Raw genomic sequence first — 72089 nt, 5'->3', positions numbered from 1 at the left:
GCTCTCTTTCAATTCTTTCCATGTACCTACGGGGGTCATATAGACTTGCACAACATAGGTTTAGATCCGCTTTAAAATAGCCGACAAACATGGATTGGGAATTATTTACCTCGGTAATAGTTGCAGAGGCAAAAGATGTTAGGGGGTGGGTGGCCCTAGCCCAACGATGCCGCTAGGTGGTCTTCTTAGAAAAACTCCAGCTCAAGGCAAGAAAGTTCCATTGGTGTTTCTATTCTGTCTGCATCATGGACATCAACTACATGTATAGAGGTCTATACACCTAGGGGTCTACAACCTCTTTGGTTCTTCTATCGAGCGGTCTCGCCTCGAGGCGCACCTTCATTTTTCATTTAGCCTACCATTTCTCCTTTTTTGTGGATTTGGAAGAGCATGTCCTAGGTAAGTGGTCCATAGTAGCGTTTCAGCTTGCTACCATTGAAGTATCTTTCCATTTTACTCCCATCGAGGGTCTCTATATTTACTGCGCCTTAAAGAGAAATTTCCATCATTCGATTGAGACCTTGGCCTTTATACTTAAGTTTCCGTTTGGTATTCTTGACATTGTACATTAGCAACATGTCTCCTACCTCCATACACTAACTTGTCCTTGAGTTGGTCTGTCAAACTAGTGATTCTTGCGTCGTAGTTTTTTAACAAATCAATCCAGAAGCGAATTGTAGTCTTTGCTCACTAAGTTGCTTTAAGGCAACTAACTTCTTCGTGAGAGGGTTTGCCTGAGGTTAATGTCATTGTAGCGTGTAACAAACTCAAATGCAAGAGTTAGGTCACCAAAGTCCAGTGTGGAGAACCTTGCGGGTAGTCATGTCCCTAGACCAAAGTGTCCTCCACTTACGCCAGAATGGGTTTACTAAAAAACGACGACAAACTCATCTTCATGGTGGATTCCCATGATGTCATCTTGAAGCGTGCTCACTACCAATTGATAGAGAGGACTGCCTTCTTAATGAGGCATCCGACCTAATCTTTCTTTATGGGACGATCAATGGGAAATCCATTGGCTAAGAAGTGGGCGAGATCGTCACTCCATTCCAATACGTGGTCAATGTGGAAGAGCGGATCATTGGAAAGATCATCTTCCACCCGAGTTCTCCATTTGGAATTTTGGAAAGGTGGTTAGCATGGACATACACGCACACCTAGAGGGGTTCTCCATTTGGAATTCTGGAAAGGTGGTCAGCATGGACATACACACACCCCTTTTGCATGGTGAGGGTGATATCGAATACCAAAAGAATAAGCAACCGTCAGGTGATGTGCCCCATGGTGGAAGGCTTATTCACCAAATACAGCAATGCTTGATGGTCGACAAAGAAAACAAATTTGGTAGCCAATCTGTACTTCTTCATGGCATATACCATTGCTTACCCCTCTCTATCTCAGTGGTTGTGTAGTTATCCTCAGTGTCATTAAGTTAATTGCTAATCAAAGGTCATAGGTAAGTCCATGTTGTGCTCCACGGCTATGCCAATATGCATCCAATAACAAATGTTGAAGTGTCGATATGCACATGGAAGACTAGATCCCAATTAGGGGATCTCAGGATGGATGCACTTTTGCTAATGCCTTCTTCAGTTTCTCATATGCCCATTAGTATTCGTCTATCCATTTTAAGGCAATAAATAGCTTATATAAAGGTCTAGCATATATAGCAAACATGAAGATAATGTAGTTGACAACGCGGCAGGTGGTGGCAACTAAAAGTTCATGCGAATCTGGTTTTCATTAGTGGAGATGCCATTCTGGGAAATGATGTGTCTCAGGGATAACATTGTGTTAGTCTCAACATGTGTAAATGTTATAACAAGTTGATAGTGAATATGAGAACAAGGACTACAAACCTCTCCCACAACCTAACAATTCTTAGGATTGGGTCCATGTCTTAGCACCATGGACACTCTTTCACAAAAGCTTGGAACAAGGTTTGCACAACTGGATGGGATGAAAATCCCTGTTCAGGCCTAGTTCATCATCCCTCTTGGCCAACAACGAATTTGAGCTAGGAGTAGCTAGTGATTCATCTAGCGAGGAATCCTCCACAAGAGGATTGACCTCTATGATGTGCCCACAGTCAACAATTGGCCAAGAAGGAGAAAATTGCATAGAAAGACTAGGAAGTATCTTTTCCCCATGGAGATGGATCTTCAATGGCTTTGCTATCTTGAGGCTGTGGATTCACATGAAACCTATACCCACCAGTGGAAAAGCTAACCTAAACAAGGTCACCATTCAGACCAAGACAATGATATGCAAAAGTGACGAGGAAATAAACCTTGTTGGGCCCTTTTTGAATTTCCTCCTTGATAGGATGAGCATATTTTGGATTCATTTCACGTGATCTTTTCCTTACAGGCCTTACTTCAGCCACAATGGGAATCGTGTGCATAAAGACTGAAGAGTGCACACCTTTCATATGTGTATAGGACCAAGCAAACACATTGTGAAAATCTTTGAGAAGATAAATGAAATAATACTTATTCTGAGTCCAATATGTAAGAAATCAATTTTAAAAAAAAGAAAAACATGGAGAAAATTTTCATGTGTACCATTATTGCACTTGTTCTGACATGAAGTGTACATATTTGCCTATAACTTTCAAGAGGCATGGTCATACATGATTTTCAAGGAAGTCTAAAAGGTAAATAAGTTGAAAACAACTCACAAATTTTGATCTTTTTAATAAAGTGTATTGTCAATATAAAAAGTCGTTATTTAGAAAGCCTAATTGACTTATTCTGTGATTTCAATCCCACAACCACAACTTTCGAAATAGTGGATTTAATGGATAGGGTTGTGTCATCAAGAAAAGCTGCCCACATCTAAATATTTTCATATCTATAAAGAACTTGTTGCCCACATCTAAATATTTTCATATCTAAAAAGACATGCATGTGCACATACACACATGCATGTGAACCTACGCATATCGCATCATGCCATTCAACTTGACAATGCCCCTACCACTTTCCAATGTTTGATGTGTACAGCCTTCAAGGAATCTCTAGGATCTCCTTTGCAAGATCCTAGACCAATGCTCCTACCACTTTTCAATGCTTGCTTGATGTGTATAGTCTTCAAGGAATCTCGAGGATCTCTTTTGCAAGATCATGGAAATATTCATTGACGACCTATGTGTACACTCCAAGTGTAAGGAGCATCTTGCTCATCTTTGGCGAGTCTTTGCGAGGTGTGGACTCTATCGCATCTCATTAAATGTCAATTTTTGGTTAAACACAGTCATCCTTGGACACATCATTTCCTAGAATGGCATCTCCATTGATGAAAACAAGATACGCGAGAATTTTGAGTTGCATCCGTCAACTACAGAGGGGTGCAGAGATTCATGGGGCACATAAGAGTATTACAGAATATCCATCTTCATGTTTGCTATATATGCCATACCCTTATATAAGCTATTGATTGCCTTAGAATGGACAGACGGTTGCCAATGGGCATACGGGAAACTGAAGAAGGCATTAGCAAAAGCGCACCTAGAGATGCCTAATTGGGATCTAATCTTTCATGTGCATGTCGACGCTTCAACATTTGCTGCCGAGGAGCACAACATGGACTTATCTATGACCTTTGCTTAGCCGAACTTAATGACACTGAGCGCAACTACACAACCACTACAAGAGAGGGTTAGCCATGGTATATGCCATGAAGCAATATAGTTTGGCTACCAAATTTGTTTTCTTGTCGACAATCAAGCATTGTTGTATTTGGTGAATAAGCCTTCCACCATGGGGCACATCACCAGAAGATTACTTATTCTTTTGGTGTTCGATATCACCCTCACCATGCAAAAGGGGTGTGTGTATGTCCATACTGACCACCTTTCATAATTCTAAATGGAGAACCCCCTCTAGGGGGGTGTGTATGTCCATGCTGACCACCTTTCCAGAATTCCAAATGGAGAACCCAGCTGGAAGATGATCTTCCCAATGCTCCACTCTTCCACATTGACCACGTTTTCAAATGGAGTGAAGATATCGCCCAATTGTTAGCCAATGGATTTCCCATTGACCGTCCCATCAAAAAAGATTAGGCGAGATGCCTCATTAGGAAGACAGTCCTCTATCAATTGATAGCGGGCATGCTTTACACAATAAGATTCAAGATGACATCATGAGAAAGTGTGTCTATGAAGATGACTTTGTCTCTGTTCTTGAGTAAACCCATTCTAGCATAAGTAGAGGACACTTTGCTAGGGACACGACTACCCGCAAGGTTCTCCATGCTGGACTTTGGTGGCCTACACTGTTGCAGTTGAGTTTGTCAAATGTTGCAATGAATACCAAAGGTTCACCATAGTCCAAGGTCACCATTCAAACTAAGACAGTGATATACAAAAGTGACGAGGAGCCCATGAGCTCCGAGCAAGCCAAGATCTTTCATGATGCCAGACACAAGATTAATAAGGTCAAGGTTGAGGTAGAGAAGGAAGAAAAACTCAAAGAGCTTGCCAAGCCTTAAGAGGAAGATCTGAGGTAAGCACCCAAGTACTTTAAGCCCTACAACATTGGGGACATAGTGGTACACTACGAGAAGGCTCAAGGAGGGAGTCCTCGGGCGGAGAGCCACATGCCTCATATATGACGGCCATATAGAGGTCAAGGAAATAAACCTTGCTGGCCATTAGGTGAAGAACCCAAGCCAATGTCCCCTAAGTAATAAGTAGAATTGATAGCCTTGCTCAAGGAATTTCACGATGCGTTCGCTTGGAAATACATTGACATTAAAGGAATTTCACGATGCGTTCGCTTGGAAATACATTGACATTAAAGGAATTTGGTAAAACACACCATCCCTCTACATGAAGGCACAAAACCATCTAAATAGAGAGCCTACCACATGAATCCCAAATATGGTCAAATAGTCGAAGAAGAGCTAGACAAACTCATCACACAAGATTTGTGTATGAAATCGAGCATACCGAGTGTGTAATGCCCAATAGTGACAGTTTTGAAAAGCTTAGAGTGTATGCTAACCTCAAAAAGATTAATGCTGCCATAGTTGGTGATAACTACTCCTTGCTCTACACAAATCATATGTTGGAAGGAGCCGCCTTAGCAAAAGCTTACAACTTCTTGTATGGCTTCTTAGCCTACAACCAAGTGACGATTGACCCAGTTATGACCAATGTAGAACAACAGTTGCTATGAAATTGGGAATCTATACATATCGTGTCATGCCATTCGACTTAACCAATGCCCCTACAACTTCCAATGCTTGATGTGTACAACGTTCAAGGATCTCCACGATCACCTTTGTAAGATCCTAGAGAGATTCATTGACGACCTATGTGTACACTCCAAGTGGAAGGAACATCTTTCTCATCTTTGGCTAGTCTTTTGTGAGGTGCACACTCTATTGCATCTTGTTAAATGTCAATTCTAGGTTCAGACAGTTGTGCCAGACTCATTGGCAAGAATACCTTAGCCCATGGGATGAGTCTTTCTTGTTTTTAGGTTTATCTTCAAGGAGTAGTACTTCTCCAATGAGTTCTCTGAATTTTTGAATAAGAATGGTATTCGGAGACAGTTTACATGCAGATACACTTCGCAGCAAAATGGAGTTGCTGAGCGGAAAAACAGGCACATTGCTGAGATTGCGCGAGCATTAATGGAAGAGAAGAATATGCCGCATAGCTATTGGGCTGAGGCTGTTTCTACAGCAGTATACATCATGAACAGGACTCCAACTGCAGCCATACATGATGTAACTCCAGAGGAGAGATTTACTGGCAGAAAACCTGATTTGTCTCATCTGAAAGTTTTTGGATGCATTGCATATGTGCATGTGCCAGATGAGCTGAGAACTAAGCTGGATCCAAAAGCTGAAAAATGTGTGCTTATTGGATATTCCCTTGAGCAAAAGGGATACAAGTGTTATAACCCTGCTACATGTGAGTTGAGGGTAAGCAGGGATGTTGTCTTTGATGAGATGAGCAATTGGTATGCTGCTGAAAAAGAAGCTGTTTTGGGGCTGATGTGAGTGGAAGTGTGGTTGCACAGAATGCAGGTCAGCAATCACAGTCTTTGAGTGGACCAGGAGAGTCCTCATCTAGTGGATCTGTTGATAGACCATGGAGTGGCAGGCTGCGTCATAATACCAGTCCTGCAAATGTGATTAGTACATCATGTAAAGGAAAAGAGAAAGTGGTTGAGCCCCTTGGTATGCCTGACATTTCTGCAAGGCATTCTCATGTTGATGGAGAGTCTAGTGGCTCAGATATGAGCCTTGATGAGGAGCTTGGGATCCCAGCTATGATAGGATAGGGTCTAGGATATGCTAGGCTAGGTTAATGGTTCATACTCGGCCACTTGCTCTAGCACTGGCTCTAGTTCAGTCTCTAGAACTCCTCACAAGCTCTTGGGCTTGTTTCATTCTCTCTTTCTCCTTTGGATACTTCTTGAGTTTCTTTAGAAGGTTCTCGTAGTCTATGGGTTTCTTTTCTTTGGGAAGATCAGGTTTGAGTGGGAGATCATTGGTTGTATCTCTACAAGGGAGGCAGCTTCTTTGCTCTCATCCGTCTCGATGGTCATGATGTCAATTCCCTTGCTATTGACACTAATTGTGTGTTACATTTGCACGTGCTCTTTAAGGTCTTCTTCTTCAAGACCTCTTTATCTAGTTCATTAGCCTTTTTAGGGGCTAAGCTTTTGGGGATGGGCCTCTAGCTCCTTAGCTGCTTGCTTCAAAGGTTGAAACCTCTGCTTATTAGCATCCTTGGATGTTTCTTTGGTCATTTTTCCCTCGTCTTGGCTTGGAGCCTTGTGATGGCATTAAGGAGAACTGTGTGAATGAGTCCACTTAAGTTAAGACTCGTCATATTGGAAGCATATGCTTCTGCCATGGGGGAAATTGTCACTTTGTTAGGATAATCCTTGTAAGCATGGCATGCGCCTCTATAAGGAATTATGTTGGGGTTAGGCACGGTAGTCAGAGTGCTTGGATCACTTGGTAGGGTCTTTATGAGGGCATCCGTAATACGGTGTGGGCCTTTGCATCGAAAGCATTGCATCAGGCCTACATACCATATTGTTAAGGTCTCTCACTCTTTGTTGCACCATGGCTTTGTTGAGGTCTCTCGCTCTTTTTTGCACCATGGCTTCAAACAATATAGCCTATGTGCGTGAAGCCTATTCAGGATACCCATAGGGATCATACTGTTGCTTTTTATATGGTACCCATGAAGATCATATTATTGCTACTCATATGGTCATAAAACTCATAGCTCTTTTATTCTTGGGTTTCTGTTTTTACGGGCAAGGTCTCCAAATACTATTGTATTGGTGTGATTCTTAGAGAGGAGCTGACTTGGGTGGTTGTATTGGAGGTGGTGGGATATTGGAAATTTGGGTAACCTATACACACCTCTCAGGGGTAAAGGGTTTTGATATGTAGGCACCAGAGCTTGTGACTTTGTTGAGAAGTGATTAGTGGGGATGTGGCAAGGCCAATGGTTGCCTTGGCATGGGGAGCATCTGCCGTGGAGTCGGAGTCCACCCTGCTGGGTTTCCTTGGTACCAATAATGAGCTATGTCATGGTTCCCCCCTTGCGCTGTGGCAATGAGCAAAAAATTGTTACTATCTAGGCCTCAACAATGGGCACTCTGTACTTATATATTTTTTATGGCAAATTATGCACCAAACCATATCTCTTTGTGGGAATAGATGTGGGTGTCTTGCTTAAGGTGCTGGGGCTAGCCCCATAATGTTTTCCCTTTAAAGACAACGCTTTAGCAGATTCCCTGCCAATGCTAAGTCCTTAACTAGGATCTAGCTGGTGCTGGTTGGGTAGCCTTGGTTGATCGATGAGGCTTTGGATGATGTGTCCCCTATCTTCTTAGTTCGGGTAGATGACTTCTACATTCTTGTCTTACACACGTTATCCATTAGGTCTATTGTCTCGTGGGACAACATTCATCAAAGATGTAGTGCCTAGAACAATAGACGTGGTCATGAACTCTTAAAACCGATCATATGAGCGATAGTAGATCATCAAGTCTTTCACAGGTACTACACCTCACATTTGGAGATACTTGGTTCTAGCAATATAGTCCCCCATTGTTTCACCCTCCTCGTAGTTGAGGTTATAGATATATGTGATAGGGCTCCATCTAGCTCCACTAGGCGAGAATCCAACAATGAATGTGTATCTCAAGACCTCATAGCTAGGACTTTCAAGGGGTGACCTAAACCACTGGCCTACTTTGCTTTCAAGGCAAAGTCCGAATGATCACATCTTGGTTGGATCTTATCAATCCATCCCATGGCCTCACAGATTTAATCGAACTCCTCTAGATACTAAATGGGATCTCTAATTCGATCAAATTTGGTCATCATCCTTGAGTGGCTTGGCTTGGTTTTACCCAACACTGAGCGTCTAGGTGCTATGTCTTCCCATTGTAAATGACATCCACCTTCCCATTTTAAATGATATTCTGAACATGTCTTTCAAATATTCATGTGGTGGTAGTGGAACATAAGGAGGTGGTTGTGTGTGACACCCTTTGTTTTGGGTACAAGATCTCTTGCTCTATGGGGTTGGGCTGTGCGGTTTTCAATGGCACTTATCCTTCGCTAGCCTGGCCTTGAAATTGCAAGCCTGCATGTGGGCTAAGGACATATTATGAGATTTTTTCCTTTTTTATGGGGGATTTTTATGAGGTAGTCCCAAATATTGGCCCTCTACCCTTCCCCAAGTTTCATGATCCTTATCTAAACGGAGAAGAACTATAACTTGGTTCTATTATGAAGATACTCCTATAATGGGCTCCTATGGAGAGGACTCCTCCTTGCATCGTGCACGGTTGTTGTTGCATGTATTGTGGGTTTCTGGTCATGCTTTGCTTGGGATAAACCCAGCTTAAAATCGACACTAAATGTTTGAAACATTGTGGTGACATAATTTGACCGCTTCATGTGGTGGGAGTGAACCTTGAGGTTCCGAGTCCTGCTCCCGCTCCTTCACTAGAGTTGTGCCCAAAGATATACTTTTTCCATAAAGTTTAAGGCATTGTTTACAAAATTCAATTAGTGAATCCGGAGTTCAAGGCCCATGTGGGGGATCTTGCTTCCACATGTTCCATTGTTCCTCCAGTCATGTATGTGTTTCATTGGTTCATTTCTTGCCAAAACTCCTAGCTAGAGGTGTATCTGAAGGAGTCTAGCCTTCTTAATAGGGGAGAACTCTGCTAAGTGAGATGGTCATTTGCTAGGATCGAAGGCTTGGTGGGTTTGAGGAGGTTTGGTTTGATGTGTTGTAAGTGATTGTATAATCATTTCCAACAATTAATCCACATCAATCTTGCATCAAAGGTTCCTAGTATTTCTAGGTTAGGTCTAAGAATGGTTTTAGATAAGTTTTTTTTTAGATTTTTTCTTCAAAATAATCAAAGGGAAAGAGATGGAGTTACCCTTACCCATGTACTGTGTCCTTTTTGCTTCGCTTCCTTTGCTCATACATGCACACTCTTACATTCCTAGATGAGAATATGTACACATTCTTACATTTACATGTACCTGCATACTCTATAGTCCTATACATACTCTTATGTTTCTTGTCGTATAATATTACATCCATTACCAATATGCACAATCTTATATTCTTTGTCAAGCTTACATGCACACTCTTATATTTATGAATGTACTCCTTTATTTCTAATGAGGATACATGCACACTTTTACATTTACTAAACACACCTGCACACCTTTTTTATTTGTGTGTACTCTTGCATCCATTACATTTACGTGCACACTCTTACATTTGGGAATGTACACACTTCCATTTCCCATCAATATTATGTGTACATTCTTACATTTTTGCATGCACTTATATTTCTACATCATCATATATGCACACTGTTACATTTGTGCATGCACACTTTATTTTACATTTGTGAATGCACACACTTATATTTCTGGATCATCATCATGCATGCACACTCTTCCATCTCACTTGTACATGCACAGTCGTACATTTTTTAGCACACTCTTACATTCCTGGTCACATACTCCATCTGTGAATTCACATTCATTATTTCTTAGATAATAAAGTCTTACCTTCATATAGATAAGACACTCTAATATTGTCTTATCTAAAATAAGACAATCTTACCTTCATGAATGCACTCGTACATTTCTTATCAAGCTCACATACAAACTCTTACAATTGTTGCAAATTTAAATTCATGAATACACTCACTTACATTTCTTATCGAACTTGCAATTGTTGCAAATTTAAATTCATGAATGCACTCACTTGCATTTCTTATCAAACTTTCATACAAACTCTTACATACGTTGCACACTCACATATTCCCTTTCAATTGTACATATGCACTCTTACATTTCCACTCTTACAAATGCATTCCCTTTCAATTGTACATATACACTCTTACAAATGCATTCCCTTTAAATTGTACATATGCTAATTTGCACACTCTTACAAATGCACACTCACATAGTACACTCTTGCATCTGTTGCACTATTACATTCATGAATACACATTTATGCATTTACTCATGCACACTCTTACATTCCTCATTAAGCTTATGTACATGCTCTTACATCCATCACGCCTACATGCTTGCACTAACATTTGCATATGGATAGTTTGACACCCCATGTCAAGTTAATGTGCACTATTACATATATACATATTGCATGTACACTCTTATATCTACTTGTACACATTATTGCATTATCCTCAGATACTCTCATTCCATGCTGCAATCTTATAATTTTCCATGCACAAACTTACGCGTGTAGATACACAATCTTACATGACCTCGTAGTCTTATAACATGGTTTGTTGCATCATACATTGGATAATGGGGATAATAGTGACCATTTACCTCTATTCCAATGACTTTTTATTGTGATATTGTCAAAGAAGGAATCAAGCAATTTGGAAGCTCCCCTCCCCCCCCCACCTTCTCTTTCATCAATTGATGTGCACTGAAAGGTTCCCCACACATATTCATTATGTGTCCAAGATCCTTGAACGTCTCAACATTGGTACCCCAATTAGGGACTTTTGTGAAAAGGTGTTTCAACCAACAATTAGACAGACATGTCATTGTTGGTTGAAACACAAATACATTGGCAAGATGAAAACCAACTTGTGTGGGACAAATATAACAATGAAGGTGATACATGGATGGTGATTTTGTATTCAATGGAAATTAGAAAGTTATTTTAGATAAACACAAAGCATGATTTAGACATTGACTTTTAACAAGTGCATCGTTAACCAAAAATGCATTAATCTTATTGATTGAATTCAAGAATCCACTTTTGCAATGTTGTCAAACAATTGGTGACTTATTATGTCATGCTAGATAATACAATGTTTCACACCACCAGAGCCCCATTTTGAAAAGCATCAAGTGCAAAAATGATATAATAGAATTGCAAGTACTAACAAGGTAAGAACATCATTAAATTAAGCATACATGAGACTTTGATACACATGCATGCACATAACTGCAAAGACCTACACATTTAAGAGAAGGTAAATGGTAACGTAGCTTGAAGTCAACCTTGTACTTATTAGTATCAAATGTGGCATCCATAGCTAGAAAACTATTTGGTTGTACTTCATCATTTTTAGTGACCACATTCTTTAAATCCCTAAGTTAGAGGGTTGTCCCTTTGCATTGTCAAATGGGTGATAACATAAGGAATAGGATTTTTTTCAATAACTTAATCGTGTATAGTCACTCTACAAGATCAAGGTTTCTAGCTTACTCTTGCAACATTCAAGATTTTAGACGATGTAAAGAGGTCTCTTGCCATGTAGAATGAACATAGTTGTCCACTCTATTAAACAAGAGCAATGAACTTGAGAAGAAGTGAAGCCCTTGTGTAGCATGTTACTAATCTAAGTCTTCATTTTTATAGACGAGCAAGGTGCAAAAGAGACTGAACTTGAGAACACACCTTCATATTTTTGTTTTGGTTTTTCGAGCCGGGGTTAGAGACGAGCACGCTCGTCCCTGAGACTCGAGCAGAGAAACGCTTTTGTCATTAGCTTCATCATCTCGGTCTTTTGTCATTAGCTTCGTCGCCTCGGTTATTGTGCATCATGATAAGGGTGACTCAAAACTACTAATTCACACCTACAAATACCCGTTGCTAAGAATAACATTATTATATCTACACAATTCTCTATCTTTAGATAGCAGACCATCTCGATTATTTTAAAATTGGTTGCTAAGAATATGGACTACTTGTTAGAATAAATTTCTAAGTCAAAGTAGAGCAAGTGCAATTTAGAGCAACAAATTGAGTTAAAACACTAGATTGAGTGAATTGTAGTGCACAATAGTAAGCCACGGCATAAACTAGCCATCAAACCTTTGAATGGTATATATACTCACTGAGCCCTAAACTCAACTCCAAAAAGAGAAGCTCAAGTCACAGCCGAACCACCTGTTTACCTACATTCTTACCCTGCAAGAGCCTTATGAGGGCAGATGGAGCATTTTCTAACCCATCCACAAAATCCTCTATGTAGATGACTTTACCCTCCTTTAAATAACCAATCACCTTCTTGGTAAATTCTTCCTGGAGATGCAAGTAGTCTGTCATGAGAAACCCTTGCATTTTGGCACGCTTGATAATCAACTGAGGGAGATTGTGAATACCCTCTCCTTCACCTACAAGAAACTGAGAAATCATTCCACATACGGCGATTCGGGCATGCACTCTCAAATTGAAGAGTACAGCCTCTAGCATTTTGCCACCCACATTTTCAAAGTAAATGTCTATGCCTTGTGGGAAGTACCTGCATTACATAGGGTCACACAGGCAGTACTCAGGGCCAGCATGAACAGGGAACTTTTAAGGTCTGTGATTACCCTTCTGACTGAAAGTTTAACTTGATGCACTCACCGCTTTAGAGTTGCCGTTAAGTCAGTTTCCTTTTTGTAATTGAAAGCGTCATCAAAACCCAGCCTATTCTTCAGCAAATTGATCTACAGGATGAAAAGAGGCACATCATTTCTCTTTTACTCAAAGACTTGAATAAAACTATCAACAATGCCTAAAGTTGTGTTTGAAAAAACATTCATGCAAGAATTGAAACCATCGGTCTATTCCAAGGTAATAGCACACTGGTTGGAGCCTTTGAATCTCAATGGGGAGTTCAAACCCCATGAATACCCCTTTGCAAGAGGACATTTGCATGCTAATGTGCCACATGGCACTCCAACACCACATCAACACATTGGATGTCATCGACTGCTTTCTGTGGTGACATCAGAATGCGACCCAATGTAACATGGCAGGCATGTAACAAAGGAATCAATTAATGGTAAACAAGGTAAAACACTAATCATGGCAGAAAAATAACTGAAATAAAATTGTGCACCACAGTTGGGACCGGAATCATGCGCCAACCCAAGCCCCTTTGTCCTGTGAAGTCCAAGAACAGCCAACAATCAGCCCTACATCTGTACAATCAGCAACCGTACAGCCAAAACCCTAACTGTTCGACCACCTCTATCTGCACAAGTATTTTTGACCTGCAAAAAGTTCTCAACACATGTGCCTTGCACATGTAGATCCACAAATACCTTTGCCCTACAGATGGTCTTCAACCAGTCACGTGCCCTCCACGTATATCATTTCTGCCCCATCTCTCAACTTGTGTATCACCTCTTATACATTAAACTGCCACTTTCCAACCTCCTGTATTGCTCCAAGTAACCAAACCTATAAATTTGTACGGCCAGTTGAACCAGCCCTGAAAATAAGGATGAAAACCCTAAATTGGCCAAAATTTATGCAGTTTTAGCTATTGTTAAGCTGTTTTTAACCTGTTTTCACTTCTGCAACCACCAACCAATGTTTTCACATCCGCCCCTACTTGCCGTACATTGTCCGTACAATGCATACATGTCCGTGCGTAGCATCCATGCAGCATTCGTACAGCCCTAGTATCATATAATCAGCTTTTCATGCCTTGAAAACCCTAAAACTCACTTTCAGCTTTTCCTCGTGTGAAAGTGTGCCAAAACACCAACCGATGTTTTCACATCCGTCCCTACTTGCCATACATTGTCCGTACAATGCATACATGTCCATATGTAGCGTCCATGCAGCACTCGTCCAGCCCTAGTATCAAATAATCAGCTTTTCATGCCTTGAAAACCCTAAAACTCACTTTCAGCTTTTCCTCGTGTGAAAGTGTGCCAAAACAACCAGAGTCTCGCCTAAAAGTGTTGCACTAGTCCTGGAAGTTGATGATCAACTTGGGAGAGAGCTTGGAAGGAGTCAACCAGCTCTCCGATGAAGGCGCCTAGCTCCAATATATCAAATCAGCACCTTTCTACAGTAAACTAATCTTCAATAATTTTCTTTTCTTCCAATAGGTGCATTTCAAAAGGGTGTCCACATGTATAATCTTTGTCCCCGGTCCAAAAGACTATTAAATTGACCCCGTCACTTTAAAATAGGTGTGGGCACCTGCAATCACAAGTTTAGCAGTAAACATGTACATTTGATGCTTAAACAACAAATGTACTTACCACCTACGAAACCCATGAGGAACATCACGTCAGTCCCAACTAGGTTTGTGCGCACACCCCTCCATAGGGATACCGCACCAAAAAAAGAAACTTGTGGCATAAAAGTTGGGACACATCAATCTTAATAGCCTATAGTGCTTAAAAGGCTTCAGATGGTTGATGGATTGGATCCCATTGAACCTCACATCAGCTTTTTTGTGAAGGTTGCATAGATAAATAGGTTGCCATTTGCAAAGTATAAAGAGGAGTAGCCAACCATTAGCACTTGTGAATGTAGATTTGGTTGGCGTTTAAACTTTATACCAAACCAGCAAGGTGTGAAAGATACTCACATTCATTGATGACTTCAGCTGAAAGGGGTGGGTGTGATTTTTGAAACAAAAATTGAAAAACAAACTTACAAAGCCTCCAATGAAAATGAATCAAGCTACATGCTAAAAGTGCTTAGAGTAGGTTTGTGCGCACACCCCTCCACAGGGATACCTCACCAAAAAAAAGCAACTTGTGGCATAAAAGATTGGGACACATCAATGTTAATAGCCTATAGTGCTTAAAAGGCTTCAGATGGTTGATGGATTGGATCCCATTGAACTTCACAACAGCTTTTTTGTGAAGGTTGCATACATGGCAAGATACATAGGTTGCCATTTGCAAAGTATAAAGAGGAGTAGCCAACTGTGAATAAAATTTGGTTGGCGTTTAAACTTTATACCAAACCAGCAAGGTGTGAAATATACTCACATTCATTGATGACTTCAGCTGAAAGGTGTGGGTGTGATTTTTGAAACAAAAATCCAAACAAACAAACTTACAAAGCCTCCATTGAAAATGAATCAAGCTACATGCTAAAAGTGCTTAGAGTAGGGGAGTACAAGGATGAGAGATTCATGAACTGCTGCAAGCAAAAAAGCATCGTGTAGGAGTTTGTTAAATATTAATAGTGATGAATGTGGGAATAAACAGGTGCTAGGTGGTTGTGTAAACAGGCACCTAGTAACCTAGTATTCTAGGTTTAAAATATAAACTGGTTCTATCGTGTGTGAACAACCGCTGGTGTGTGGGTTCTTGTGTGGAAACAACCTCTTGAGAGGATCTTATGTAAGCAATGATGTACACCTCTTAGGGACACTTGGCATCATGGTTTGACATGTGGCATATGTGGTGGCAACATATGTATACACCTTGTGTTGGGGGTCTCTCCCATAAAAGAACCATTATTATAATGTTATGAGTATGCCTAGTGTTTCAAGTTCATCTCGTGCCCTCTTGCTTAATCACTCTTGTGAAACCCTTGCGATTAACTCCTAATCCCAAAATTTGGTATCAAAGCTATCCCACCAGCTCTCCTCTCCTCCGCCCTATTGTCCCGCCACGTTTGTGAGCCTATGCGAATTTTTGCTGTTGTCCGCTGCGGCCTGTGTCACCGCCTCGAAGCCCATTTGTGCCACCATTTGCAGTGGAAATAGTGGCCAGTGAGCCACCACTGCCTAGCTTACCAGTGGCAATACTTCCGACAAACCACTAGCAGTTGCAAAGCCAACACCACAAGTTCCGCCAAGACCCGGCAATACTCAGCCCGCTTCCACCTCGAGCTTGCGAGCCGACTTATGCGTTTCCTGTTCTTCTGCCTTGCCTATGCACTCCGTGGTCCGCGCTCCTCCACAGATCCACATAGTCATCATCATCCATTGCCTGAGAACTTGTCCATCGTTAGCAACACTTTGAGGCATAGTCACATGGATCGGAGGACGGGGAAGGGTTTGGGGATGGGAAACGCCTGGAGGTAGGGAACTAGGACGGGGGGTGGGACGCTGTAATGAAGCAAAACTAAGACCTAGAATATGTAAATAATGGACTACGGGCAAGGCTACTATAAATAGGGCCTTGGGTTCATTGTAGGGATCTTTTGATCATTCTCACCTTGGACACTTACATGTGTACTCATAGCTCCTTTCATAGAGATGGCCTTTCATGGTCTAGGGCTCATGGCAAGCTTGATAGCCATTGTCATGGTGAGAGGTTAAATCACTAAGGCCTTATGCACATACCTTCTTTGCTACATGTGCATGTGGATTTCTTCTCTTTTCATCATAATCACATGGATTTCTCATACGTGTTTGATGCTTATCAAATGGATACTAGATGTGGACTTTATGTGTTGATTTCTTTGATATTTGGTCTAAATTCATTTCAATTGGTATTAGAGCTTTGATTTTGATCCACTTTCTTGAAATTTCTTGAAAATCTTTTGAGTTTCTTGATTTTCTTAATCAAGAAGATGGGAAATGAAAAATTGGATGGTTGAATCTTTTAATCTTTGTTGTTTCTAGGGAGTTTTGATCTTGATTTTGGGAGCTTTCTAATGCATTTTGGACAAGAAATCACAAGAAAATAGCAATTTACATGTGTTTTTGGCAATTTTCTTGATTTTCTGCATAATATTTCTCTGTATTTTCCTCGATCTTCTTGAGGTTGACAGAAAAGAGAATGGAGACAAAAAATTTAACCTCATTTGGCTAATTTCTAAGAGTTTTGTGTGAGGTTTGAGCCAAATTTTGAATTTCAAGACCAAATTTGGGACCGAGATCAAATTTTCAGTAAGTTTTGGATCAAAATTGGAAGAAATATACTAATCTTGATTAGGAATGTTAATCAAAACGTTTTTTCAGTAATCCCTTTCCTATGTATAAGCTTTTCCATAGCCATAGCCTTCATTTCCAACTTCTTTTGGTTGCCATTCCTTAGGGCTTACATTGAGCAAGGGTTGTACATCACGTAGAGTAGCACTTTGGTGAAGTAAGGTCGCGATCTGTGTGCCGTTAGGTTGCTGCCATGTTTTGAGTTTTTTCGAGACTATGGGAGCTTAATCACATCCATTGAAGCCTAATCAAGCTTGGAGAAGGGTATATAAGCAAGTAATGGTGAATTAATCGTATATCTTGCTGATTTTTGACTGCCAACGTATTTTTTCTGCAAGCGTTTTAGTGCTATTCTCTTTGTACGATTTCACCTTCAATGTGGAGCAATGGACTCACATTCAAGCTTGTTTAAGTATGACTAACTCTCAATAAGCTTAGTTAACTTGGCACTGGTTCTCAATGGTAGATTTTTGCACGTTTTATGATTCGTGAGACTGCACCCGTCTACGTTTTTTTTCTTGGAGGTTATGAGCTTCAATGCTAAGCTTAAATCTTAGCAAAGCTTCGAATCTTGAGAAAGGTTGGTTAGGTGCTTCATTTGAAGCTTTTCATGCTCTTCAATCACATTTTCTTGCACACTTTTCACCTGTGGGAGCTACAATCATTTTTTTTCCCCTTGTTTCCATGGCATCTTGGGAGCTTAATGCCTAATAAAATACAAGCAAGCAATGATGATGTATGGGTTGAATAGCAAGCCTTTTAACACTCTATTCATGGTGATTTTTGGCTATGAGAATGGAGTTTTGGAGGTTCCATAATCTTCAATAAGCATTCAATTTCTATGCTAATTGTGCCTCCATTTGTGCTTGAGAATGATTTGTACACTTGCAATTGAAGTTCTTTTTGGCTACAAGCAAAATGATGCATTAAATTAGGGTTTCACAAACCTAATTAGTGATTAGTTGGATCCATTTGCATCATATACTATGGATTGAGACATTGAGCTTCACAAATTTCTATTGAGTATTCAATTTGTTCCATGGAAGCTTATTCTAGCAAGGATTGGATAGCTTCATTGGATTGACAAGATTTGAATGCATATTGAAAAAGGGAATTGCATTGAGTAATGATGCATTGTGATGGATTTGGTTCATGCTCATACTCAACGTGGATGCCTTTCTTTGTACTCGAGCCCATGGTGAGGAGCTTTGGACAGAAATCATTTGGAACAAGCAAAAGGTTATTGGATCTATGAGTTGTAATGATTGGCATGTCTATAAATGCCATTGGCATGTCTACTATGCTCTCATCCATTTCTGTGCTTTCCATTGATTCTTGCACTAGTAGAAAGCTAGTTATGTGGTGAGGGTACCTTGGCAATTGGTAGAGAGACCAAGGGGAGAATGTCTTGAATCCGATGTGCCATGAGTGCCTTGGAAAGTGGTAATCAAAGAATTAGGTACACTGTACATGGAGTGAAGACATGGCCTCAACTCTTGCCATTGGATTTTAAACTTTGGTAAGAGGGTGAGAAGGCTTGGCCGGGAGATCGGCAAGCAAAAGCTCTACACTGACTTACCTCAAAGGCTCTACACCGACTTTCTGAATGAGAGAGTTAGAATTAGGGTTAGAGATTCATGTGGGAGACATACACAGAGAGAACAAGGGAGAGAGAGAGAGTGAGAGTTGTGGGGATAAGTCAACTCATCAAGATGTGAGTGTGTGACTCCCCTATCACACATGTATATTGCACTAGTACACATAATGCACTTAGTACATTAAAAGTACTAAGTGTACTATGTACTATAACTTATGGGCTTGTACACACTATAAGGGTGGGCATTGTGCCTTTACCCCAACAACCTCCCACTTAAAGGCAAAGTGCCCTTAAGTAAAGGAAAAGAAAAATCAGCATGTACATGATAATATACAAGGCCATATCAAGGCTGAAACTAGCCTCATCCAATGCCCATCAAGTGTCTGCAATGAGCAAACTGCTCCGGAGGCAAACTCTTTGTCAACAAATCAGCCGGGTTGTCATCCGTATGAATCTTAACAAGCTGAATTTGCTTGTTCTCTATCACCTCTCTGATGAAGTGATACTTCACATCCACATGCTTCGTCTTTGCATGAAAAACACGGTTCTTTGCCAATTGGATGGCACTCTGACTGTCACAATGCAACAATGGAATATCCCCTGTATAACCCAAATCAACCACTAACCGAGATAGCCATAATGCCTCCTTGCAAGCCTCTGTGGCTGCAATATACTCGGCCTCTGTAGTAGATAAGGCTGTGCACTTCTACATCCTGGATATCCATGACACAGCACCTCCTGTGAATGTAAACACACAACCGGTAGTAGACTTCCGGTTATCTGGATGACCGGCATAATCCGAATCCGTGTAACCATGCACTAATGCATCCTGTTTGCCAAAACAAATGCACATATCCTGTGTGCCCTTCAGGTATCTCATGACACCTTTCACTGCTTCCCAATGCTTGTTGCCAGGGTTGGCCATGTATCTAGAAACCACTCCCACTGCAAATGCAATGTCCGGCCTAGTAGCAACCATGGCATACATGAGACTGCCACAAGCTGAAGCATACGGAATCTTGGCCATATCAGCCCTGCCACTATCTGACTGTGGACTGTCCATAGGACTGAGTTTCATATATGGAGACAAAGGAGTACTAGTCTTCTCCCCCCCGTCCATATTGAACCTCTGCAAGACTTTGCCAATGTATTCCTTCTGAGACAAATACAACACATGCTGATTTCTGTCCCGAAGTATCCGCATACCCAAAATGTGATTTGCATCACCCAAATCCTTCATATCAAAGGTTTGATGCAGCCTCTGCTTCAAGGTATCCATCTCTTTACGAGATTTCCCGAGAATCAACATATCATCAACATACAAGATGAGAATCAATAGACTGCCATCCAAAGCTTTCTTGGTGTATAAGCAATGATCTATGTCACTTCTCCTGAATTTCTGGGATTTCATAAATGTATCAAATTTATGATACCATTCCCTTGGTGCCTGTTTGAGCCCATAAAGACTCTTTTTCAGCTTGCATACAAGCTTCTCCTTTCCACTCACTCCATAACCCTCTGGCTATTGCATATATATCTCCTCATGGAGATCACCGTGAAGAAAAGCAATCTTCACATCCATCTGAATCAAGTCCAGATCATCATGCGCAACCAAAGCTAACACAGCTCTAAGTGTGGTCATTTTGACCACTGGAGAGAAGATCTCATCAAAGTCCACACCATATTCCTGCTTGAAGCCCTTAGCCACTAACCTGGCTTTGTATCTTGGCTTTGCATCTGGTGCAACTTTGAGCCTGTAAACCCACTTGCATGGCAAAACCTTCTTGCCTGCAGGCAAATGCACCAACTTCCATGTTCCATTTTTGTGCAGAGAATCCATCTCTGACTTCATGGCACGCTCCCAAAGAGCCTTGTCTGCCCTCTGTAAAGCCTCCTTATAACATGAGGGCTCCCCACAGTCAGTGAGCATCAAGTAGTCAACCCCTGGAACAAACCTGTCAGAGGCTCTGGAGGGTCTAGTGGACCTCCCTACCCAATGACCATCATTTGCAGGTTGCTGTCCAGCCTGCATATCACCCATTGGTGGCTCCTGTTCCATGCCATAAGGCTGAAAAATCATGCCCGGTATTTCCTCTAACTGTGGTATATCCAAAGGGATATCTTCTGCCATCTCTGGCTGTCCATTTGGACCATTTTCAGCACCATTTAAGGGCTGGTTTTGCTGCTGTAATGGCTGATTTACAACCCTTGGTTGTTGTCCATGATGTCCATCATCATCAAAGATGACTCTGCCAGGCTTCTGTTGCCTTGCAGGCTCCTTATACATGCATGTTTCATCAAAAATGACATCATTGCTGCGTATAATCTTTCTATTCACGGGATCCCAAAGTCTATACCCCATTTCACCTTTGTCACCATATCCTAAGAATATGCATTTGTGAGACTTAGGATCAAGTTTGGTGCGCATTTCCCTGCGTATGTGCACGTACGCAACGCAACCAAACACTCTCAAGTGCTTGTATGATGGAGGCTTCCCTGTCCATACTTCTTCTGGCACTTTCCCACCAAGCCTCGTGTTAGGTGACCTGTTTATAAGGTGAACGGCTGTCATAACAGCTTCAGCCCAAAAACCATGAGGTAACGCAGCATGTGACAACATAGAACGGACCTTCTCCTGAATGGTCCTGTTCATCCTCTCTGTTGTTCCGTTTTGTGGAGGATCATAAGGAGTAGAGAGCTCCCTCTTGATGCCTTTAGCATCACAAAAGTCCTGAAACTGTTTGGACATATACTCTCCACCATTGTCGGAACGCAAAGCCTTCAGTGTTTTGCCAGTTTGATTCTCAACAAGAGCAACAAACTTCTGAAACACTGAGAATGTATCACTCTTCAAACGAAGAGGATAAACCCACACCTTGCGTGTGGCATCATCAATAAAAGACACAAAATATTTTGCCCCTCCCAAAGAAAGCTGAGGCATCTCACATACATCTGTATGCACAAGCTCTAACTGAGCATCTTTCTGTCCAAGAGCTTTCTTGTGGGGGCACTGGAGTTGCCTGCCATATATACAATGCTCACAAAATTGAAAACTTGAAAACTTTAGAGAAGGCAAGTAACCCAAACGAGACAATTGCTCCATTCCCTTGACACTCATGTGTCCCAACCAGCTATGCCACATAGAGATTTCCGGCAGCTCGGTTGCATTTACATTAGCATGGTGACAAACACCTGCATGCATAAAGTAAAGAGTGTCCACCTTAGAGCCTCTGGCAACAACCAGTGAGCCCTTACTAATCTTCCACTTTCCACGACCAAATGTGGTAACATAATCAGCATCATCAAGCTATCCAGTAGAAAGCAGATTCTTCTTGATCTCAGGCACATGCCTGACATCATGGAGCATAAGCTGTGAGCCATCTGAAAACACAAGCCTCACATCACCTCTGCCAAGAATCTTGCATGCATGGTTATCACCCAAATAAACCACTTCTTCATTGCCAGCAGTATACCTGACAAACAAGTCTCTGCAACCTGTGACATGAAAGGAGGCACCTGAATCAATGATCCATGAGTGCATACCATGACCACCTGTAAGAAGTGAATGGGCATCAAGTGAAGACGTAAATAGGACCTCATCCTCACTGTCACCTGCATGTGACACATTGATTTCTTCAATCTTGACTCCACTTTTGCCCTTTGGCTTTACATCTTTGGCTTCATCTTTGTCTTTGTCTTTGCCTTTTCCCTTTTCCTTTTGGTCATTTTTCCATTTGTAGCATTGCTTTTTGATGTGTCGCTTCTTGCCACAATAATGGCATTCCAAATCCTTTTTGGAGCGGGACTTGCTCCTTCCCCGTTCTTGGCTTTTACCCCTTTGCTGGGATCTCCCACATGCATTCATTGCATTGGACTTTCCAACAGAGTTGTTTTTCCTGTTCATCTCTTCTTGAAGAAGAGCACCCTCAACATCTGCATATGACAGCATAGAATTCGAATTGCTAGTGGCTGTCCTGAATGTGTCCCAACTCTCTGGCAAAGTGCATAAGAGAAAAGTGGCTTTGAACTCATCGTCCATTGCCAACTTTTGATTTATAACTTGGCTGACAATACCATTAAACTCATTTAGATGAGCTGCCATAGATGCCCCTTCCTTCATTTGAAGACCTATGAGTTTCTTCAACCAATACACTTTGCTTGAGGCACTTTGCTGGGCATACAAGTCCTGCAATCTTTGCCACATTCCCCAAGCTGTCTTCTCTTCACGAATGCTGAAAAGTAAAGAGTCTGACACAGATAACATGATAGTAGATCTTGCCAACTCATCCATATCTTCCCACTCTTCAGCAGTAAGAGAAGCGGGCTTTACACCCCTTTCTTTGATAGGCTTGTGCTGCTTCTTCTGGAGCAACACATTGTAGCACTGGGTTTGCCAAATATCATAGTTATGTGAGCCTTCAAGCTTCTTGATGTGAAGCAATGAAGAGCTCTCACCTCCTGTGGTTGCCATAGCAATATGCAACCTGTCAATGCCTGACTCCCTGCAAAATGTGCAAACACTGCAACAAAAGCACACAAAGTGCTCACAGTTGTTCTCCCAAAGTTTATCTCCCACTGCGGAAGCACAAATGCAACTTTTCTCCCACTGTATGTGATGAAATTAGCAAAATCTGGTTGCTGCAGATTTAGGACAGCACCTTAAATGTGCTCTGTTACCCTTCCAAAGTACTGTACAGCAGTACTAAGTGCTCACCAATGATGTACCAAACCTGTACCGGCAAGTACAGCAGCTAAAATTGAACCTTTTTCTCACTCAAATCAGTGTACAGCCATGCCAAAACTTGCACAAAGTTGTGCCAAATCTGTACCAACAGGTACAGTAGCATTAAATGCTCTCCTGGCTGTCCAAATGAGTGAAAATCAGACTTTTACAGTCCCGAACACTGCATACAACAGTTCCGAACAGAAATTGGGCAAAAGCCCCTTGACTGCAAGCTGATTTCTGAGGATTCAAAGCATAAAAGTCTTGCCTGCTGCTTTGCCAAGCTCAACAAGCATTAAATCTTGAAAAGCCCCTTGATTTAAGATCAATTGCTGATCATACATGGTACATTGACGCACATGAAGGCATCCAGAGTCTTCGCGATGCTTCTCCCTGGCCACATATACATCCAATACATGAAAGCCCCTTGATTTACAGGCACATTGAGTGCTTGTAAGGCATCAACACATTGCCCAAAGCATCAAATGCGATTGCCTGCATGCAAATCAACCCAATCGGCACAAAAGCCCCTTGATTTGCACTGCAATTTGCTGCAATTTTGCCCGAATGTGCAATTTCTCACATCATACAGCATGTATGAATGTTTAATTGCACAAATACATCAAAAGCCCCAAATTTCGACATCCAATTTCCTGCAAATTGATCCTGATTGTGACCAATGTCACCCAATTTTGCCAATTTTGCTCAAAAATTGAACAATTCGGCACCTATACCTGCTCAATTGATTGAATTGATAAGAAATTCCCAAAATTGAAGGCAAATACCTCTTAATTTTTGAATTTCTCTGAGATTTGCAGGCTGAATTTCTTTGTGTTGATGCTGTTGCAGAAAATCTGATGCTGTTGCTGAAAAGGGGGCGTCGATTTTTGCTGTTGATGCTGCTGAAAAAACTGTGCAGATGGAGGGCTCTTCAGGCGTGCTTAAGATGGCTTCTGGACCATGTGGAAGCTGCCCATGTTAGGCTGCACCGACGCTGCTATATTAGTGAAGAAGCAAATTCAGCTGCTGTTCTGATGCTTCTTCAGGTGTCTGCGTTACAAGGCGTTTGAGCCGGTGCTGCTGCTGGCGCTTCGCCAAAAAGGCTAAGTGGCAGGCGGCGAGCGATGAGAAGCAGCGGGCACAATGGCAGAACATCAACGGCCGATCTACAACGCAGCCTGTGACGGGTGGCACGACGCTGTCTCTGCCGGCCGCCAACTACCTCATTCCGATGGACACAGCGGACACGTTCTGTCTTCGCCTAATAGCCTTACACCTTGTGGCTAACGCTCTTTGGACCAACGCCTCAACGCCACTTCATCACTTCGCACAGGCCGCCTCCACGCTCACGTATTGCTTTCAGCGCTGACACCTAGTCGACGTATTGCTGCCCTGCACTGGAGGTGTGTGAAGCGACCCAAGCACTTGTCCCTGCCGCCCGTCAAGCTTCACTGTTCTATGCTGGCCGAAGATGCTATCTGTAAGCACCTGCTCCACAGCCTGAAATACAGCTTCAAACTGTTCACATGGAACAGCCTCACAATTTGGATAAGCTCTACTTGCCGTTGGGAGAGGATCAAGACAGCTAGCTCTGATACCACTTGAATGAGAGAGTTAGAATTAGGGTTAGAGATTCATGTGGGAGACATACACAGAGAGAACAAGGGAGAGAGAGAGAGAGAGAGTTGTGGGGATAAGTCAACTCATCAAGATGTGAGTGTGTGACTCCCCTATCACACATGTATATTGCACTAGTACACATAGTGCACTTAGTACATTAAAAGTACTAAGTGTACTATGTACTATAACTTATGGGCTTGTACACACTATAAGGGTGGGCATTGTGCCTTTACCCCAACACTTTCCTCAATTTAATCAAGTGGCAATGGTCTCAAAGGACACTTGGCAATCAATGGTTCACAATATGATTATGTAAGGATGCATAGTTGATCTCTTTGATTGCATTGGATTAGGTTTGTATTGATTGAGATCCACTTCCAAATGCAACAAAGTTATGGCAATTTTTTTCCAAAAGTGAGTCAAGACGCATTGAAAGGATGCTAATTGGATGCCACATGATACTTTGGGTATGCTGGAATGCATTGGTACAAGGGTATGCAAAGGAGATACTTGAGGTTGACATTTAGACATAATCTGCAGATTTTACAAAAGTGCAATTCAATCCGAGAGGTTTTGGGCTAACCCAAATTGGACACCTACACTTCATTCCCCATCTTAACACCTTCCAAACAAGCCAAATGGCATACTATTTGGAGCTATTGGTGAGCGGTTACACTCGTTTTCATGGGACTGCCCTGTTTTGGCAGTTTGTGTACAAGAAGTGATCTATGGATTGAACTTGATGGGTGTGTAGTACTCCTCAAAAGGATCCTAACAAGCTAAAGATTACCCAAATCGGACTCTTGAGTAGAAAGTTACGTCCCATTTTTAGTGAAAGTCTATTTCATAAAAACAAGACCGGACTGAACTTAAACTAATCACATAGGCTTTTTCTTCATCTCATTACCTTTACATAGAGCCTTAGTTTGTTCAAATTGGATAACCCTAGCTCCACTTTTTGGCAATATTCTCGAAACAGTCCATTATGGCCGACAAGCCAAAAGGTCGTCCCCGAAAGCTATCATTAGTCACTGAAGACATGGAAAGGGAGAAGTTGGTGGAGCATGGCAACATTGATGCAATGGAGGAGTTGGAAGAGCAATTGATTGTGACAAGCACTCATAAAAACACTTCTCCATCAATGGGACAAGCTTCAAAGCAAATTGAAGTGGAGGCAAATATAGGAGGCACTCATAAGCATACATCTCAAGGTGTACAAGTCAATTCAAATGATGCCCTCTTGAAATTACTTGTGGAAAGACTCAATTTCAAGCCACTTATGGAGAGGTTGGATGTCATCAACCATACCTTGAATACGAGGTTTGAATTCATGACTAACAAGATTGGGACTATTGAAGACCAATTGGAGCAACACCATGAAGATGCTATTGATGGTAGAATTGGTGGTATATATGGGAGCAAGCAGCCTAGGTGGTCATCAGGAAGACAAGCAAGCTATGCAAGAGACTTGTCATCGTGGTCATAAGAAAGGCAAGCAAACATTGCAAGAGGCTTTAATAAGGACCACCTATGAGAATCCTACAAAGAATGCCTCTAGTGGATTCACGGTGGAGGCTAGAAGACCTCTCATGAGGGAAATGAAGTCTACATCCTTCCAAGCCAGTCCTTCTCAACTACATGGGAAGCAACATACATCTTGGTCTACACATTTGGAACCAAACCTTGGAGAATCTAAAAGAGTATCTTCACATCCCAAGGGAAATCAATTTTCTATGTTTGAAGGGGAGTTGTATGTTGATGGTGATGTGGTTGAGTATGATTGGGAGCATATGTCATTCAAAAGGCATAGGAAAGCTTATGATATATGGATGGAAATGCCTAATTTCATTAAGAAAGAGTACAAAGATATGGCTCAATTTGTCAATACTTACATGCAATTCTTAATTAATGAGGATATTGATGAAGAGGATGTTGAGGCAATGCAAGCAAGGAGCTATGCATTATCAATGCCTAGTGGTGGAGGAGAAATGAACACTTGGATGTCCTCTAGACAAGATATCTTTGATACAAGGAGACAAATATCTCAAGGGACAAGTGCATTGAGGACTCCTATGCAACAAGGTGGGACAAATAAGAATCATGTACCCATGAATCAAGTTGATGTACATGATGAGACACATGGTCAAACATAATTCTCTTCAAAGGAAGTGATTGGAAGAAGGCAATGTGTAATGAATGATGTTAAAACCTCTACAAGTGTAGCCAAGAAAAAGAAGAGTAATATTTGTGAATTGTTGGTACCTTCATTTGGTTTTTCTCTTGCTTTGAGTGGGGATAGAAGATCTTGTTAGCACATTCATCCCTAGTTTCTGCTCATATTTGGAGTTCCTTTGGTTGTGGGCTGGCCACCCTATTTTTCTGGCATTTTTCCCTAGTTAGGTACTTCATGTCCAGTCGGCCAACTTCATTTGTCCAGTCGGCCAGCTCTAGGTGTTCAGTCGGCCAGCCCTATTTACCTATAAATAGGTGGACTTGCCTCCCTCTTTTCTCATAGTCTAGTCTTCCTTATGTATCCCTCACTTATGAGACTTCTTATGTCTCTTGCTTGGGACTATTTTAGTGCAGTATATTCAGCATAGTTGGTTCATATTTCTCTCTCTTGCACTCTCTAGTGCAGTATATTCAGCATAGTTGGTTCATATTTCTCTCTCTTGCACTCTCTCTCAACACACTCTAGTGCTTGTATGCTTCTGCTCTATGCACTCTTTCATGGTATCATCGCTACTAGTTCAGCGTTCTCTCTGCTGCCACAGATTTTCCCCTACCTACAGCCCCTTTACCTCTGCGTTTTTCCTCAGATTTGCAGCCCTCTGGTTGCTGCGTTTTCTGGACAGTTAATGCTGGTCGCTCTGCCTTCACTTGGGCTTCATCGCTTTCAGCCTAAAGGTACTTTTTCATCAACGTTTTTCTCTACTAGGAGTGTGGAACTGATCGGCCTGTATTTTCAGGTCTGAAGCCCCTTGTTTGGCTACGTTTTCTTCTCCAATGACATTACCTATTGCAGAGGGGGTCTTGTGGTGATTCTAGCTTTGGTGGCAACCTTGGTACCTATGATGGACACTTCTTCCGAGATTGTGCATTTTTCTTCTGAGAGTGAGCCCGAGCTTTTGTGATGGCTGCCCCGACTACTCTTCATATGTTCACTAAGTCTGCAAAGTTGGATGGCTCCTGTGACCGCTCCCTACAGGAGGCCTACAGATCAGGAGACAATATACACACATTTAGAATACTTAACTTAACTAAAGTTAACCATGGAAACAACAGCAGCAGCATAAATACTGGAAATACCAAATATACACATGACATCAACACTGGGGCCGGAAAGAGCCAACCCCCCCTCAATACATTTTGTATTTCTTGGAGTATTTATATATGTACAAGTGTCACGGGCCTGATAGGCCAGATTCCTCCATGACATGGAGTGAGAACAATGAAATACAACAAGATTTTGTCGATAAAGAATCAATTGTCGTAGTAGACCAAATCACAGGCAGTCTTCCACCTTCACTAGGTGAACACCTGCCCTCACTAGTCTTCTAGGACCGTGATCCAACAAGCACGCCTGTACTAACGCCTAGCAAGGTGAAGCACCGCGGTAGGAGAAATACCAGGTGCTCCCAAGTCAGCTTTGCTCCCTGTTTTTCCTCATACCCACATGACCTTCACCGGCTCCTCTAAAGGTGAGAGCGCAGTCAGGGCAATCATGGGAAAAATCACTATCCCAATGGCCTTCTACAGTGTAGGCAACTGGAGGTGACGCTTGCCTACACAAAGCTTGTAATAACAACATTTAACTTTAATTTTTATCTGAATTTGAAATAGAATATAGAAACAAGTACCTGGCAAAGGTTTTAATTCAAATCTCAGTAGAGAAGATCATTCCCTTTTTGTTGTACTCCTAATGGGTGCAAACAACGAGTACAAACAGGACCCAGGTATAGCCGATACTGTAGGTACAGTCGGTACTGCTGGTACAAGTGCAGGTATAGTAAGTACTGCAAGTACTATAGGTACACATGTAGGTACAACAGGTCCAGTTAGTACTGCTGGTACAGATGCAAGTACAGCAAGTACTACAGGTACAGTTTAGCAGGTACAGATGCAAGTACAGCAGGCGGGTATAGCTCTGCAGGTAAGTACAGATGCAAGTACAGTAGGCGGGTGCAGCGCTGCAGCCAGGTACAGATAAAGGTACAATAGACGTGTGCAGCCCTACAGGCAAGTAGGGCAAGTACAGCACGCGGGTGCAGCCCTGCAGACAGGTACAACTGCAAGTACAGTTCAGTAGCTTCAGGCGGGTACAACACGGCTGTAAGGCAGGTACTGAATTCAGCCTTTTGGGAAGAGAGGCAATGGAGAGAGAGAGTAGCTAGCAGGCGATGGAGAGAAAAAAACCACCAGCCACACACGTGGGAAAGTACTAAAAAAATGTTTCATGCAAAGCCTTTATCAAAGGTTATAAAACCTGAATACCCATTTAATACTATGGACACCCACACTCGAAAATATCCAGCCCTTCTTTTAAATGTGTGTGAACACATTGCCTTATAAATATTAAGGTTGGCTATAACTTATAGATTTTTACATTTTGAAAAGGGAAAAATGATAATACTTACCACCTGTTCACAAGCCATACCACCGAGTCAGCAAACAGCACTCCACGGTACACCGGGGGCATCCCCGTCCAGTGTACTGGCTGTTGGGGTAAAGGCGTTATGCCCACCCTTATAGTGTGTACAAGCCCATAAGTTATAGTACATAGTACACTTAGTACTTTTAATGTACTAAGTGCACTATGTGTACTAGTGCAATATACATGTGTGATAGGGGAGTCACACACTCATGCTTTTTATGAGTTGACTTATCCCCACAACTCTCTCTCTCTCCCTTGCTTCTCTGTGTATGTCTCCCATGAATGAACTCTAAACCCTAATTCAGGTTTCTCCCCATCAACTGGTATCAGAGCCCTTAGTTATCCCTCCCTTCCTCTTCTCCTCGATGGTAGCAAGGAGTCAGGCGCAGCAAGGCATCGTATCATCAGCATCATCAAGTTCTACGTGAACAGCGTGAACGAAGGCAGCAAAAGAAGCAACACAGGCGAAATCATCAATTGCTCGTCTTGTTGTAGGCTTTGGCGTAAGCTATGGCCTGCTGTGTGGCACCTTCAGAGTCGAGTGCTGAATCACTGGCCAGATAGTGCTTGTGTGTGAAGAGGCGTAGCCACCCAGTCAGCGCAGCAGCAGCCAGCGCACCTACAGGTAGGCTGGGCGTCAACATAACTAGGCGAGTGAAGCGAAGGCAACGAGCGAAGCGAGCGAAGGCAGCAGTCGTAGCGCTAGGCGAACGTCGAGCGTGTAGCACCAGTGCTTGTCGAAGGCAGCAGTACAAAGCGAAGGAGTCGGCTGGCCACCTAGGCGTGAACGAAGGCAGCAGAGCGAGACTTGTGACGCACACCTCGTGGCTTTACGCCTGCAGCAGCCAGGCGGAACAGGCATCTTACAGCCGGAGATGAAAAGGGTCCTCATCTCTTCATCGCCAGCAGAAGGAGAAGTCAGGGCCGAGCCCCCAGCAACAGCGTCTGCCATCTCAACTAAGGCAGCATAAAAACAGAACCTGCAACGAGTCAGCAAGAAGAGCCCCCCCCTTTCACCTGCAAGTATCAGAAATCAACACACAAGTCAGGATCAATCAAAATCGACTCCTGCAAACCTCAAATTCAGCCCGAAAATCAGAAAAGCAGAGGTATTTTGCTTCAATTTTGGGAATTTCTCATCAATTCAATTAATTGAGCAGGTACAGGTGCATAATTGCTCAATTTTTGAGCAAAATTGGCAAAATTGGGTGACATTGGTCACATCCCACGTCAATTGGCAAGAAATCGGTGACATTGGTCACATTTGCAGTCAATTGGCAGTAAATTGGGCATTGAAATTTGGGGCTTTTGATGTAAATGTGCAATTAAGCACTCATACATGCTGTATGATGTGAAAAATCGCACATTTGGGCAAAATTGCAGCAAATTGCAGTGCAAATCAAGGGGCTTTTGTGCCGATTTGGTTGATTTGCATGCAGGCAATCGCATTTGATGCTGTGGATAATGTGTTGATGCCTTACAAGCACTCAATGTGCCTGTAAATCAAGGGGCTTTCATGTATTTGATGTATATGTGGCCAGGGGGAAGCATCGTGAACACTCTGGATGCCTTCATGTGCGTCAATGTACCATGCATGATCAGAAATTGATCTCAAATCAAGGGGCTTTTCAAGTTTGTATGCTTGTTGAGCTTGGCAAAGCAGCAGGCAAGACATTTATGCCTTGAATCCTCAGAAATCAGCTTGCAGTCAAGGGGCTTTTGCCCAATTTCTGTTCGGAACTGTTGTATGCAGTATACAGGACTGTAAAAGTCTGATTTTCACTCATTTGGACAGCCAGGAGAGCATTTATTGCTACTGTACCTGCTGGTACAGATTTGGTACAGATTTGTACATGTTTTGGCATGGCTGTACACTGTTTTGAGTGATCAAAAGGTTCAAATTCAGCTGCTGAAATTGCCGGTACAGGTTTGGTACATCATTGGTGAGCACTTGGTACTGCTGTACAGTACTTTGGAAGGGCAAAAGAGCACATTTAAGGTGCTGTCCAAAATCTGCAGCAACCAGATTTTGGTGTTTTCATCACAAAAAGTGGGAGAAAAGTTGCATTCTTGCTTCCGCAGTGGGAGATAAAGCTTGGGAGAACATTTGTGAGCACTTTGTGTGCTTTGGGTGCAGTGTTTGCACATCTTGGGTGCAGTGTTTGCACATTTGCAGGGAGTCAGGCATTACAGGTTGCATTTTGCTATGGCAACCACAGGTGAGAGCTCTTCATTGCTTCACATCAAGAAGCTTGAAGGCTCGCATAATTATGATATTTGGCAAACCCAGTGCTACAATGTGTTGCTTCAGAAAAAGCAACATAAGCCTATCAAAGAAAGGGGTGTGATGCCCGCTTCTCTTACAGCTGAAGAGTGGGAAGATATGGATGAGCTGGCAAGATCTACTATCATGTTGTCTGTGTCAGACTCATTACTTTTCAGCATTCGTGAAGAGAAGACAGCTTGGGGAATGTGGCAGAGATTGCAGGACTTGTATGCCCAACAAAGTGCCTCAAGCAAAGTGTATTGGTTGAAGAAACTCATAGGTCTTCAGATGAAGGAAGGGGCTTCTATGACAGCCCATCTCAATGAGTTTAATGGTATTGTCAGCCAGGTCATCAATCAAAAGTTGGCGATGGACGATGAGTTCAAAGCCACCTTTTTGTTATGCACTTTGCCAGAGAGTTGGGACACATTTAGGACAGCCACTAGCAATTCGAATGCTATGCTGTCATATGCAGATGTTGAGGGTGCTCTTCTTCAAGAAGAGATGAACAGGAAAAACAACTCTGTTGGAAAGTCCAATGCAATGAATGCACGTGGGAGATCCCAGCAAAGGGGGAAAAGCCAAGAAAGGGGAAGGAGCAAGTCTCGCTCCAAAAAGGATTTGGAATGCCATTATTGTGGCAAGAAGGGACACATCAAAAAGCAATGCTACAAATGGAAAAATGATCAAAAGGAAAAGGGAAAAGGCAAAGACAAAGAGAAGGATGAAGCCAAAGATGTAAAGCCAAAGGGCAAAAGTGGAGTCAAGATCGAAGAAATCAATGTGTCACATGCAGGTGGCAGTGAGGATGAGGTCCTCTTTACGTCTTCACTTGATGCCCATTCACTTCTTACAGGTGGTCATGGTATGCACTCATGGATCATTGATTCAGGTGCCTCCTTTCATGTCACAGGTTGCAGAGACTTGTTTGTCAGGTACACTGCTGGCAATGAAGGAGTGGTTTATTTGGGTGATAACCATGCATGCAAAATTCTTGGCAGAGGTGATGTGAGGCTTGTATTTTCAGATGGCTCACAGCTTATGCTCCATGATGTCAGGCATGTGCCTGAGATCAAGAAGAATCTGCTTTCTACTGGACAGCTTGATGATGCTGATTATGTTACCACATTTGGTAGTGGAAAGTGGAAGATTAGTAAGGGCTCACTGGTTGTTGCCAGAGGCTCTAAGGTGGACACTCTTTACTTTATGCATGCAGGTGTTTGTCACCATGCTAATGTAAATGCAACCGAGCTGCCGGAAATCTCTATGTGGCATAGCCGGTTGGGACACATGAGTGTCAAGGGAATGGAGCAATTGTCTCGTTTGGGTTACTTGCCTTCTCTAAAGTTTTCAAGTTTTCAGTTTTGTGAGCATTGTATATATGGTAGGCAACTACAGTGCCCCCACAAGAAAGCTCTTGGACAAAAAGATGCTCAGTTAGAGCTTGTGCATACAGATGTATGTGAGATGCCTCAGCTTTCTTTGGGAGGGGCAAAATATTTTGTGTCTTTCATTGATGATGCCACACGCAAGGTGTGGGTTTATCCTCTTCGTTTGAAGAGTGATACTTTCTCAGTGTTTCAGAAGTTTGTTGCTCTTGTTGAGAATCAAACTGGCAAAACACTGAAGGCTTTGCGTTCCGACAATGGTGGAGAGTACATGTCCAAACAGTTTCAGGACTTTTGTGATGCTAAAGGCATCAAGAGGGAGCTCTCTACTCCTTATGATCCTCCACAAAACGGGACAGCAGAGAGGATGAACAGGACCATACAGGAGAAGGTCCGTTCTATGTTGTCGCATGCTGCATTACCTCATGGTTTTTGGGCTGAAGCTGTTATGACAGCCGTTCACCTTATAAACAGGTCACCTAACACGAGGCTTGGTGGGAAAGTGCCAGAAGAAGTATGGACAGGGAAGCCTCCGTCATACAAGCACTTGAGAGTGTTTGGTTGCGTTGCGTACGTGCACATACGCAGGGAAATGATCCTAAGTCTCACAAATGCATATTCCTAGGATATGGTGACAGAGGTGAAATGGGGTATAGACTTTGGGATCCCATGAATAGAAAGATCATACGCAGCAATGATGTCATTTTTGATGAAACATGCATGTATAAGGAGCCTGCAAGGCAACAGGAGCCTGGCAGAGTCATCTTTGATGATGATGGACATCATGGACAACAACAAAGGGCTGTAAATCAGCCATTACAGCAGGAAAACCAGCCCTTAAATGGTGCTGAAAATGGTCCAAATGGACAGCCAGAGATGGCAGAAGATATCCCTATGGATATACCACAGTTAGAGGATATACCGGGCATGATTTTTCAGCCTTATGGCATGGAACAGGAGCCACCAATGGGTGATATGCAGGCTGGACAGCAACCTGCAAATGATGGTCATTGGGTACGGAGGTCCACTAGACCCTCCAGAGCCCCTGACAGGTTTGTTCCAGGGGTTGACTACTTGATGCTCACTGACTGTGGGGAGCCCTCATGTTACAAGGAGGCTTTACAGAGGGTAGACAAGGCTCTTTGGGAGCGTGCCATGAAGTCAGAGATGGATTCTCTGCACAAAAATGGAACTTGGAAGTTGGTGCCTTTGCCTGCAGGCAAGAAGGTTTTGCCATGCAAGTGGGTTTACAGGCTCAAAGTTGCATCAGATGCAAAGCCAAGATACAAAGCCAGGTTAGTGGCTAAGGGCTTCAAGCAGGAATATGGTGTGGACTTTGATGAGATCTTCTCTCCAGTGGTCAAAATGACCACACTTAGAGCTGTGTTAGCTTTGGTTGCACATGATGATCTGGACTTGATTCAGATGGATGTGAAGACTGCTTTTCTTCACGGTGATCTCCATGAGGAGATATATATGCAGCAGCCAGAGGGTTATGCAGTAAGTGGAAAGGAGAAGCTTGTATGCAAGCTGAAAAAGAGTCTTTATGGGCTCAAACAGGCACCAAGAGAATGGTATCATAAATTTGATACATTCATGAAATCACAGAAATTCAGGAGAAGTGACATAGATCACTGCTTGTACACCAAGAAAGCTTTGGATGGCAGTCTCTTGATTCTCATTTTATATGTTGATGATATGTTGATTGCCGGGAAATCTCGTAAAGAGATGGATGCTTTGAAGAAGAGGCTGCATGAAACCTTTGATATGAAGGATTTGGGTGATGCTAATCACATCTTGGGTATGCGGATACTTCGGGACAGAAATCAGCATGTGTTGTATTTGTCTCAGAAGGAATATATTGGCAAAGTTTTGCAGAGGTTCAATATGGACGGGGGGAAAAAGGCTAGTACTCCTTTGCCTCCATATGTGAAACTCAGTGCTATGGACAGCCCACAGTCAGATAGAGACAGGGCTGATATGGCCAAGATTCCGTATGCTTCAGCTTGTGGCAGTCTCATGTATGCCATGGTTGCTACTAGGCCGGACATTGCATTTGCAGTGGGAGTGGTTTCTAGATACATGGCCAACCCTGGCAAGAAGCATTGGGAAGCAGTGAAAGGTGTCATGAGATACCTGAAGGGCACACAGGATTTGTGCATTTGCTTTGGCAAACAGGATGCATTAGTGCATGGTTACACGGATTCGGATTATGCCGGTCATCTAGATAACCGGAAGTCTACTACCGGTTATGTGTTTACATTCACAGGAGGTGCTGTGTCATGGATATCCAGGATGCAGAAGTGCACAGCCTTATCTACTACAGAGGCCGAGTATATTGCAGCCACAGAGGCTTGCAAGGAGGCATTATGGCTATCTCGGTTAGTGGTTGATTTGGGTTATACAGGGGATATTCCATTGTTGCATTGTGACAGTCAGAGTGCCATTCAGTTGGCAAAGAACCCTGTTTTTCATGCAAAGACGAAGCATGTGGATGTGAAGTATCACTTCATCAGAGAGGTGATAGAGAACAAGCAAATTCAGCTTGTTAAGATTCATACGGATGACAACCCGGCTGATCTGTTGACGAAGAGTTTGCCTCCGGAGCGGTTTGCTCATTGCAGACACTTGATGGGCATTGGATGAGGCCATTTTCAGCCTTGATATGGCCTTGTATATTATCATGTACATGCTGATTTTTTCTTTTCCTTTACTTAAGGGCACTTTGCCTTTAAGTGGGAGGTTGTTGGGGTAAAGGCGTTATGCCCACCCTTATAGTGTGTACAAGCCCATAAGTTATAGTACATAGTACACTTAGTACTTTTAATGTACTAAGTGCACTATGTGTACTAGTGCAATATACATGTGTGATAGGGGAGTCACACACTCATGCTTTTTATGAGTTGACTTATCCCCACAACTCTCTCTCTCTCCCTTGCTTCTCTGTGTATGTCTCCCATGAATGAACTCTAAACCCTAATTCAGGTTTCTCCCCATCACTGGCACAGCATAACAGGCAGACACGCAAACAAGTCATGCAAAAATAAATTTATGCAGGCAGGCATAAATGCATGTGCACATATAATGGACGAAATCTCCCTTTCATGAAACTTTTACAAGAAGTTCCTATCGGGCACAAAACTGGCGCGACAGAAATATAAAAATATGTCTTGGTCTTCCTATGGAGTGACACTCCCATAGGTAAGACACCATCCTGGCCATACACGGGTGGCACCAACAAGCTCCCGTCCATACAGCACGAAGCAAGTTACACAAGGGTGGCACGAAACTGGTTCCCGTCCATGTGACGCAGCACTGGTCACATACGGGTGGCACTAATCTGGCTCCCGTCCATGTAACACCAAAAGACTGGCCCTTTCACATGGAACATTGGCTTGGCCCCATGTGAACATGGCACAAATCTGGCCGCTCTATGGAGTGACATTCACTTTCTCTCCTTGTGAAATACAATCTGCTATGGCTAAAGGATCTCCTCAAGGTCATCAACTTCTGGCAGATCTTCTTTGACAAGCTCCTCTGGATCTGGCCCCACATACTTCCACAAAAGACTCACATGAAAAGCATTGTGAATCTTCCAATGACTGGGTAAAGCAAGCCTGAAAGACACTTCATTGATCTTGTCAATCACTTTGAAGGGTCCATAATATCGAGTAGAAAGCTTTGGATATGATCCCTCTCATCCTCGCCTCTTCTGAAGCCTAGCTTTCTCAAATTTCAGCAATACCCAATCACCTTTCTTGACTTGCATGTCCCTTCTATGCTTGTCAGTAGCTCTCTTATGCTTGTCTTGTGACCTTGCAATGGCTGTCCGCACCTGAGCAAAGGCTATATCCAAGTCACGCACATACTCATCAACTACAAAAATCTCATCCTTTGTACGAAGGATGGGTGGCAAGACCACTCTGCCATAAATAATCTCAAACGGGGCCTTTCCCGTGGAGGCATGAACTGTGTTGTTATAGGCAAACTCTACAAGTGGAAGATACTTCTCCCACGCACTCTTTTGATCTGCCACATAATACTTCAACAAATCCAACACGGCTGAATTCACAGCTTCACTTTGGCCATCCATTTGGGATGATAAGCCGATGAGAACTTAAGCTTAGTGCCCATGTTATCAAATAAAGCCCTCCAAAAGAGGCTCGTAGTCCTGGGATCTCTATCCCCAATGATGGATTTTGGCATACCATGATGCTTGAATATGTGAGCAAGAAAAAGCTTCACCATATGATCAACTTTAATGGTTTTCTTGACAGGCAAGAAGTGAGCTTGCTTCCTAAACCTGTCCACAATGGTCCAAATGGCATCATTCTCATGCTGGGATCTAAGCAAATCCATAATGAAGTCCATAGTAATGCTTTCCCATGGCTACGAGGGAATAGACAGTGGCTGAAGCAAACCTGGAGGCTTTTGCCTATCAAATTTCGCCTTTTGGCAAGTAAGACATGCACGTACATATGCCTCAATGTCTTTACGGATGCTTGGCCAAAAGAAATATCTCTCAATCATGCATGTAGTAGGCATGATACCTCTACGACTAGCATAAGGTGCAACGTGACATTCCTCCATAACCTTTGGAAGCATATCCTTCACCACACATAAGCAGTTATCCTTTATAAGATAACCCTCTTTAATCACATAAGAGGCATGTGAGTGACCAGCCATCAAATCAGTCCATATATGACAAAAATTAGCATCCAAAAGATACAAATCTCGCATGGCAGATAAGTGCCCATGAGAGGCCATTGAAACTACAACCACATAAGGCCTCCTAGACAATGCATTTGCCACTACATTCTTCTTTCCCGGAGTATGTACAATCTGAAAATGAAACATGGAAAGAAAGTTTGCCATTCTCATCCGCTTCTCCAAAAGCTTTGTTTGAGATAGAAAATATCTCAAGCTTTGATGATCTGTCTTGACTACAAATTCAGCCCCAAGAAGATAATGTTTCCATATCTTTAAGGCATGAATTACAACCAAGAGCTCTTTCTCATAGATATCCATATGAAGCTCGGCATCATGCAATCGACGTCTCTCATACGCAACTGCATGACCTCCTTGATTTAGAACAGCCCTTATACAATTCCCACATGTATCGCATTCCACCGTGAATGCCTTTTGCAAGTCGGGAACAATCAAGACAGGTCCACATATGATAGCCTTCTTGAGTTGCAAAAAGGCATCTTGCTCCTTTGAGGTCCATTTAAAAGTGGCTTTCTTCCTCGTGAGATCATGTAGTAAAGGCGTGGCAATCATAGCAAAATGCCTTATAAAGCGCCTGTAATATGAACATAACCCCAGAAAGCTACGTACCTCATGTACATTTTACAACTCTGGCCAATTCCGAATGGTTTCAATCTTGGCAGGATCCATTCTTACACCATCCTTGGATACAATATGGCCCAAATAGTGTATCTCTGAAAGAAACAACTCACTTTTCTTGGCATTAATGGAGAGTTTATGCTTCCGCAACTCTTCTAACATTGTAGCCAAATGAGTCCTGTGCTCTTGCTCATTCTGGAGAAAACCAAGATGTCATCAAAGAATACACTTGTGAATTTTCGATGGGATCGGAATATCCTATCCATCATACGATTGAATGTGGTTGGGGCATTGGTGAGACCAAAAGGCATCACCAAAAACTCATAAAATCCAAAAGCTGTCTTGAATGCAGTTTTGTGGGCACCCTTTCACACCACTTGTATCTGGTGATAACCACTCTTCAAATCAATACGACTGAAACAAGCCGAGCCATAAGCTTATCCAAGATGTCATCAATGCACGAGATTGGAAATCTGTTCTTGATGGTGAGCTTATTTAGAGCTCTATAATCCACACACATGCGGAATGACCCATCCTTCTTTTGTACAAGAAGCACGAGAAAACAAAAAGGTGAGAAGCTTGGCTGAACCAAACCTTTCTCCAAAAGCTCATTAACCTACTTCATAATCTCTTCTTGTTATGCGGCACTCACACGATATGAGGGTTTGTTAGGTGGAGAACTACCTGGCACAAGATCTATGCGATGATCCTCAGGCCTTTAAGGAGGTAGTTCACCTGGCAATGCATCAGCAAAACAATCTTTGTATGCATGAAGAAAATTCAGCCTATCCTGAGTCAAAACATCCACATTTTCATGACTTGGTTCAATGTTATCACGAAAAAAAACCAAGTACGCTGAAAGACTCTTTTTCATTGCTTTATTAATCTGGATGTGAGATACAACTGGAATAGAATCCCCTTCCTTGCCAGCATCAATAACATACATGCGGCCTTTATGCATAAAGGAAATTATGTTTGTCTTGTACTCTTTGCGGGGCTCAAGCCTATGATGCCATGGCTTGCCAAGCAATACATCACATCCATTAAGAGAGGCAACCAAGAAATGCTCATGATCAAGATAACCCTGAATATGTATGCGCAACTTCCCAATAAGTGGGGTAGCCTGCACCTCTTTACCAACAAAGGCAGCTTCTGCTTCAATTTGAGACTCCATGTCCTCAACCTCAATGCCCAAGGCGACTGTCATCTGGGTAGAGATGAAATTATCTGTTGCATAATCATCAAACATAAATAGAGCGGGCTGATCCTTGATTTAACCCCATGCTTTGCATACCATCCTCTCTTTACCATCATGCTTCGTGTTTCCCTTCACATCGGGAACTGCATGCACATTTGCCTTGGGTTGCCTATCCTCATGCTTTTGTTTGCGGTTGGGGCATTGCCTAAAAATATGCTCTTCACTGCCACAAGAAAAGCATTTCCTCTCCTTTGCATATTGCTCCCTTTGCTCGGGAGCAAGCCAAATTTGTTCTTCTTTGGCCCATTATCCTTGGATGAGGTATTTTCAGCTTTACCTCCCTTCTAGACTTCTCGAAAGCTCTTTTTAGGTGGCTGTCCACCTTTTTGCAGATTTGGGACAACCTTCTCTTTGCCCTTGGAACCACCTTGATCTTGCTTGATTTTGAGCACCAATTGCTCTGTAGCAAGAGCAGATGCTATAAGCTGCTGTAAAGTGTGTTTCGGGTGCAATTCGATGCCCGAATGATAGGATGGTTGCAACCCGGAACGTAACTTTCTTTTCTTTTCATCCTTGGAGAGTTGCATGAAAGGAGTAACCTTGAGCAAAACTTTCCAAAATTTGCTCACATACTGCTGCACACTCTCATTATCCTTTTGGTCAAGTCTATCCCACTTTAGGGTGAGTGTATGCTCTGCATTTGGAGACAAGAATTGGACATAAAATCTGTCCTTGAACTCTTTCCAAGTGCATATGGGGTCTTTGGTGGTCTTTTCAGTGATCCACCAATGGGCAGTTGTCCCCTTCAAAAACATGCTTGCATGACGGATTTTGGACTTCTCAGTGAAGTCCTCTTCGCTAAATGCAATATCAAATTGAGCCACAAAAGCAAGCACCTTAGAGGTATCAAATTGAGCCACAAATGCAATATCAAATTGAGCCACAAAAGCAAGCACCTTAGAGGTATCAAATTCCCCATGATAGGCATCAAACTTCACTGACTTGTTCCCTGCCTTGAACAACTTGAGCTTTTTGGCATGAGGCTCAAGTTCTTGCCTCTTTCTCTTGTCCTTGTCCAACAGGACAGCTCTCTCTGCATGAGCTTCATGGGCAATCTTAGGTGTTTCAATAAGCAAAGTGACATGGGTCTTTCGTTCTTGTGGCCCCACTGCATGTGACCTCCCTGAATGATAACTTGTCTCGCCACGAGACAACTCAATAGGCAAGGTCTTTTGGCTTGCATGCCGACCACTGTCCCCATGATGTACATACTTGGAATCCATATGGCCTTCAGCATGCATGAATCTGTTTCCTCCTGTGCCATGAGGAGTGGATGCATGGCAAGAAGTGACCGATACTTCTTCTTTATGCAAATATGATCTCAACCTTTGACAAGCTGGGTCTCCATGCTTCAAACGGAGTGGATTCTTGAACATAAGTTGTCCATCCTCTCCCTCTTTTAGGTCACCCTTTCGGATAAGATAAGAGAGTGCCAACTCCCTTGGCTTCTTGCCCACTTCTCGAGCCATGGACTCAAAAGTCATGTCCACCATAGCATCAGCTTTCTTGGCTTCTATGACACTTTGTACATGGGAGTCTTCATGCAAGAATTTCAGCTCTTGTTTATCAAAGGTTATAAAACCTTAATACCCATTTAATACTATGGACACCCACACTAGAAAATATCTAGCCCTTCTTTTAAATGTTTGTAAACACATTGCCTTATAAATATTAAGGTTGGCTATAACTTATAGATTTTTACATTTTGAAAAGGAAAAAACGATAATACTTACCACCTGTTCACACGCCACGCCACACCACCGAGTCAGCAAACAACACTCCATGGTACACTGGGGGCGTCCCCGTCCAGTGTACTGGCACGGCATAACAGGCAAACACGCAAACAAGTCATGCAAAAACAAATTTATGCATGTGCACATATAATGGACGAAATCTCCTTTCATGAAACTTGTACAAGAAGTTCCTGTAGGGCACAAAATTGGCGCGACAGAAATATAAAAATATGTCCTGGTCTTCCTATGGAGTGACACTCCCATAGGTAAGACGCCATCCTCCCCATACATAGGTGGCACCAACATGCTCCCGTCCATACAGTACGAAGCAAGTCACACAAGGGTGACACGAAACTGGTTCCCGTCCATGTGACGCAGCACTAGTCACACACGGATGGCACTAATCAGGCTCCCGTCCATGTGACACCAAAAGACTGGCCCTTTCACATGGGACATTGGCTTGGCCCCATGTGAACATGGCGGCCGCTCTATGAAGTGAGCGTCCCATAGAAGTGGCTCCAGAAATGGAGATGGACCAAATGGTGACAGCTCCAACTACACTTTGTGGAAGGTGAGGTGAAATCAGCCTTTCGTGGCATGGATCTCTGGGATTGGCTTGTTACACCTGCCAATGCCACCCCTCCCACCCTTGCTTCCGTTGGTGTGACTCAGACACAAATTGACATTTAGCGGGCAAATGATCGTCGTGTTTTCTCTTTTCTGCTGTTGAATTGTCAAGATTCTATTCTCTCTCATGCGTACAACGGATGCTGCACATAAAGGATGCTGCACATAAAGTTTGGAAGGCATTTGCAAATCTTTACGAGATTAAGTCTCCGGGTCGGATTTGGGCTTTGGAAAAGCAGCTTATGAATATGTCAGTTTCTACCTTTCCATTTTTATCTGCTTTCATCTCAAAGATGAAAGATCTCCGAGACGAGCTTGCTGTTTGTGGCAAGGATATCTCTACAGAGGATATGGCTATTCGGATTTTCTCCAAGTTTCCAAAGAGATTTGATGCTTACTTTTAATCTCTTGTTTCTTCTCCTCGTCCTGTTCCAGTTACCTCGAAAGAAGTTCTCCCCTCCACCGTGGAGATTGAGTCTCGCTTTGAGGAGCGGACTGGCATCTCTAGTGGTTCTGATGGAGCTTTGACCGCACGAGATAAAGGGAAGAATCAACAGAAGAAAGGGAAAGGGGGTTCTGACAAGAATAACGACAAAGATAAAGACACAGACAAAAACAGATATTCTAAAAACAAGGGCATTGAGTGTCATTACAATGGCAAGAAGGTGCAATCCACACTACCCTCTCAAGTGCCCATGTTCCCTACCATCTGCTCCCTATTGTTCCACCAACACATGGTAGCAACAATCTGCAAGAGAGCACACAGGACAAGAGAACACTACACAGGGTATGTGATCTTGTAATCTGGTTCCTCCCTCCTGCTACTTGCTTCCATATTTAAGCATTAAAGCTTACCAATTGCAAGTAGAGTTGATGAAAGTCCTTGGAGTGAAGAGATCTTTGATTTGTCGCATTTCTTCGCGACAAAAATCTTCAAGAGGATGAAGGGAAACTTGGAAAAACTTCCCCTATGGTTTAACTTGAGAAAGGAGGGCTGAAATTAGAATTTTCATCAAAAAGACCAAAAATTACAACAATAAAGAGAGCTGTTTTGTTGAATTTCAGTCATTGGGAGTGAGTAGGAGAGTGATTAGCATCTGAAAACACTCTTGGAACCTTGAAAAACACCTTAGCAAGCTTGGATATGGAGTTGGGAAGGAAAAAGTGCAGAAAATGCAGCCCAACAGCCCTCATGAAGGAGGCGCCCATCTCTAGAGAGAGGAGTGAGGTGGTGAGTTGTCCAGTGTAGGTGGTAGGCAGGTGCTTTGTGGAGCAAGCTAGAGTGGACACATAGCTGGTTACTCCCTTTGTACAAAGGGGATAAGGTCTGGGCGGTGGACATTGGGTTATGTCCACCTCGAGATATCAATGTGCACGAACACCGGGCTGGTCATAATTTATAAGTGAGTTTTGGTCGCCCAAAACTTAATGAAGTGTGTACACACTCACTTATAAATTAGTGCTAACTCCTAAGGCTAGGTTTATGACCAATACTTACCACCTGTCACATGCCACATAACCATGCCAGCAGATAGTTTCACATGCACGGTTCGCAGGCGGGCATCCCCTTACCCAAAACTACACATTGGTCAAGCAAGCATGAAAACAACATGCAATTTCAATTGCAAGCAAGCACATAAAGATGTAATGAAATGCAGCAGTGGTATGGACAATCCCCGTTCATGAGACTATACCAAAATAGACGTGCTCCAGGCAAGTACACGAGGTACCAAACCCAATGGAAAACCAATCCACCAAGCATTTCCAAGCATGTACGTGGAGGCACAAGTCCCAACGGAAAGCCGAGTCCACAGTATCACATGAGTGATATTAATCCCAGGCATATACAACTGCCATGGGCACCAGTCCAATGTACATACATGATGAGAAAGCAAGGGTGGACCAATTGGGTGGCCAAATGGTGACATTCCCCCCGGCTTCTAAACAGTCGTCCACAACTGAAAGCATCCAAATATGTCTGAAGCACATGTGGGCAATCTCTGAAGAACTCTTCATCTACCCATTTAACATCAATGGGAACATAGTTCTTAAACTCCACAAGGTAACGCTTGACAACTTTGCCTGCAGCAGCAAGCTTGCGTTCCTTGTGATACATAATCTGTTCAGGCTGCAAGATCTCCTCAAGCTCATTCACTTCTAGTGGATCCTCAATGACCGTTTCACTAGGCTCCAGCCCTGCATACTTGCAAAGGAGACTCACATGAAAAGCATTGTGTATGTGCCAATGACTAGGTAATGCCAATCTGAAAGCCACTTCATTGATCTTCTCGATCACTCGAAAAGGCCCATAGTACCTGGTTGCAAGCTTAGGATATGCACCCTCTTTGCCAGGCCTCTTTGCAAGTCTTGCTTTCTCAAATTTCAGCAATACCCAATCATTCTCTTTAACATCCAATTGCCTTCTATGCTTGTCCGCAGCCTTTTTATCAGTCACAGGGGACGTGGGGGACGGACGCCTGGGACGGGGGAACGCCATCCCATAACGCGCGGGAACGGAACCGAACAAGGGACGTCCAGGGGACGTGTGAGCCCACGCTGCAACAAGGGGACGGCGATTCCGGGACGGCGGGACGACAGTTCGTGTGGGACGAAGCTGGACGAGACGGTCAGCGGACCGTTGCGCAGTGTGCCGTTGCGCCCTGTAGCCGTTGGGCGCCTAGCCGTTGAGCAGCCCTCCCCACTTGGCCCATGGCTATAAGAAGAGCCCCCATTGGCAAGGCTCAAGCAAGGCTCAAGCAACTTACAAGACTCCTGGCTCAAGCTCAAGCCTCAACGCTCCCAACTTTCAAGGCTCGAGTGGAAAGCTCATTGGCAATTTGGCTCAACACTCCTCAACTTTCAAGGCTCAAGACTCAAGTGGGCATTGGGCAACCCAGCAAGGCTCTAGCTCTTCTCAACCCTCAACTTTCAAGGCTCAAGTGGCATTGGGACCTTGGGTAAGTTGTAATTTCAAGTTCACTTGTAGTCTTGTTGCTCTCCTACACTCACCTCTTGCTCTAACCTCTCCATTGGCAAGCCTCTCCTACATCTCTCTCCTACTCTCGAGTCTCACCTCCATTGCTCAAGGCTCAAGTGACAAGCCTCTCCTACATCTCTCTCCTACACTCAACGGTCTCACCTCCTCTTGCTTTAGCCTCTCCTACATCTCTCTCCTACTCTCACCTCCATTGCTCAAGGCTCAAGCCTCTCCTACATCTCTCTCCTACACTCACGGTCTCACCTCCTCTTGCTTTAGCCTCTCCTACATCTCTCTCCTACACTCACCTCCATTGCTCAAGCCTCCTTGGCACTTGCCTCCATGGCATCTTCATCGCGACCATCCCCCGCACCTCGTTTCGGCGGCGCCAATACGAATAGAGAAAGGAGGACCGAAGGTTGGTCTTGGTGGGAAGAGGTCAACTCCGATCATCCTGGAAGTGGAGGCGGCTCTCGCCCATGGTCCTGGAGGCTCTCGCCCATGGTCCTGCAAGCTATGTCCATATAGGCGAACGGGTGGGGCGGATAAAGTGAGAGCTCACCTCTTGCATGAGCCCGGTCATGAGGTCCAATTTTGTGATCAGGTCACACCAGAGACGAGAAGGAGGCTCATACAGTCACATTGCATCGAAGAAGAGGAACCATCTTGGGGTGGAACGGGCAAATGATCTAGTCTTTGTGAGTGCAAACTTGCGAATGCTTTGAAAGAGTGCAACTGCAAAGGCTGATGCATTTATCGAGAGGGAGATGTCTCAAGATGATGAGGAGTTGGAGGAGCAAGTGGAGGACATCTCTATGGAGCCTGCAGGCATTGCAGCGACCCATGATCGTGAGGCCAACACTTTACATGCCCCTTGAGGCTTTTTGACATATGTACTACTCGAATGATAGTCTCTTTTTTGTATGCCACTTACGTGGTTAGGGCCTAGGCCTTTGCCCTTGTCTTTTGCTTTAGCCTTTGGCGACTCGGTCCTGGGTGCCCGATCTCCTTTTTTGTAACACCCATTTTTTTGCTAGTATGACTTAATATTGATGCTTTGGAAGTGTAAAGTGACTTTGTTTTAGTATTGTTAAGTTTCTTAAATGAGTGCTTACTTAAAATTGCATATTTTGTATGCCGTCCCCCGTTCCCCGTCCCGGTTCCCACGAATCCCTGTTACCTTCCCCGTTCTCGTTCCCCATCCCATGTTACTATGCTTTTTATGCTTGTCTTGTGACCTTGCAATGGCTATCCGCACTCGAGCAAAAGCAATATCCAAGTCTCTTACATACTCATCAGCTGCAAATATCTCATCCTTTGTGCGACGGATGGGTGGCAAAACCACCTTACCATAAACAATCTCAAACGGGACGTTTCCCGTACACGCATGCACCGTGTTGTTGTATGCAAATTCCACAAGCGGTAAGTACTTCTCCCAAGAAGACTTCTAATCCGCCACATAATATTTCAAGAGATCCAACACGGCTGAATTTGCAGCCTCACTTTGCCCATCCGTTTGAGGGTGATAAGCTGATGAGGAGTCCAATTTGGTGCCCATATTATCAAATAAGGCCCGCCAAAAGAGACTTGTAGTCTTGGGGTCTCTATCCCCCACAATGGACTTCGGCATTCCATGATGCTTGAACACTTGTGGGTCTTTATGCACATTCCATTCACTATCACATTTGGTCATTACATAGATTATGACCATGTGGGTCTTTATGCACACATTGTGGGTGTTGAAGTGGATGAGAAACTTGTTGTAATTTATGGACAACAAGAAGATGATGATACTTTGTTGACAAATCTTTCTCAACAAGTCACCAATGTATCCATGGTGGTTGAAAGGGATATGCAAGCTGAAAATGGGTATGATTGGACAACTTTCGTAAGTGCTTTGATTGAGGAATTCTCAACTCATAATATGACACCACGAGATTGTGAGGACACGGTCATTGATAACATTTTGGATAAGTACTCATTTGTTGATGACAAATGGAATGATGACTCATTTGTTGGTGATACATGTGATGACCATGCCTTCGATGATCATGTTTGATCATGAAGGCTGAGAAGATGTGGATCATAGGGAGAATTGTCTCATAACAATATTGCCCATATATGTGTTCATGAACATGTATATATGGGTAGTACACATGTTATTCATGGAGATGATGATAGTCTTGAGGTGACATATTCTACTCCTATTGATCATGACTATTACATGGATTTTACACATGCTCTACATGTTGATGATGAAGTATGCATTGGTGTAGTAAACATGTTGATCTTGACAATGACACCTATGCTTATAGGGATGCTAGTTATGAGGCATGTGCCTTTATATTTTGTGGATGCCATTCCTATGAGATAGGAGGATTCGGTGCTATGACCATTGATGATGGAGTACCTCATACCGAGATGGTGTTGGGTTTGTATTCCGGATTGTTAGATGCACCGTTATGCCTTCCTTTCGATCTAGGAGGTCACACCATTGTTTCATGGCGGTTGGATGGTCTACATAATGGTTATCCATTCGATCCAGGAGGATTGGCTAGTCACATCACCGACATGGGATTTCTATATTCTCTATTCGATCCAAGTAATTTGATAGCCATTGCTTTGGATTCTACGTGGCTTGGATCTACATTTCGTCCATGCGGTCATAGTTGTGTAGATTACCTCATCTTAAGGGCGATACTCATAGCTTTTCCATTTGACTCCGATGGTTGGAATAATGGTCACATTGTGAATGACAAGGCATTTCAAAGGGATACATTTCCATTTAACCCCGATGGTGGGATTCATCTATGAGAGGATTGTTCACATTTTTTTACTTGTGGATAGGCAACCACTTTCTTAGGTGCAACAACAAGCTCTATTATGTGAAGATGTGGTTGGGCCATTTGATATTCATTATATGGGCTTTTATGACTCCTACAATGGAAGATGATTTTTTTGGATAGATTTGGCAGAGGCACTTTTTGGAGTCTTTTAGTGATCTCAATGAGCTCTAATAGTGACTATGATGATAGATTACGATATGTAAATGCTTTAGCATCAGGCACATATCATTTGGTGCTCATTTTGAAGTGTTCTCATGAAAGATTTGCAAGTAGTTTCGACATCGACATGGACTGCCATAATAGTCCACTATGCTTTAAGAGCACTTCTTTCATGATTGGAGAGTCTAGTTCCACATTGCTCATGGATGAGGCTACTTGGCAATCTTTGGAGTATATGCAACAATATGGCATACTTGAGGAAGATCTTGTTTGACCAAGTGGCATGAGTTGTATGGAGAAAATGGGCAATACTTGGGATTATAGGCATGCTGTAATTTCTAGACAGTTTTGGTGAGGTCCATTGTTGGGGTCGATGCTTTACTCCAACAAGCTTCATTGGTCATCACAATGGAAGAATATGATGTGGGACATGTTTGACTAAAGTGTATGCATCATTTGTGGCCTATTTCATGGAGTTTTCATGAAGAATCTTTCAAAGGATTTCATCTACAACAAGGGTGCCACAACAGTTCCATACATATGCATTGGAGATTAAATTTTATGGACTTCCTTACATTTGGAGAGCATATTTGGGACCTTTACCACTTCCCATTGATTTCATTTGTTGCTATGATGAATTGTAGATACCTTGTATGATTTTGAGGACAAAATCTTTGGGAAGGGATGGTTTGTAATAAAGCAAAACTAAAGCCCAAAATATGTAAATAATGGACTATGGACAAGACCACTATAAATAGGGCCTTGGGTTCATTGTAGGGATCTTTTGATCATTCTTATCTTGGCCACTTACATGTACTCATGGCTCCTTGCATGAAGATGGCCTTTCATGGTCTAGGACTCATGGCAAGCTTCATAGCCATCCTCATGGTGAGAGGTTAAATCACTTAGACCTTATGCACATACCTTCTTTGCTACATGTGCATGTGGATTTCTTCTCTTTTCATCATAAACACATGGATTTCTCATGTGTTTGATGCTTATCAAATGAATGCTAGATGTGGACTTCATGTGTTGATTTATTTGATATTTGGTCTAGATCCATTTCTGATGCAGACGGGACGTGTCTCTAGGCATTCACCTCTTCCCACCAAGACCAACCTGAACCCTTACCCCCAACACGGACTGCTGGTGCTCACGAGAAAGAGGCCATTGAAGGCTGATGGTAGCTTAGATGGAGCTTTGGCACGCTCAAGCCTCAAGAACTTGTGCAGTGTGCACACTCCAGAGGAGAGATGGAGGAGAGCAAGTGTGCACAACAGAGATGGAAGAGAGCAAAGATCACTCAGCAAACTTCGCACTTCAGCCTTTAGATAGGCTTTATTTAAAACATTAAAACTTAAAACTTAAAACCTAAGCCTTCCAAAAACAAAAAATCGTGTTTTTTTCTTCGCGTCCCCAAACACCCCCCCTCCCACAAATTTAAGACGTCCCCTAATAAGGGAGGAACGGCACATGGGACGTCCCCCCAGCAGCAGAGGGACACATCCCCACGTGAAAGGGAGGCCGGGACGGCATTCCCCCGTCCCCAAGACCCGGGACGGGCATCCCCTCTGACTATGCTTTGAGGTATCAGGTTTTAATTTTTAGGGATTCCTCTTAGAGATACTTTTTGGATTAGGCATCCATAGGCACTCTAGAATTCAATGCAAATCTAAGAACTCTTGCATCAATGCAATTAACTATCCAGAGCATTGTTTAAGCTCACTCAGGTGTACATCTTGTTTCTGGTATACCTTGGCAATTGCATCTTACATCTAGTCAAATTCCAGTGCCTTGTGTGCACGGTCCAGTTATTTTCCCATACTTTCTCACAAGCTTGTTAGTGCACAAAAAGTTCCCATTCAAGGGGAGGCTTTCTTGTCTTTTGCACATAATTCTACTTTGGTAAATCTCTTTCTTTGACGATGGCACACAGAGGATCAGATATCTTTGGGTATTTGCCCACAGGACAAGATTATATGGGTCTACTTACTCTTTGGGGAGCTTTATGTTGAAAATTGTGTTAATATCCTGAGGCTTATGGGAGATTATCATTGGAGAAGAACCTTGTGCTCCTCCGGTAACAACTGCAAAAGCTCGTCCAGAGTCTCACAGGTTACTTCCTCCTACTAAATAACGACGTAGGTGGGACTCTAGGGATGCTCAAGCCTACTTTTTTTGTGAAATGATCTATTATACCTCACATCCGATCTTGCAGCTTTGATAAGGCTGCATGGCAAGTCCTTGAAGTCATGTTCCAAACCCATAATGAAGCTACAGTCCTGTACCTGATGCGGGAGCTAGACAACCTTGATGTGCAAGAAGGAGATTCATTCCATGGTAGAGCATCTAACCAAGGAAAGGGACCTAAATGAACAACTGTTGAAAATCAATGAGATAGTAGGAGACAGAAAGCTAGTCACCACTACTCTCAATTCCTTACCTCCTCCTATCAAAGCTTTCACACTTTGTTAAATCTTTCCATGAGAGGTGGAGGCAACCCTATTTCTTTTGGAGAGCTGGTTGGGTTACTCCTTCGAGAAGAGGAGACAAGGAAGAACAAATCGCGAGGAGATACTCATATAGAAGACCAAGCCTGGTTCTCCAAGGGCAAAGGCAAACTGGACTCACATCAAGGTGACACCAAGAAGAAAGGAAAATGTCATTGCTGCCACAAGCTTGCGCACTACATCAACGAGTGCCATAAACGACTTGCCAAGCTGAATACTGAAGATGAATTGGCAAAATCTGCTACCTCTACCTCCGACGAGAAGCAGCAACAAGAAGATGCAACAAACCTAGTCCAAGACGATTCGGCTTTCTAGCCACATTATCACCATGGGGGAAATGTTACATATTAATAGTGATGAATGTGGGAATAAATGGGTGCTACATGGTTGTGTAAACGGCCACCTAATAACTTAGTATTCTATGTTTAAAATAATGCAATTCTAGTGTGTGAACAACCGCTAGTGTGTGGGTTATTTTGTGTGTGGGAACAACCTCTTAAGAGGGCAATGACGTATGTAGCTTACACCTCTTAGGACGTATGTAGCTTACACCTCTTAAGAGGGCAATGACGTATGTAGCTTACACCTCTTAGGAACACTTGGCATCATGGTTTGACATTTGGCATATGTGGTGGCATCATATGTATACACCTTGTCAAGGGAAGTCTCTCCTATAAAAGGACTATTATTATAATGTTATGAGTATGCCTAGTCTTTCAAGTTAATCTCATGCCCTCTTGCTTAATCACTCTTGTTAAACCCTTGTGACTAACCCCTAATCCTAACAGAATTCACCACCTCTTACAAATCACAACAAAATGGGATATCCAAAAGAAAGCATACAGAGGCATAATCTATAAAGACCGAAACACCTCGAGAAACATGGACCCAAAGGAAACCTAATGTGCTTCATTTTAGGGAATTTGGATGTGTTTGTTTTATGTCACAGCCATGTATACCAAAGGAAATTAGAAAAAAGCTTGACTACAAAGCTCACAAATGCATCTTCATTGAACAATGTGAACAAAACAAAGGCAATCACTTGGAGGGCCACAAACAAGTCCAACACCTCTCTTATGTGTTCCTTGCTCTTGGAAGTTCGGACCGAGTGCCCGTGTGTGTGGATGACATGTATCTTCATTGATGCCTAGTGAACAAAGCAAAGGCAATCACTTGGAGGCATAGTTGACACCTCTCTTATGTGTTCCTTGCTCTTGGGACCGAGTGCCCGTGTGTGTGGCTGACATGCATCTTCATTGAACCTAGTGAACAAAGCAAAGGCAATCACTTGGAGGCATAGTTGCCAAAAACGGGAATAGAGCAATGGGAATGGTCGATGTTCGGGATATACAGACAACCCAAATATGGGGGGAACAAGAATTAGAGAACAGCAATTTTTTAATTCACCTGTCAAAAATTGGGCATCTTTTTGAGAGACTTTATGTAAACATTAAGAAATTTAATGTAATAAATAATGCAGCAGGGAACAGAAAAGCAGAAACGGCAACAGCAAGGTCAGGGAACGGTGTTTCGGTGCGGAAACGGCATTCCCCTACAACTATGCTTGGAGGGCCACAGCCAGCACTCCTCTAATGTGTTCCTGGCTCTTGGGATTGAGTGCCCATGTTGTGGATGACTATTAAATTGCATGCTTCCAATATAATCCAGTAACCAATGCAATTGTTCTAAATTAAATCATTTTGCAAGTCATGCAGAGAGCTACCTTTTCATCACTACCAGCACTCCCAATGACACGGCATCCCATAAGTTTTGCAAATTGACCTACTAATTGGCCAACTGCTCCAGATGCAGCTGACACGAACACTTGTTCACCTTCTTTAGGGGTGCACACCTCAAAGAAACCAGCATAGGCAGTCAACCCCGGCAACCCTGCACCCAATCAAAGACTAGATTGGAAAACCAACAAGGGTGCTAGGAAACAACTCTTGCAAGGCAATGAACACGCATACCTTGATGCAAGCTTAGGATTATTTAACAATAATACAACTTTCAAATCCTACCAAAAACTTCTATGGTATGGAGCCAGATCGATGGCACTACTTTCCATGTAAAAAAACACAAGTGTGCGCGTGTGGAGTGAGAGAATCACCTAGAATGCCCACATAATAGGACAATGGTATGTCAGTATTTGTAACTTTTCTCAATCCGGAACCACCTTTAATGACACTGTAGTTTTCCCAGGATGTGATACCAGTAACAATATCATTCTCTTTGAAATCTGGATGATCTGAAAGGATAACCTTGGAGACACCAAAGCCAACAATGGGCTGTTCACAAAAACCAAGCAAAGCTCAAGCCATCTCCTAAACCTGAAACAATTATTTGATGAAAACTTCAATGATTCAAGGGTGATGCCTATGGTTGCATCTAATATCCAATACCATATCTTACCGAGCCAGGAGTGAATGGTTCAATGTACGATTCTCTGCTATCCCGCATCCGGTTGCGCATGTATGGATCGGGAGACAAGTACAGATTCTTCACTAACACATCTTGAGTGCCTTCTGCGATATGCAAAGAGGTTTTGATGGACTTTATTTCCATATCAGACTCCACGGGCTGCTCAGTTATGTATCTCTTAAGGGTTACATACATGTTTTGCACATCTGTTCCTGCCATGGTTCTGAAAGACAGAGGGTAGGAACTCTCTCTATCTCTCTTTCACACACACACAGGCTATGATAGAATGCTCACTGTCTCTCTCTCTCACATACACACAGAGGCTATGCTTAGAATCATCTCTCTCTCTCTCACACACACACAGGCTATGCTAGAATTCTCTCTCTCCACACTCTCTCTCTCACATAAACGGCGGCGGAGAGACCACGCTAACATTCTCTCTCTCTCTCTCTCTACATTTGGACGCGCTGCACACGAGATGCACCTGGTTGGACAAACTGTCTTGCTGAGCACACGCGAGAAAGGGATATCATTTAATATCCAAGCCTCGTCACTCGTGGAAATTTTGAGAACTTCCCAAAAAGACTCTTGCCCTTTCTCTTGTGCTCGACTCTTTTTCAAACTCATTTTGTTGAGTAGTTGCCCCTAGTGAGGAGCGATTTCCTGGCTCGTTTTTTGGTCGAGTCTTATTTCATGCCTAGTCGCACACAAGAATTTCACCTGGCTACACACACCATACTGCTCACCACACACACACACACCTGAGTTCCACAAGGAGGTACCATCATCCTTCCAAATACTTTGGAGACAATGGATAAGCTATGGGACGAACCCTACAGTTACTCGCTCGGCCAACTTGACTGAACACCCTGCACAACTTTTGGTAGAACTGGGTGTCGCAAGTTGAGTCGAGATCTTTAATGTTCATAGTAACCATCATCTCTGATCCAAAGTGCGAGCTTGAAGGGCAAGCATTGCACACCATTCTCGTGTAGGATTACCGAAGAGGAGGGTAGAAGGAAGTGATAGACAATCGAATGATGATGGCCTAAGGTTTGTGGATGGCAACCTAAATGCTCACCACCTTCACGCAAACATACCCTTTGATTTGAACCTAGGACCTCTCATAGAAAATCCAAAGCCTTATCCACTAGGCTACCACCTTAGGGACCCCTGCTCGGATTTGAGTAGACAGTGCTTCATGTGTCAAGGCCCTTAGTCCTTGTCCGTTTTTTTATATGACTACACACCTCGTCCTCTCCCCAACTTTATTCAATATGTACAAGCTGACGTTCAAGAGTCCCGAAGTCATCAACTAATGGGAAGCAGCCATTATTGTAGGTTCAAGTCTCCATAAGCACTCTCTCTTTTCTTCAACCAATCGGGGCTCTAAAGCAATAATCAAACATTTTTTTATAGATTCTTGTAGTGCTAAATTATGGCAAAAACAGCAAGAGATGTTGCAGTTTGCAAAAGAAAGCATAAAGATAGAGCATATTTTTTTGCTAATCAGAGCGATCGATCAGCTACAGTTCTTCCAATGGGTTTACTTGAGAATTTTTAAAGATTCTGTAGTGGTAAGGACTGGAAAAGTCTATAAGTTGTCTCCAAGGTATTCTACACCTTATATGATCTTAAAAAAGATAAATGAGAAAGCTTAAAAATTGTTGCATCTCCTAGATGGAGTAGTATGTGTGCATCTTGTCTTTCATAAATTAGTATACTAAAAGAGATGCTAGGTGTAGGAGATAACTTGGTTTTTGACCAAGAGCTGGCGAGACTTGAGGATTTATCTATTTATGTTCTTCATATGCTGGTTACAGTTGTTGATCGTAGGGAACAAACCCTTAGGAACGTATCGATTTCTAAGTGGTTGATTAAATGAAAAGATCGGGCAAATGAAGAAAACACTTGGGAGAATTTTACTTCAATCCAATGCATATTTTATCTCTCAGTCTTCCTCTTGTTAGCTTCCTCTCATTAGGGAGAGAGAATGTTATGTCCCGTGCTTGGACAAGGCTAGTATAGAGGCCGACAACCGTTTCTGGCTCATTTATGAGGAAATTTATATGTGGAACTCTCTCTTAGGAAAAGGGGCTTCCCATGGGACTTGGCTTCTAGTTATCCCACTACTGGCTAGCTGCACTCATTAGGGGGAGAGAATGTTATGTCCCATGCTTGGACATAACAAGGCTAGTATAGAGGCCAACTGCCACCGCCAACCGTTTGTGGCTCATTTATGAGGAAATTCATATGTGGAACTCTCTCTTGGGAAAAGGGACTTCCCATGGGACTTAGCTTCTAGTTATCCCACCAGTGTGAACAGTCATGAGGACTAGGGGTCTATCGTATGGGACACATAGGCCTTTATGATGGCGTGGACTACATTGGGGTCAGCTTGTGCCACCTTCGTGATTGGTGGAGTTTGAGACATCCGTCATGAGAATCATGGCATGCCAACAAGATGGGGTAGAAGTTGGCTATGATCTCTCACACTACATTACGTCACTAGGGTTGCCACCCAATGACCTATGTGAATGGACATAGTGAATGGAATAGTGCCTGGCTGCATGTGTGCCTCCCACAAAGGGTTTGTGAAGAAACTACTCTTAAACTTGGAGTCTACAAAAACCCTTCACACAAGGACTCCGTTGACTGTGGGTAAGGAGGCCCCACCACTACAAAGATAGAGCTACTACTGGTCACTTCTAAATCTCAGGCAAAGAAGGCCATAGAAGCCCATCATGAACATTGCCAAATCTATGCAAGACTATTATTGATTGTAGTTATGGACAGGAGTTGCATAAATATTGAAGAGCATAGGAACGCCACTACTAACTATTCCTTTTTGTAAAAGGGTGTAGCTTCTGAGCTTTAAAGCTAACGGATTTCAAAAACCCTCGTAGAAGAAGAACTCGTTGTGTAGAAAGGGACTACAATCACTCATCAAAGCTCATTACAGAGAGTACAGTTGTCTCCTCTTAATCATCAAATTTGAGTAGAATAACTTGCCTTACACAACATTGATGCAAAGCCAAATTTTTAATAAGCATCTTTTGTCAAGTCATACCCGCCTAATTTGAGTCACAAAAGCATAGGTGACACCATGAGTACCGTATACACTTGCATGCATAGAGCCTTATTAGAGAACATGCTTAAAACATTCATAGCATAGCTAATGTTGGCATAGTATAGAGAGAAAGATTTGAGTCCCAAGTAGCTATCCTCAAACAAACAGCTTTAGGTCAATTTTAAGTAATACAAATTGCCTTGCATTTGATCATGTCAAATGCCTTAAGCATCTCACCTAGATCCTTTTGTGGAGAGGTCAAAATGTTACCTATAATTTGTGAGACTTCAATCCTCAAACAATTATTGTCCTACTTAGAAAAGACATACTATGTGAAGTAAGCATCAATACATTAGAATGAATATGGGGGATGATGTGAAAGCACGAAGGCCAACTGCCCTCAAAGAAATGCCATGTTATTAGCAGAAAATCATGGGCTCGATCTTAGCCCAAAGTTTTCCTTTTGCAACTAGCATGCCTTATTTTCAAAATCAAGGACCATGAAATATGGTGATTGCTCCACGCATACCTCCTCCTTGAGGTTCCCATTAAGGAAAGTAGAGTCTTCATGACATGCCACTCTCCATGCATTGCTAAAGTTGAAATTATGCATATTGTGGACAATCTAGCTATGGAAGCAAACTTCCCCCAAAAGTTGAATCCTTCAACTTATGCAAAACCTTTGGTAACTAGCCATGCCTCTTATACTTATTTAAAGTACCATTAGATGTGTATTTTGCTGACTTGTATGCATGCCATTAGCAGGTGCTAGTCCCCTTCTTATAGACGGTCCGAGTGCTATTGGTGTTGCGAGAAATCTAATTTTGATGACTTGTATGCATGCCATTAATAGGTTGCTACTCCCCTTCTTATAGACAGTTAACCTTGTGTTCTAGAAGACAATCCACAAGATCCTAAGTGTGGTTCAGAGTCATATTTTACTTGTATGGGTACCATTCAATTCAAATTCCGGTGTAATTGGCAAGAGTTCTATGTTTCCAAATCTTCATTACATCTAACACAAGAGCATAACTAACAAGCTTTTTCCATTGTTTTTCTCATGTAACCTTCTAGTTCATCATCAAACATCTTAAAGTGCATCCTCCATGGCTAGAGATTTTTCCCCATCTATATGTTGCTTATACTTAAGGAATGTATTATCTGTTTATGACATGGTAGGCACTTTGGTTGGCCATTGGAGGTAGGCCAACAGTTTCTTGAGGTGTGGTCCTCCAGGAGTCCCATCGACCTTGCCTTGCCTAAAGGCTCAGTAGGTTTGGCAAAGGATTCTTTGTATTTTCACTATGGATCGGGCCCCCTCCCACAATTTGTTGGAGGTGTGGTCCTCCAGGAGTCCCATCAACATTGCCTTACCTAAAGGCTCAACACATTTGGAAAAGGATTCTCTATATTTTCATTATGGATCGGGCCCCCTCCCGTATAGTAACTTAGGGCATAGTTTCTTGGGCCATTGAGGTTGAGGCCGCCATGGCATATGAGGAGGAGTATGGTGGGGCCTTGACTTGTAGGTCTCTCATCTTTGTATCTCTCAAGTTCTAGTTCCAACTCCCTCTATTGATTATTGGACTCTCATTTCCTGCTAGAGATGGGAGATTTACAATAGTATTACGGCATGGCATATTTGGAGAACTTGCTATAGCGAGACTATTGAGGGTGCCCTTACCCCGCTAGCGAAGTCCATCTGGAACATCTAGCTTGACATTATTCATACCCTCTATAGATATTGGGGGAAGCTTTTTGGTGGCTCCAATTGCATGCAAAAGTGTCGAGAGTCCTTCCTGAGGATTTAGTGTCACAGTCCTTTTTTTATACAGTGGTGGTGAGCCCACTTGGCATTATAGACCAACTATGTGATTGTTGCCCCCCCCCCCCCAAAAAAAATAAAAATAAAAAATAAAAAATTGTATAATGTAGTCTTATCCTCCTAGAGTGGCAAGGCAAGGGAGAGAAGCATCCTTCCCCTTTTTAGTTTTCTTGATTCTCACTCCCCCCTCTATGGATCTAAGTTTGTACTTAACCATTATGACTATCTTGTTTGGCAACTAATAGAAGGATCTTTTTCCCAATAAAAAAAGAGAGTATAGAAATAGTATGGGTTACCTTTTGTTTGATTGGAAATCCCCAAGGTGGGTTGTATGGGTTACCCTTTGTGTTGAATGGAATCCCCTAGGTGGCAAGGTTTATTATGTGCAAGAGGCTAGCCAATCCAATGTTAAGCAAATCAAGGCTCCCTTAAAGCCATTGTTAGTGTTTAGTAAAAGAATAAGCAAGAGAAAAGGGAGACGAAAGGATTAAATAACATATATTTAGAAGGAAGAGCTCGTCATTATTACTCAAAGAAGAGAGAGAGAGAGAGAGAGAGAGAGAGAATATGCAAGAATAAGCAAGAGAAAAGGGAGAGGATAAGATTAAATAACGGATCCTTTAGAAGAAAGAGCTCTGCATCATTACTCAAAAAAAGAAGAGAGAGAGCACATGCAAGGTCTATAACTTGGCTACATTTATAAAAGGAATCAATGGAATGGGTAGCTAGATTTCCTATCCTTCATAATCACATTGAAATCCATGAAGATAAACTCTCATATAAGAGTACAAGTACAAAGATTATAGCTTACACACATGACTAGATGTGTATCAACAATAATACACTACTACAACATGCTATATAGCCATGAGACATGAAGAGTGGAGCTTGCACATAACTAGATATGTATCAACAATAATACACTACTATAACATGCTATAAACATGAGACATAATACATATATACATGCATACATACATATATAGGAATATGTATATATGTATGAATATTTATAAACAACTGTGGGGAGGTGAAATAGAAACACGTGTAGACACCAAGTCGAGACAATTCCATGTGTCAGTATATTAAGGAAATATCTCAAGAAGCTTCACAAGTTAACTCGATATGATTGCCATGTTGGTGGGTAGTGCTGCAAAGTCAATAAAATAATTAACTAAATTAGCCAATTTTGTTATTATAAAAGTCAACTTTGGTAAGTGCTACCACTCCAAGGTTATCAACCTTAGAGTGCTACCACTCTAAGGTTATCAACCTTTAAATTAATAAAATCGTAAATACTAAGGATAAAATCCACTAAACAACTTGGATAGGTGCCCGTAATGGTCTGATGGAATATGTATAGCGATTCCCGCTTCAAGAGCTTGTGGTAGTAAGTTAAGATGAAGTCCCAAGTGATGTACTTCATGGATATATTATGAGAGTAGTCATTGTAATAGCATTAGGCCTCTTATGAACCTCAACTGGCCGACCACCACAGTTTAAGTGAGTGTGAATACTTATGGCCATGTATATAAGTGAATATCTCTTATAATACAAAAAACTATCCCATTGTGCAATGGAGTCTTGCTCTTGCTAATCTGTCTCTAATCCATGCTAGTGAGTGTGTGTGAGTGAAGTGAGGTGAGAGGAGGGACGAGTACATGTAGTGCAACACGGTGGTGTGACAATGCTTGTGAGTTATGCTTGTGAGAGGCGCAGTGGAATTGATTCTCAAGGAGTTGTGGAGCTTGGAGACCTCAAGGGTTACGAGCTCGGCCATTGGAAAGATTCTCATGATAGTTGCGATTCACCAGGTAATCTCTTGTTGGATGTGTTTCAAGGGGAGTTTGGGTGAGCCATAACATTTTTGGCGCCCGGCGGGGAATCATCCCTCGGCTTTTTTCATCATTTTTCTCTAATCTACGCTTTTTTGTTTTGTAAAGAATGCTTTCTTACTTAACTTTTAGCTTAAATCGTTGTTTTTATTATTGTTAATTTAGTTTTTAATGTTCCTAGGGCTTGCACATGGAGTGTAGTATTAGGCTTTGTTTGCATCCATTGCTTTAAAAAATACAATAGAATGCAAGTTTTAGTGATTGTTAGCTCTCTTTAGAGTTAAACATGGAAATCATTAATTTTTGTTTGATTTATATGGTTTTTGTTTGATTTGTATGCATTAGAGTGTTAGCAAGTATTGGGAGTATCTTGATCCTTTGAAGGAACTCTTAAAAACTCTAATCTTTCTTAATTGACTAGTTTTTATCATTAAGGGGTGATTAATCCAATTCAGGAGGTTAAAAAACTAGAAAATGTGTTTTTTGGGATCAAAATTGATCATGTAAGAGGTCGAAATTAGTGTTGTTGAGTGTTTTGAGAGCATCTAGATGCATCAAAATACCTAATTACATCAATTTCTTCATAAATTTGAGGAATTTTTCTCTCTTTTGCTTAATTTTGCATAAAAGAAAAGAGACTAGAATTAAGAGTTTAATTAATCTCTAGTTATGGATTAATTTACACATTAGTTGATACACATAGCTTAGTAATTTGATGCTTTATCCAATGATGTACTCAATGGTATGAATTAATTAGTGAAAGGATTAATTAGAGTCCTTGATTAGTCGAATGATGTGCTTAGTGTGAATTAATTAGTGATTAGTGGTTAATTAGAGCCCTTGGTTAGTTTAAAAGAGAGAAAGATTAGTAGAAGGATTAATCTTTGATTAATTTCTACGTACTTTTTTGATAACTCATTAAGGCTAATGAGCATTGAATGAAAACATGCCAATGAGTTGTCAAATTGTCCATTTTAGGGGTCATTTATGAAGGGTGTAAGGGGGTGTCATAAAAGTGTTGACTCTTTTATTCTCTCTTTTGCTTAATTTTGTATAAAAGAAAAGAGACTAGAATTAAGAGTTTAATTAATCTCTAATTATGGATTAATTTACACATTAATTGATACACATAGCTTAGTAATTTCATGCTCTATCCAATGATGTACTCAATGGTGTGAATTAATTAGTGATTAGTAATTAATTAAAGCCCTTAATTAGTCCAAAAAGAAAAAAGATTAGTGAAAGGATTAATTAGAGCCCTTGATTAGTTGAATGATGTGCTTAATGGTGTGAATTAATTAGTGATTAGTGGTTAATTAGAGCCCTTGATTAGTTTAAAAGAGAGAAAGATTAGTGGAAGGATTAATCTTTGATTAATTTCTATGCACTTTTTTGATAACTCATTAAGGCTAATGAGCATTGAATGAAAACATGCCAATGAGTTGTCAAATTGTCCATTTTAGGGGTCATTTATGAAGGGTGTAAGGAGGTGTCATAAAAGTGTTTGACTTTTTTATTCTCACTTATCTTTTTGGAAAAATGTCTATATCTCCCCAATTTCAAATTCAAAAAATATTCTCTCCACACAAGGAAATTTGAATTTCCCACTAGACTCCCAAAAAAATAAAAAATAAATAAATAATCCATGAACTACCTAGTTCACGTTGGGAACTGCACCTAGTTCATGTCATGAACCAGGCCCGCAAAAAAATAATAATAATAATAAAATCATGAACTACTTACTTCATGTCGTGAACCAGGTCCACAAATAAAAAATCCATAAACTACCTATTCATGTCGTGAACCACCGCACCTCATTCACGTCGTGAACCAGGCCCACGAAATAATAATAATAAATTTAATTTAATTTTTAGCGTGAGATCCAGTTCACATCCGTGAAACGGGTCTGTGGGTTTTTATAAAGTTTGGAAAATAGCTTTGTTTGGAGGTTTATATCTCCTAAACTGTGAGGTCGATGAACGTGCTCTAGTGCTCATCGGAAAGACGGCATCGAGCTCTTCAAGATTGATTTGGAGTATCCGAGGGCAAAGTCCATCGTTGTGGCTTCCGACTAGTAGCCTCAAAATTCAACCCATAAATCAAGGTAAAAAAAATGAGCCTTAACACACTATAAATCGCCCAAAAGCCCCAAAAAAGATTGCGTACCATTTTCAGGTTACTTTTTAAGTGTCTAAATGGCGAAATCATGAAAAATTTAGAGAGAAAGTTGTAGTACTCAAAAAATACTACAACTCTCTCATACATATTTTTTCCAAATTCCTTTTGAAACACATTAAAAAACGGGCTACAAAACACGAAAAATCTTTCTAGAAAAAAAAATCATCTTAAGACAGTGATGGAAAATAGGTTTTGAGACCTCCTCTTCCATCTAGGATGCTATTGGCATGCACTTTTTCTAGAAAAGTTCATCCTAAGAGGACGTTCACATGTGCTTTTGAGGCCTCGGCTTCCATCTGGGATACCAATGGCACACTTTTTTCGAAAAAATATCTCTAGAGGTCATTCACATGTGCTTTTAGCGCCTACAAGGTTGTAAGAAAACCTAAAAAGCTTTAAAAAAACCCGCAAGTGTGCTTGGTCACTAAGGAGCAATTAAACGTCAAGATATGGCAACAATAGAGGGATTATGTTGACTCACACTCAGACTAAACCCAATGGCTGATATCTTCAAGCCATTGAGATCCATGCCCTAAATGCAACTCCCAATACCATTTTCCATGCTGACAACTAGCGTGTCAACAGGTTTTACACCGCCTATCATCCAGGATTTGGTCCCTTACCTTGCACTACCATAAGTCCTAAACCTTTATTAAAAGGGCTAGGTACCAACCCTTTGCAACCCCTAGATGCCCAGACCTTGGACATATTGACTAATTTAGAAAGGGGGTTCCCCAAGGACTAAATGAGGTCCTACCCACATTAGCACCCACACAGGCCTCAGTGACTCATCAAACAACAAGACCGTACAGATTTCCAAAATCATGGGCAAATACGATGGAACGACTGATCCTGTTCAATTCATGCAAATGTTTGAACAAAGATGTGAAGCCTTTGGAAATCCAAATTGCCCCACCAAGATACATGCGTTGAACCTTTGCTTAGTGGGAAAGGCTAGTCGACGGTTCATCACATTGATGCCATTGATTAAGACAAACTTCAGGACTTTGAAAACAGCCTTTATCCCCATGGCTTTTCAAGACAAGGTGATCAGTGGAGTGTAGCAAGAGAACTCTATCCGATTAAGCAAAAACAAACGAAACCATTAGAGATTTTATCATTCGGATAAAAATCTTGGACTCACAATGTGAGCCATGGGAGAAACTAAACGATGCTCAATTGAAAATATGTTTCATGATGGGCATAAAGCAAAATAGCTTACACAACTTGATCATTGTCTCCAATTCGGAAACATTCAAACAATGTTGTAAAGAAGCAATACGTTTATATGACAACATGCTAACGATATGAGATGTTCCTCATCTAAACCAAGTGAAACAATGGCTAAACAAAAATTGATCTTGGAATTATCATTCTCTGAATTTTATGTAGCCTTACTTAAAAACTTTGAACCAGAGTCTCCAAGAGAGGATGAGCCCTCTCATCCTTAATGCCTCTCAAAGTGATGTAGGAAATGCCTTGTGCTCATTGCCATTGCTATGTCCATCCCAATCCCCAATGTGCGTACGATAGGCCTATCTTTTTGTACTACATATGTTGTAAAACCTTTGGTCACGACACACACCAATATCTTAATTCACCTACAATTACCTCAAAACTTGAATCTCTTGTACACCAAACAGAAACAGTTCAAAGGGTACAAACTGCTCATGAAGCAGTTAGGTAGCAAACACTTCAGTGTTTCTATTATTGTGGACCGCACAAAGTGGCCGACTGCACATTTTGGAATACTTCCATGCCCACAGTCATCATCACTGACACTTTGCAACCCATATGTGAACGATATGGTATTGATCACATATTCCAAGATTGCCCAAGGCAAGTTGCTTCAATGCAACCTGTCTCGCAGAATACAACTCTTAACATCTTGAGTGTGTAAAACAGGAAATTGTCCATGATACCCTTGAATGGGCTTACACGCTTACAAGCCAAGGCACGAGAAATAGTCATGAAAGAATGTAAAAGAACACACTTTGAAATGGGTAGAAGAACATGTTTTTAAACTGAAACCACAAAATGATGCAAAATCTTCTAAACCTAGGAAAAACAAGGGGCAACAAATTGTCGAAACCAAGGTTGAAAAAAAGGACAAGGAAAAGGAGCCTGTGGAGGTCCTAAACCAAGGTTGAAAAAAAGGACAAGGGAAAGGATCTTGTGGAGGTCCTAAACCCAAAAGAGCCAAAAGCTACACATGATGCGGAAGCACCTACCTCAAAGGCTAACCCTGAAACCACAAAACCCACATGTGTGCCACATGAAACAAAATCCCGAAAGAAAGTTCGTTCTCGTCGCATGGGTAAACATAATGAAAACCTGACGATCCAAGGAAAGTATAAAGATGAAACAAGTTCTAGTACGTCACTAAGTGAGGATGAAACATGTTCTGATTTGTCACTTAGTGCACCTCATTGACCAATCAAGAAACTAGAACTCGCCCAACTACCCCAAATAGAAAATCATAATCACATGACATATGCGCAACGAAAAAAGCAAGCTCAGGAGAGCATGCGAAGCATTGTTGAGTGTCATACAGGATCACCGGTTGTGATTAAACCTCATAATGTCAAACCTAAAAAAACAATAAAAACCGAAGGAGTATCGCTTCCCCTTTCAAGAGGAAGACATACTCTCTACAGAAGAGTTATTAGAGGTAGATTGCACGAATGATGCAATTGAAAAAGCACATGAGGAATTTGATGAATCCCTTATGAAATTAAAGCACTCTTCTCTCGTTGGTGAAGCCAACATAGCGTTAGCACTTACACCTTTAAAGGCTAAACATGAGGTATACCAAGATATCAAGATCTACATAGAACAGGACTGTAAGGATTCGCAAGTTTCAAATAGACCTCTGTTAAAGTTGGTTGTCAAATGACCGAGTGTGCCATTGTACACATTGGGCACTCTTGAAAAAGCTACGAGCCAAGAAGAGGATGAAAGTGAATGGGAATATGAAACCAAAACGGGATCTGAAGCTGAAACAAAAACTGAAACATCCATGGTTCCACTTGAAGATTCTCTCATGGTATGGTTAGATTTCCCTATGGGCAATGATGTTAAGTACAAACATGCATTGATTAGCCCTCGAGCTAGTCATAACATCATGACAATAAATACTTGGGTGTCATTGGGATAACCTAAAATCATCCCTAAAGACAATGGTCTTGCAAGAGGTTCCAATGGGCAAAACATTGAAGCTCTAGGTTGCTTTAACTATGCTACTCAAACAATCAGGAAATGTGAAATTTAGATTCCACGTTACCCCAGATACCCTTGAGTATGATGTTATCCTTGGGGGAATTTGGGTATGTGACTCGTGGTATCCAATTGACACATCCATGCAAACAATCACATTGAACACTCTTGCAGGCATTGTAAAATTGTTATGATGGGAGGAAGAAACCTTAAAGGAGATGGAACTTCCATCTTACTCAGAATATCCCAAGAGTTATGGTTGGATTGGAACTTTCCAATAAAATCACCACAATCAAAGCACTGCTTTATCCACAACAAGAGCACATTATTAGGACCCTCAAGTTGTGATTTGTTAGGTCAACCAACACTCATGGCTCATCCTAAAAGCATTCCATTCACACGACTTGAACATGCCATGTTTGGGGTACTTTGAAAATACAATATATATTGAAACTAACTCCCTTACGTGTAAGTTTTTATGGTTGATTATGTGTTGGAAGCAGGGCATAAATGTACTATTGCTGCCCAAGCACCACTGTGCTTTGCTAGCGATAGGGTCATCATGATGGTCAATGACACAAAGTTGACAATACCATATTGGACGGCCAACCCTAATGGATTTCTATGACGTTGAACGCAAAAAGTTACAAGCTTCTTCCTTGGAAGCCCCTCTACACAATGACCTACCATCTGCATCAATGATCGACTCTGATAAAGCATCTACCCCTTCAACTCCATCCTCTCCAATGAAGTCCAATGCCAAAACCTCACAATCAAAACCTATTCCTGAAGAAGCTCCCTAAGCGCAACCATCTATCTTTAAAAAGGAACTCAAGTGGGAAAAGCCCTCGAGTCAATGCCTCTCCATCCTCACCAAAGGAGACGGCTGGATGCTTAAAAGCCTCAACATCGAAAGCCACTCCGCATGAGACTCAAGCCCCTCATCGACAAAAATACCCATGAGTCTCAAATTTGGGGACTTCTTGAACATGCTATATATTATTGGAAAGGTATCGATGAGTAGATTCCAAATGTCCAAACTCCGCTCACTTCTCAATTAATTTGAAAAAAAATCACCATGAGCCCATTTTTATAGAGAGAATGTGTAGCAATCCTTAGAGGGCCCAATTTGAGTCCAAATTTTCCCTGATGGCCTAGAATTTTCCTTCAAAATTGCAAACCTCTCCAAATAAAAGCTTGAATCTTCACAACATATTGCCTCTAATCCTTAGTGAAGCTGGCTAAATTTGCCTCGCAAGTTGGCGTAATTCTTTCATACCTCACCAACAAGTGGCTACTTCAACAAATAGCATCTCAAAAAGAGTCTATTTGACTTAGTTCATGTACTTCATGTATATCTACTTCATTGAACACTTAAATATACATAAACGCATAAAAAGCACGAGGGAAGAAGCATGCAAAAACAAGTCTTACTCCAACAAAACTTGTCAATTATCCCCACACAAAGGTCTTGAATGTGATCACGGAGGACGCGATCGACAACAAGAAGGGGAGAATGCTAACCCATTCCTAGGGTTAACAAGCGCTACTACCATTATCTTATACCAAGGAGTCAAGGTAGATACACCAAAGGGTCATACATCAAGATATGAAGTAATGGTGTCCAAATCTACAACTTGGACGGGTGCCCTAATGGTCCGACGAAATACTTATGGCGATTCCCACTTCAAGAGCATGTGGTAATAAGTTAGGATGAAGTCCCAAGTGATGGTAATAAGTTAGGATGAAGTCCCAAGTGATGTACTTCATGGATATATTATGAGAGTAGTCATTGTAATAGCATTAGTCCTCTTATGAGCCTAAAGTGCCTAGTCGACCACAGTTTAGGTGAGTGTGAATACTTATGGCCATGTATATAAGTGAATATCTCTCATAATACAAAAAACTCTCCCTTTGTGCAATGGAGTCTTACTCTTGCTAATCTCTCTAATCCATGCTAATGAGTGTGTGTGAGTGAAGTGAGGTGACAGAAGGTATGAGTACACGTAGTGCAACATGACGGTATGACAACGCTCACAGGAGGCGCAGTGGAATCGCTTCTCAAGGAGTTGTAGATCTTGGAGACCTCAAGGGTTATGAGCTCGGCCATTGGAAAGATCCTCACAACAGTTCGGCTCACCAGGTAATCTCTTGTTGGATATGTTTTAAGGGGGGTTTGGGTGAGCCATAAAACCATTGAGAGAGAGAAGAAGAGAGGCCAACATAAAAGAAAGTGATGTGTGTCCATCATTTAGTGTTGACTGCATGTTCCACAATTTGATTTTAAGCATTAATCTTGCAAGAAGAAGAGTACATACACAAAAAAGATCTTTATATGTCCATCAGTATACCCATTACAATTTGCTCAATGGCACTAAAACCTTGTTAACAATATGCTCATCTAGTTCTACACGGACTACTCCTAAGACCTCTTATAACTCTCATAAGGGCCTAGCACCATATATCTCCCAAAAAGATTTACTTTACGTCTTCCAAAAATCTCTTCCGCATTGTAACCCACCAAAGATTAAGTACTTTAATGTCTTGCGCTTGTCTTGGAGCTGTTGCATGCCTTGATTCGGTGGAACCTGACTTTTAGATGGTGGAGCCTGAGTTTCTTAAGTGGAGCATGAGATCCTGCTTATTGTCTTTTGCATGTTTATAACTCAACATGGACATTATATGACATGCAAGCTCCTCTTCGATTGCTATATGTGCATGTGTTCTCCCTCTTTAGTTCGCCGATAGAAGTGACTTTAATACCCCATGTTAGTGGCAAGTTCGGGTGGCCCGTTACCTTCCTTAATAGGATAGTGCCCCTATATGATAATCACTTTAATACTTTAGCTTATACAGGTACTTTGTGGACCCAAGCTTACGAGTATTTTTTAAAATAAAACCAAATTATATCTTAGAATGATTTAACTTGGGGAGAATAAGTTAGATTAGAATTTATGAAAAGGATAGAGAAGTTACCTTCATAATCAAGGAGTCAAGACATCTTGTTGAGCCTCAGGGAGGTGTTTTTGTTTTTTAGAATTATAAAGGGAAACATCTAGAGGAATAATACACATTTACTCGCCTAAGGATTATTCTATTAGTTAAACCTTGGGAGACTGGCTGTTGGGGGCAATATTTATAATTTTTGCTTCTAAATTATTGTGTAGATGGAGGGAAGAGAGATCCCACACAAGACAACTCCCTCTTCTCCTACCCACTCCAACTAAGGTTTTACAGCCAAATTCAAAAGCTTGTTAACTAGAGGGAGAGATGCATTGCATGTCCATCTAAAAGTAGAAAATTCATAACAAAGGAGGACATGGATGGGGTCTCTCTCTCTCTCACAAACACACACACAAATGGTTGCTTGCCACAAAGGGCATTGATTCTCTTAGAGCAACCTTACATGGCTACTAGTATTGTTGCCAAACCAAAAAGAAATTTTAGTTTAAACAAGGGCCACATTGGTTAAAGAGGGATAGCACATGTACATACACCACAAAGAGAAGCTTGCATGACAGGTGCATCACAGTGTCCTCTGAGAGCCAATGGAAAATCAATATCCATGTTGAGTATTACCATGCAAAAGGATAAAATGTGCTGGTTCAATGGATCAAAGTCATAGAGTGTGTCCATGGGTGATGGAGTTAGTGGTTTGTGGAGAGGAAGGGGAGGGGGTCACCTATAGCATCACATGGATACTCCAAGCCTAGTTGTGATTCATGTCATTTAAAATGCCATCCTAAGCATGTCTTTTGCATATTCACATGGCAGTGGAACAATAGAGAGTGGTTGTATGAAACCCTATATTTCAACATTAGGGATTTCTTGCCCCATGAGGTTGGCCTGTGTGGTTTCCAATGACACTTATCCTCTGTTGGCCTAGCTTTGAGGTTATAGGCTTGTGACTAAAGACACCTTATACGGATGTCTTTATGAATCCCTTTGGTTTAAGGCTGCATACTCGGTCGTGGTTAAAGACACCTTATATGAATGCCTTATGGATCCCTTTGGTTTAAGGTAGTCACGAACATTGGCTCTTTACCCTTCCCCATGTTCCATGTTTCTCATCCAAATGAAGAAGAATTGGAACATGGTTTCGGTGAAGACATTTCTTTAATGAAATCCTATGGAAAGTGAGACTTCTGCTTACATAATTTCCTACTAAGGAATACTTATGTCTATGGTACAACAAAGGAGACATGTCTTGATTTATCATAAACTACGATTGTTGAGCTGCTTGGTGGCCATGTGGTTAGCTTGGGATAATCTTATCTCGGGATCGACACCAAATGTTTGAAACACTGTGGCATTAACATGGTTTGACCACTTCCTAAGAGAGCCAAACTTGAGTTTCCTGGTCCTTCTCCAAATCCTTCACCGGAGCTTTGCCTAAAGATAGGTCAGTTTAATGCCTTCTCATAAAATTTATGACATCGTTTATAGAGAGCTCATTGGTGAATTTGGGACTCGGAGGACTGTGGTGGTGGCAACTCCTATTTCTAGGTATTTCATTGTTCCCCCACTCACATATCTATTAGTTGGCTCATTTCTTAGCTCCTTGCTCCATGTAGATCTAAATGAGTTTTTCCATCTTAATAGGGAAGCACTACTTTATTGAGTGCTAGTCTCATTTGCTGGGACTGGGATAGGCTAGGTAGGTTTGAGGAAGTGTGGTTTGATGTATTATTGTTTCTAATAATTAGTCCAAATCGGGTTTGCATCAAAGGTTTCACTCTGGTGAAACGTTCTCTAGAACTGGAACCTTGTTGGTGAAGACAAAGACCACCCCTAAACCTCAACCTCAACCTCCATAACCTTTCAAGGAGATCACGAAGAACGAGTGGGTACCCAAGAGTACCCTAGCTAGCCAAGGAAAGTATGATTCCCAATCCCTTAAAAAAATTCATACACACACGCACACACACACACACACACAATGGTCCCTTGTGAGATCGGGTTAGGGTCGGTGACTGCATTTCATGGTAAAATATTTTTTCGCACATCACAGTTATGTATCACAAGGAAGTTATAGTTGCTTCGCTTCATGTGATATACCTGGGAGTTCCTTCATTTACAGTGATGAAAAAATATCAACCTAATGGTTTGGTCTTACACATTTCATTTTCTGTATCATGAGGATATTGCCTGTACTTTATCAAAAAATCATGCAATTCCTTTGGCTTACCAGGGATTTCTTTGGTTTAAGCGTGAAAAGGATGACCTAGTAGTCATAGGCAAATAACATTTGAAGGGCCTAGACCTAATAACCATAGGCATCTCACACATATGGGTGGATGGTTATTTTTGCATCTAAGTGTGAAAAGGGAACCATAACCCTAATGATTACTTTATAAAGAGTGTGGCATGGCTTCATTAAAAGCACTTTTCTTTCATAACCATTAGGTATGCAATATCAATGTCTACTCGTGCTTGAGCGCAGTTGCTACTGCCCATATGCTCACTAGGCGAGTAGTCACCATATCTCTACACTCACACAGTGCTTTGTAAGACTCTGCTATACGTTGTCATTGCCCTTTGATGGACATGCATTAGAGTCTTTGCAATATATAAATACTATGTTGTAACTACATCATTGTCAAAGTAGATATTCAATGATGCGATGCCCCCAAATCTCAATGAGGTAGACGAAACATCTAGCATTGTCAGAGTAGATATTCAGTGATGTGATGCCCTCGAATCTCAATGAGGTAGACGAAACATCTAATTGTTTAATGCAAAGATGCGTATTCTAAACGTTAATCTATTTGATAGACGTCTTCATTAATCTCCATAATGGATGATTTCAAAATGTTAATCAACAGTTAGTGTAGCCATCTGTTTAATAGTAGAACGTCATTATCTTTTGATTAATCAATAGTCGATTGTTTGAATAATAGCATAGAGTTACTCTTTTCTAACTAATTAACAGCTGATATAACCTTGTTTTTTAGTATTACTCCTTTCTCACAATGATGCGTTTGCTAAAAGCTACCTGAGTTAAAGGTTTTTTAAGTATGAATTTACATTTTTAACACTTTAAAGTTATGCGTAAGGCATTAAAAGTTTGCAAAAATGTTTATAGCTTTGGGTTAAATGATGTGCATTAACTATTTCTCACAATGATGTGTATAGGGAGATTGACAAGTGACCCACTTGATATGCTTTTATGTAGATCCAAGGGTGGCCTAATAATCTTAACCGACCCTAAAGATAGGTGCTATTGCTTAGTCATGGTAGAAGGTGGAGGTCTTATAATGGAGGCGATGGCCAACCCACTTGCTATGCATGTCCATGGGCTGTCACACACGAGAATAACCCACTTGCTATGCTTTTATGTAGGTCCAATAATCTTAACCAAACCTTGGTAGTGTATGGCTTATATGGGACTAATTGAATACTTCTCAAGCTTGAGAGGGGTTGAGAAATGAAAAACATTTAGACGATTAAGAAAAAGACCATAAAGTCACACTTTACCTCTTGTTTTGCTTGATTCTTTAGTCTTAGGAGAGGCCCCCAACCAATCAATTGGTTAGTATGTTGAGGAAGGCTCAAAAGAAGGTTAAAGAGAGAGAGAAGCTCCAATCTCTCCAAATTGTAGAGGATTTTTAGAGGATAATATAAAATATCATTATTTTA

General features: G+C 41.9%; 1 protein-coding gene across 1 annotated transcript; it reads right to left on the bottom strand.

Moving 5' to 3' along the window:
- Positions 1-12274: 12274 nt before the first annotated feature.
- LOC147641798 (2-alkenal reductase (NADP(+)-dependent)-like) lies at positions 12275-53865 on the bottom strand. Its single transcript, XM_086799812.1, has 5 exons — positions 53318-53865; positions 53016-53193; positions 52629-52795; positions 12926-13008; positions 12275-12818 (listed from the first exon to the last, which is right to left on the bottom strand). Exons 1-5 carry the CDS (start codon positions 53543-53545, stop codon positions 12449-12451), a joined length of 1026 nt encoding a protein of 341 aa, XP_086655938.1. The 5' UTR covers positions 53546-53865; the 3' UTR covers positions 12275-12448.
- Positions 53866-72089: the final 18224 nt, after the last annotated feature.

Source organism: Cibotium barometz, chromosome 1 (genome assembly GCF_041138505.1).
Source record: "Cibotium barometz isolate CiBa-2024 chromosome 1, ASM4113850v1, whole genome shotgun sequence".
NCBI lineage: Eukaryota > Viridiplantae > Streptophyta > Polypodiopsida > Cyatheales > Cibotiaceae > Cibotium > Cibotium barometz.
This window is presented reverse-complemented; position numbering and strand designations above follow the sequence as displayed.

What these genes read in the sequence shown, in the direction of transcription:
- LOC147641798 (XM_086799812.1), bottom strand. Translation starts at nt 53,545, where the DNA reads ATGGCAGGAACAGATGTGCAAAACATGTATGTAACCCTTAAGAGATAC. An exon ending in GTGCTGGTAGTGATGAAAAG is followed by an intron (nt 13,009 to 52,628) that starts GTAGCTCTCTGC and finishes TTCATCCTGTAG; the next exon opens with ATCAATTTGCTGAAGAATAG. An exon ending in TTAACGGCAACTCTAAAGCG is followed by an intron (nt 12,819 to 12,925) that starts GTGAGTGCATCA and finishes TATGTAATGCAG; the next exon opens with GTACTTCCCACAAGGCATAG.